This window comes from Macrotis lagotis, chromosome X (assembly GCF_037893015.1).
Source record: "Macrotis lagotis isolate mMagLag1 chromosome X, bilby.v1.9.chrom.fasta, whole genome shotgun sequence".
In the NCBI taxonomy this organism is placed as follows: domain Eukaryota; kingdom Metazoa; phylum Chordata; class Mammalia; order Peramelemorphia; family Peramelidae; genus Macrotis; species Macrotis lagotis.
In genome coordinates, this window is record NC_133666.1 from 209223006 (window position 1) to 209295094 (window position 72089).

Here is a 72089-nt window from a genome sequence, read left to right on the forward strand (position 1 = left end):
ATTATTATCTCTCATGCCAATGTTCCCTAGAATATTTCATGGACATCCATTTGTTTAGCCCCCACAAAACCACCATCCAGAAAAGAGATGGTCTGATTTTTCTTATTTTTGTATAGTTAAGAGAGTTTTTAATTTGGAAGAGATAAGAAGACAACAAATCTGTTCATTTTGTTCCTTTAGCAAAGATTTTAGGATATAGAGGGGCCCCATAAAGAAATAAGCAATCCTTAATTGTTAGCAAGGGTTATGATTAGCCTTATCTGAGTAACAACCAACTTTACCTGAATGAATGCTAGTCCACCTTTTTCCAATAATATAACAAATCCTAATGTTCCTGTCCCAACCCTACAATCCATCACTTTTTCTCTTTTTACTTCTACTGCCACCTGCCACAATTGTATGTTCTTTTAATTTCTTCTTTTTTTGCTATTATTTCACCTTGCTTATTTATTTTGTTGATTTGATTTTCCTCTTCTGTTTTTTAATCAGATTATTGATTTTTTAGTTTTTTTAAAAGGTTTCTAGTTTTATTTATTATTTTTATTTTTGTTTCCAATTTATATATTTCTCCTCCAAAATTTTATTATCTTCTCATTTGTGTTTATTTTGTATTATTTGTTGATTTTTGTTGCTATTTATTGATTCTCTAATTTGTTGATGCTCTAATTTTTAATGTATATTTAATTCATTAATATTTTCTTTTTCTATTTTGCTAATGATTATGACTATTCATCTGTGATATATAAAAGTGTAGAAAGATAAAGTTTCTGGGTAATTAATTATTTTACTAATCATTGCTAGCATATAATTATATAGAAGGGTATCTCACTTGAATGCCAAAGATGTCTCATGGAACTCACTCAAAGCTTATATGCTCTTGAAAGAGTAGGTATTCCTGAACATGTCAATCATCTTGATTGGTTAAGAAATGATGAAAGAATTAATATTATAATGAGAGGTAGGCTTATTCTAATAAAGGTCTGTGGGAACTGATGCTGATCACTCAGTCTTGGACTAGGAAACTAGGAAACTTATCTCTTTTCCAGACTACCCTTACCTAGGGCAATGTAGATATAAGAGGCCCAGACCTGACTGAGAGGAACTCCCTGGCCTGGAATTCACCTTAGATTAACTTCTCTAAAAAGTTCTCTACTTAGAAAGGGTCTTCTACACAGGATCAACAGACATGTACTCCAAAAGGTCTGTATACTTTGGACCTGAACAATCTCATCCATCCACAATGTTCATTAGAGACTGACTTCTGAAAAAAATTATGATCCTCATTCAATAATTGATTATTAATGTGAAAGAAATAATCATTGTTCTCATTTACTTTAGCTGTATTCACTAAATTTTGGTATATTGTTCATATATTATTGTATGTCTGTATCCTATTTCATCATTATAATTTCTTTTACATAGTTAATTGTTTTTATGATTTGTTTTTAGTCCACTCATTAACTTAAGACTTCATTATTAAATCTTCAGTTAGATCTGTATCTTTTGTTGGGGTTCCTGAACCAATTTCCATTATTATTACATATTGTAAAGTATGTATTATTATTTTTGCCTTTTTGAAATTGTTTGCAATACCTCTGGGCCTTAGTAAGGTACCTTGTCAGGTTTAGTAAGAAAAATGCACATTCTTTTGCTTTACCATTCAGATGTTATAAATCTTTTAATTTGAGATTCTCCAGAGATTTGTTCATTTCCATGTTTTTCCTATTGTTTATCTTTCTGTTAGTCATGCAAAACTCAGAGTAACACTGAAGTTTTTTGTCATTATTGTGTTACTGTTTGTCTTCTTGAACTTCAGATAATGTTTCTTTTATGAATTTGGAAGCTAAGGCATTTGAAGCATATGTTTATTATTGATTTTGACTAATTCTCTATGATTTCTTTTAACATATAATTTCTTTGTTTATCCTTTTTTATTTTTTAAATGTCTATTTTTGCTTTGTCTGATAACATGAAAACTTTTTTGGATTCACTTAATGCATAATAGATTATTTTCCATTCCCTTAGTTTTATTTTGTATATGTCTTTGTTTTTAAATCTCTCTTATAAGCAAAAGATTGTCAGTTTTATTTTCTTAATCTATCACTTTTTTTATTTTATTGAATTGTTTAATTCATTTGTATTTAAATTTATGAGTTAGGTTTATATTTCATCCATCTATCTCTAAAATGGATGGTTTTTTTCAAGTTATGATTTCTTCCCTTCCTTTGTAAATACAGTAATTTTCCTTCAATTACTCTAATCACTTTTTTAAGGTGGCTCTACTCCAACTGACTCTTCCCCTCACCCTTGATTCCCTCTTCTCATTTGTCACCCTTTTTCCTTTGGGGTTTTGTTTAATTAATTCCTCTACTGCTCTTATCTGGTTATCTATTTCTACCCCTTCTTTTTTCTCCCAGTTAAGTAGATTTCCCTTTCTTCATCTCCCTTTCAGCTAAGGCTGTTCTTTTAAGTTTTGTTTTTTGTGGGGTAATGGATTTAAGGTTCTTACTCAAGGTTACATAGCTAGATTTGAACTTGGGTCCTCTGACTCCAGGGCTGTCACCTAGCAATCCCTGTTCATTAGTTTTTAAAGTTTCTTTTTTTGCTGTTGCTCTTTTGAAAAATAAAAGGATTTTTTCCACTCTCTACCCATTTTTTTTCTGTATTCCAGATGTTTATTCTCTGATTCATGGCCCCCACAATCATGTTCTCTTTCTTTTCTGTTTTCTTTATGCCAACAAAGATTCCAGTGATCTGCTCTTTAGATATTTTCTGCCACCGCCTTACAGATCTGCCCCACAGATTTCCTTTTCTATAATGTCTCACTTTCAGAATGATGCCAATTATTACAGATGTCAGAGATGGCTCTGTTCAATGGTAAAGCACCTTCTCTCCCTGGCTGCCTTCCACTAACCTATAATCTCTCTTATTGACTTTTCCCCCATATTTGCCTGTAAATTTCCTCTGTGGGTTCTTGCTCTCCTTCTTCTCCAGGTGTCAGTTATTTCCATGAGTTCCAACTCCCCTCCCCCAAGGACAAGTAAACTTTTCATGCACCAAAACCTCTATTCTTATCCAGCATAAAATCCTCACCTCCTTTCACTGTAGGAACATTTATCAGTGGAACCATCTTCCACTTCCAAAGTAAAGCCTTCTTCTCATCTTTTCAATCTTTTCCCTCTCTCCTAATCCTGTAGATTCTTTTTTTTGAGACTAAAGAGATCATCTTCCATTAATTGATTTCCCTTGATTTGACCAGTAAATCATTCACTTCTTTATATCTCACTACTCCCCATCTCCCCCTTTCATGTGATTTAGCACAGCATCCCCTCACTCAAATCCAATTTGTGTGCTTGTCAAGACATCACCTCCCTCTTGTCATAGTCTTCATCACCCTCCTGTATTGTAATGTAGTACCACAAAAGAAGCCTTCATGTATGGAGAACATGTCACCAGGTTCTCTCCATAACACCATCTGTCATCTTCACTGATGTCTCTCTGATATCTGCCTTCACTCCTTTCTTCACCCCCTCATTCATGTCTCCTTATAAATTGAGTCAGGTTTGGGCCAATCTACTTGGTGGTGACTCTTTTTCGATGATCACTGGAGTTTGAATCTTTTTCGGTGAACCTAAGACTTTTAAGTAACCCCCCCACCCCACCCCAGGTCTGGACATGCTTATCATGAGAACAATGTTCAGTTGCTCTTTGGGAGAGGAAAAATAAAGCAAAAAGTGAAGACAGGAGTCCAGGACAAGCTTGCCTGCTTCAGTCCACATTCCACCTGAGAATATATCAGAATGGAGGAAAGAATACAAGTCTTCCCTGAATCTCCTTCAAGAAAAGTCTGGAGGCAGAACATAGTTTGCAACATGGGAGCTCCAAAGCAGAGACTGAATTGGAAACTGTCTCTTCTTTTTAACTAACACAACACTGGCTATTTCTGCTGCTATCATGAAGCAGGGTGAGATCTAAGGATTATGCAGGACTTGTCATGTCTTTTTCATTTCAAGTCTTTTCAGATAAGGATCGCCAATTAGCTGGAGGCAGTCAAGGAGTTTGTCATCTCACTCAAAATGCTGTCATACTTGTGGCCTTTTGGAAGCAGGTAGTGACTATCTGTGTATACTCTGTACAACTCATATCAACACCCTCCCCCCACAAACACACACACACACTTCTTTTTGGGTGGGGAGAGATGTTACAGTTTTACGTTTTCTTTCTATGATTAGATTAACCTTTAAGATAAAGATTGTATCTTTTTTTATACAATATATCTTCAAAGAAAGTGTTCACTTCTTACACAAAATGGAACAAAGATGTGTATTTGCTGCTGCTGGCTTTTATTATGTTAAAGATTATCTATAACCGTGATGAATGGTTACTTTGAATTCAATTTCTTTGATTAGTGTAGTACATGATTTGGGTTTATCCTATCAAAATCCCCAGATTAAAGCTTTTTTTTCTCTACTCATCCAAACCTTTAGGCTATGGGTTTTTTTTAAAAAATATTTTAGCTTCAAATAGGGTCACAAGCTCCCATCAGTGAGCTTCCTTGATTGATTATCAGTTGATATCCCTTAGCCAGCTAGAGTTACTTAGCTTGTAAAAAGGGTATTTACTGAGAAAGTGTAATAAGACATGGAGACAGTTTCCCACAAGTACAAAGAGAATGGGGGGGGGGGGGGGAAGTGGGCTCAAACTTAAGAGTGGTTGATGTGGTAAAGAGGGTAGCTATAGAGTTTTTTAACTGCAAGCGTTGTTATTCCTTCCATGGTGCTGTTATGCAGTTCTCCTCATGTATGTTGTAGCATTATGTTAGACTCCTAAAAGAGGCTTTTTGATAGGTCTGGTTTGTCCTCAGTGCCTAATGGAGACACTTGGACCAGTCACTGCTATTTTAGGACATGGCTAGGACATAGATGAGAAATCCAAATCCTCTGATCTTTTTAAGGTTCTGAAAGTCTTCTCTGATCAAGGGGGAGGCAGGAGACAGAAGCCCTTTTCATCCCTAGTCCTCTCTAGTATTTCCTCTCAGGAACTTGGCTGCAATTGTTCTCTTTTGACCCATCACTGCAATGCTTTGGTTCAAAACTAGCTTGTTTTACACAACCTCCAGGATGTGAAAGTTTCCTTTACCAGTCCCAAGACACTTTCCAACTTCACTTCATTTTATCCAATGATTTTCACTTCTAAATTGTTCAAGGATTACTTGTATGGGGATAGCAAGGTGGCACAGTAGTAAGAGCACCAGCTCTGGAATCAGGAGGATCTGAGTTCAAATTCAGCCTCTGACACTTGATTCTTACTAGCTGTGTGACTCTGGGCAAGTAACTTAACTTCACTGACTCACAAAAAGACAAAAAATAGGGGCGGGAGGTGGTGCAGTGGATAGAGGACCGGCCCTGGAGTCAGGAGTACCTGAGTTCAAATCCAACCTCAGACACTTAATAATTACCTAGCTGTGTGACCTTGGGCAAGTCACTTAACCCCATTGCCTAGCAAAAACTAAAAAAAAAGAACCAGTGTAATGCCCTTGATTGAACTGATTGGTTGATTGACTGAATTGATCTACAGGTTTGAGAATTAGTAATTTCTGAGGTAGGCATATGGAACAACCAGTCTAATATATAATCATGAATGTAATATATTGACTTTTAAAGCTTTCCCCTCACCTATACTCAGAAGATGAATGCTCCATCAGTGTAATTCTAAGAGCTTACTTATATAAATTCCTTTCCCCATCCTTTTATTTTGTGGAATGAGAATAATGGAAAAGATCTCTTTTCAATGATTAAAGGTGAGCATTTCAAATAACTGGGAGACAAGTTTAAAAGAAATGATAATCATCTTGCCAAACAACTTAATTAATGAATACTCTTCCCTTGTAATAGCTTTTCAGTTGCTGTAATAATATAATACTGTTTTTGGCAACACAAACCAATTTGTAGCACATTATATATATATATATATATATATATATATATATATATATATATATATATATGTATATATGCATATATACCAAAAAGCTTGCTAAATTTTAAAAATAGGCAAGTTGAATGTCTTTGTAAGCCTAAAACAGCAAATTTTGGAAACAATTTCCAATAAGAAAAGCTCTATTTTGAGGAAGTGGGGTGTGTGTGTATCTGTGTGCATGTGTGTATGTCTGTGTGTCTGTATCTATATATCTGTATGTGTGTGTGTATTTGTATCTGTATGTGTATCTGTATTTGTGTCTGGTTGTGTGTATTGAATCTGACCAACAAGGAAAAAGATGATTGGCTTACATGTTTTTCTATTCTTTTGTGTTGTTTTTTTCTATTTTGAGGAAAAGAAAAAAACCATTGTGGGTTATATGGGTTTCTTCCATGACAAATGTTGGTTGACCTCTGGTGCATGTTGCTCTGTGTGTGTGTTTGTGTGTATCTATGCTTGCGTGCGTATTGCCTGTCGCTGTGTGTCTGTGAGTGTCTGTTTCTGTGTGTGTATGTGTCTGTCTGTGTAGGTGTGGTGTGTGTGTATCTATGCTTGTGTGTGTATTGCCTGTCACTGTCTGTGTGTATGTGTATGTGTTGGTGTGTGTGTCGGTGTGTGTGTGTCGGTTTGTGTGTCTGTGTGTGTGTCGGTGTGTGTGTGTGTGTGTGTGTGTGTGTGTGTGTGTGTGTGTGTGTGTGTGTGTGTCGGTGTGTGTGTGTGTGTGTGTGTGTGTGTGTGTGTGTGTGTGTGTGTCGGTGTGTGTGTGTGTGTGTGTGTGTGTGTGTGTGTGTGTGTGTGTGTGTGTCGGTGTGTGTGTGTGTGTGTGGGTGTGTGTGTGTGTGTGTGTGTGTGTGTGTGTGTGTGTGTGTCGGGGTGTGTGTGTGTGTGTGTGTGTGTGTCGGTGTGTGTGTCGGTGTGTGTGTGTGTGTGTGTGTGTGTGTGTGTGTATGGGTGTCGGGGTGTGTGTGTGTGTGTGTGTGTGTGTGTGTGCGTGTGTCGGTGTGTGCGCGCGCGCGCGCTCGGGGCAGAGCTGGCGCCGTTGCCCGCCTCGCTGGCAGACAGGCACACACAAGGGCAGGCGGCGGCCGCGCGCCCCGGCCTCCTTCCCCTCAGATGCCCTTTGCTGCGGGTTTCTGATTACAGCAGGGGCGGCCGCCTCGCCGCGCCCCTCCCCCGGCGGCGGCGGCTCTGGCCCCGCCCCGGGCCGCCCCCTCCTCCCGGGGGGTCCCCCTCAGCCACAGCTCCAGGAGGAGGGGTGGGCGGGGCCGCCGCGCGTGACGGACGGCCGAGCGCTCCAATCGGCTCCGCCGCAGACGGTTGAAGCCGGGAGGCTCGGGCAAACGGGCGGCGGCAGCCGAGGAGGGGAACAAAAAGCTTGGGGTGGGCAAAGAAGGAGGCGAGGCGCGGGGGGGCGGGGCCGGCGGCGGCAGCCGCGCGCCGATTGGCGGAGCCGCCGGACCGCGGGGGGCTCGGGGGCTCGCTTCTGCCGAGTAAGCAGTCTGGCCGCGCCGCCGGCGGGCGGAGGGAGCGGGCCCGCGGCCAGCGCGGCGCAGAATTAGCTCATTGTTCCCCCGCGGGCCCCGGCCCGGCCCGGCCGTGGGGGAGGGCGAGGGGAGACGGAGTGACAGAAGCAGCCCCCGAGGCAGACAGACGTAGGCGCACTCACACGCGCACACACACGCACGGGCGCCGGGAGGGGGGCGAGCGCGGCCCCCTCCCCGCCCCTTCTCTCTCGCGCGGCTCCTCTTCTTGGGAGGGGGCTCGGGCCCGGCCCGGCCCCCGGCCGGCTGGCGCGGCACCCCTTTGCATCCACATTGGCGTTTCAGGTGTAGAGAGGACAGAAAGTGGCCGGGGAGCGGGGCTTTTGTCTGTAAGTATCTGCCGGCCAAGCCCGCAGCCTCGAGCTTTCCTCCTCCCCGATCCCTTGCTTTTTGCCCTCAGCAGCACTTTCCGACCCTGCAACATGCACGGGTTTTCCTGTAAGTCCTCAAGGACGGAATCTTACTTTTAAAAAATCCGGTCATTTCGGTCCTGCTGCTTTAGGGCTGCAATTTAACTCGGGGTTTTTGAAAAATGCACAAACGAAGGGGAAGAATTGGAACTGGGGAGGGGGGAAGGGCTGAGTGGGTTTTATTTTTTTTCCCCTTTCTGATTTTGGTGGCGGCGATCCCCATAAAACAGTAACAAAGAATGATTTTTTTTTAAAAAAAAAAATCATTAAATGCACTTTGGTTATGTCCAGGCTCCAGGAATTCCTTTCTTCTTAAAAAATGATTGACACCCCACCCCCTTTACCCTTAGATTGGATCGCTTCCTAGGTTGCTTCCCAGGGTATTTTTAGAGCATTCATTCTTTCATCAGGTTTCTGCTTTTTTTTTCTTGTGCAGCCCTTAAACTTTGGAGGTGCTTAGAAAAATGGGATTGCTTTTTTTCCTCCACCCTTTGGCAAAAGTAGGAACTGGTCGGCACTTGCACATTTACTCGACATAAATGTAGTCTCTGAATCTGACACCTTTTCAGAGAACTTTTAGTGCCCTTCACTCCCATTTTGACCACAAGTAATGCCAACAAAAGAACTGTATTGTTATGCTATGTAATAAATCGAGTGGGAAGATTACAGCATTTAAATGAGTGTATATCTGATTTAATTAAAAAGATATAAAGGTAAATGTGATTGCTTTTTTATTATATATACGGTTTTTTTTTTAATATAAGGTTATGTAATGCAGTGCCATTTCCAAAAATATCCATTCTCAAGCATTCCATGCTATTACGGTGATTCCTCTTTTTTGCTCTTTTGATTGCAAATATGTACCCAATAGAGGCTGGAAACAATGAACAATTTTCAGTTACCAGAAAAAAAAATGGTCTTTTTTTTTTAATTGTCTCATTTTTAGGTGGGTAAAAAAAAAAAAGTGAATTTAGTGTAACTTTAAAGAGTGCTAAGAATAGTCCAGGACTCTGAAAACCCAGGTGTCTGGAATTCCTTTGTCCTATATTTAAGCCTTTACACTGTTGAGGCACTTTAAAAGTGTACTCCAATAACCATGTGTGGCCACAACAATTTGTATTGTAGCCATTTCTGAACAGTAAAGCTCATATACAGCTTATTTGTCTTTGTTCTATCCAAAAGCATTTTTTATTTGCTGCCAGTGTAGTGAGGTTATTTGTCTACTTTAAAAATATTTTGCAGATTGGCTTTCCTGGACTAAAGAGAAAAGGAGTTCAGTGCCAAGACTGTTAAGATTCTCAAAATGGTAAGATTTTCAAAATGGTCATTAGGGCAGAAGTACCATAGTTTCCTGTAATATAAATATTAATATCCATTTATCCTACCTGCCTACCTCTATTATTTCTTCTATTCATGTCCCTCTCGCCCTCCTCCTCCCCACCCCACCCCTTCATTATCTTACACTTGGCAAGCTGACCTGACAACAGTTTATCCTTCATTATTCTGGGGATTTACCACATGGGAACAGTGAATTTTAATTCATTTTCTTTCATTTTAAATAAAAACCTGAAATTCTTCAAGAAGCGAGATTTATTAAACTGAATGACAGAAACTGTTTTATCTATGAAGGAGGTAGACACATTGTGGTTATGTATATAGAGGGGACTTTTGTGTCAGAATGCAAACAAAGCAGTGTGACACTTACCATAGATATAGGCTGTCCACAAAAATTAGGTTGATGGATATAATTGGTGAAAAAAGCTGCTGACCTGATGTTATTCTTGGGATTAGCACTTAAGGGCAAATATGTCTGTATGATTTCTCTGTTGTGCTTTTAGTCTAATCACTGAGAAGTGTTTGTGTCAATTTTTATGCCAATTAAATTGATTTATACTTTGTCATTTGTCAAACTTGCTGACCTCTAAAATATATATGACTTTGATACTAACTTTTGATAAGTGTTTTGATCTGCAAGAGAATGGGAGAATTTAGTCTTCAAATACTAATTAAAGAAATGTAGAACAGTGCATTAAGGATTTAGTTTAGAAGTTTCATAAAACTTTTCAGTTAAAAACAGCATGTTCTTTCATGAGTTTTCATTCTTTTTAAAACATGTCTTTACTATTCAGGATGTGTGATTTCCGAGTATAATTCTTTAAAGGGTGGTATTTAATGAATCAGGACACGGATTCTCAGAATGGTCATTAGAGCATTTTTGATGCTTTTTTTTTTTGAGAATAACTGAGGATGAACTTTCCATAGGGGAAAAAAAATGAATCAGAGGCAATTACATGAATTCAATATGGATTTTTATCTCAAATAAGCTTTTCACTTAGCTTTTGCTCTCCACTGTGGGGCTGCTCAACATGTGATAAGAAAATATGGAACTTAAAAGATAAGATTTGGTAATGAAATACTATATGCTGCTTTATAAAAATAAGGAATTTGAGTTAGAAAGTTGAAAGGAACATAAAATAATCATCTGTCATTATAATAATGTTTCTTTAGTTCAGTCTAAGCTTTTAAGTATCTTATCCTAAAATGGTGAGAAGTATAGATTGTGCTAAAAATGAATAATTCCCAAATAACTTTTAATTAACTTTAGACAGTTAAGTAATTTTCAGAGATGTATATCTGAGATGTATTCTTTTCCTCACTTGGCTCAGCAACCAAGGACTCTAGCCACTTTGAGGTGCTCTGGATAATCTCTGAAGGTTCACTTACTGTTTTGTCTGAATTGCATTTGGTCATGCGTAGAACAAAACAGGTCACCAACTTTTTCAGGCATGATATGACCATTGGATCCTGCCAACAGATGGTCCCATAAAACCAGTAACTGTAAATATCAGATTTCAGTAGTAGTTAATGGAATTCTCTTTGTACAAGACCATGTGCAGCAAATCCAAGTAAAAAAATCTGGAACTTTGGACACAGGTGAATGTGATTTATTACTACCTCTTGTTCATTTTGTGCTTTTGTCAATTTTATATGGTGCAGAATTGGAAATCACAATTTGTTGTTTTTGGAAGGATTTTTTTAATGTGTGATAAGTCCACAACTTTTTAGTGTTCTTTTCATCAAGATGTTAGTCCTTTTTGGCACTAGCCCATTGTCTGAAATAAAAACATTTGTGTGTGATTCCAAGTAACTTTCTAATAATTTTTGTATCTTGGAAAGTCTGGTCTCCAAAATTCTTTGAACAGTTCAGATCATTTACAAAACCTGATTTTTGAAATTAGTTGCATCTTTCTGTTTGCTCCTTGGCAGAAATTAAATTTTCCCTCTTCTTGGTATTAGTAATATATCTTTTTAGATTTCTGTAACTAAATTGGGGAAAGGGTTGAAGATTCAGGTCATTTTTTAAACAATTGCTTAGCAAACCAGTGTGTATATATATGCATAGTTTGGGAAATTCCTTTTTCTATTAAAGTTTGCTTTTCAGGTTACATAATTTAAAACATTGAAGAATACTTAAGAGTGTATTTATCCTGCTTAATAAGATATTTTCTTAAGTACATTTTTATAATTAGATCACTTCAGAATAATTTTTTGTACATTTTTTTTCTGTACATCAGGATACAACAAACAACTCTTTTTCAAATCAGAATATTTTTTTTATACTTGGATTTATTACAGTACTGTCTGTGGTAATTCATTTTTATAATAATGACCCTGAGGTACTGTAGATTCTTATTATTTATGTTCAATATCTTTTTAGTGGTGTATATATATATATATATATATGTGTGTGTGTGTGTGTGTATATATATACATATATATATATATATATATATATATCCCTTATTGTCTTCTATATATTTATAAATTGGTGGGGCAGCTAGGTGGCACAGTGGATAGAGCACAGGCCCTGGAGTCAGGAGTACCTGAATTCAAATCCAGCCTCAGATACACTAGCAGTGTGACCTTGGGCAAGTCACTTAACCCCCATTGCCTTAAATTGAAAAAGTTAAAAAAAAAAGAAAATAGGTAATCCAAATGCAGTATGTATGCAGTAATTCTCAGCTAATTATTATACTCTGAATATCCTTTCTTTAATGTTGAAAATACACATGAATTTACTCTATATGACTTTCATTATTTCAAGAGTAAATGGAAAAGTAGACATTTTTACCTATTTTTCTGCTTAATTTTAATTTCAAGAGTTCAGTGTTTTATTTTGCAATGTTTGCTAGAAATTCATTTGTTTGTTCTGGGGAGTACAAAGGGGTCAGTGAGAAGAAAACAAAGATTCATCTATGAAATATGAGAAAATAATAATCAAATTACTGATTTAGGGGTCAGAGTATGATTTTCAACATGATTTACTCCAGCAATAGTAGATTTGCTTCAAAATGTATTTTGCTATGGAGGCACAGTATGTGATCATTAAGGTATAGCGAACAGATCTAGAGTTGGGAACAATTTATTATTCTCCCCAAAGGCTAATGCTGAGCTTTTCAAATAGATGAGTTGAACCCATTGTGCTATTCATGCAGTATTTTTTTCTGAATAGTCTATGAAATACTGTTCACAGTTTTACTAGGAGACTCAGTAACTTTTCTTTGATCTAAGATTATCTATTTTAAAAAGACAAGAATTTGAGCAGGTTGAGGTCTAATTGGTAGCCTTGTTACTTCATATTGGGATTAAATTTGTAGGTCACCATGAGACTTTTGATTGTGGAATTAAGAAGGCAATTTCAGAAAGATACTGCTCACTATGTATTTTAATAGAAAGTTAAGGGGACATGTCACAATTTTCTGGAGAATTGGGGAAACTGGGAGAGTATAGGGATTATATGCCTTAGCTACACCTTCTTCATCTTCAAAAGATAGTAATTAAGACTCAAGCCAGTTCTTTGGATTGAATTATTAAGATTATAGCAACTATGCTGATCAACATTCAAAGATGAAACTTGCAGCTAAGCCACTCATTTCACCACAGATATAGGTATTTCAACCTCACTTCCAAATGTTTATATATCCAGTTATATTAAAGGCCCTAAAAGAGCTCCCTATTTTAAAAATGCTTTCATGAAACATTTAAAAATGAAGGATACTTAGGATTAAGGAATACTCATTTCCTAACTGATGTGTTTGATAAACTTAGGTTGTACATATAACCCTGTATTGATATTAGAATGTATTCTAGAGAATAATGCCATCTAGGGGTGGCTAGGTGGCGCAATGGATAGAGCACTGGCCTTGGAGTCGGGAGTACCTGAGTTCAAATCTGGTTTCAGACACTTAATACCTAGCCGTGTGGCCTTGGGCAAGCCACTTAACCCCGTTGCCTTGCAAAAACTTAAAAAAAAAAAAAAGAAGAATGCCATCTATATAGAATGGTGTTACTACTAATTTCCAAGGTGTCTGGCATTTTACTCAGGCTGATCATTGAATAGAAAGGTCATCTAAGGCCAAAAAAGCTTTAAAACTGAGGCTAAGTGGAAAGGTGAGATGATCTTCTGGGTAATTGAGGTTAAAAACTTGGTTTTGAATTAATGGAGTGATTCAACTTTATGCAAGAGTGGTTATGTGTATTTTGTTTCAAATATTTGTAGAATTACTTTAGTTCTCTTTTATGTTGGCTGGTAAAATTTTTGCTAACACTGGTATATACGGGAAAACTGTCAGACCAAATAGTCTTCATTATAAAGAATGGCTGAATATAGTGGAGGGGAAAAGCCTAATTTGTTTAAGATTAGAAAATAGATTATGTGTTGTTATTTATTACTAAACAGTATATATATAAGACTTGAATTTTAAAGTGTTCTGAGTCTAATTTTAAAAAATAGAGTAATCATAAGGCCTGGGACACATCCATATAAGCTATGGTCACTAAAAATATAGCACATGGTCTAAATTTAACTCTAATGGCTATTTTTGTACTCACTTCTAGGAATTACTCCTTGCAGTTCTTTTTCCTTGGCAAGATAGTCATACTGAATAGGAACTCTAACTGATCAAGCATTATTAGCAAGCCTAATAGTTTGGGGACTTAAACATTAATATGCCAAATATTAGTGAAGGGTGTTTATTAGTAGGTCATCTAATAAGATCTCAAGTATCAGAAACCATAAATATTAATAACAGTGATAGTGAAAAATTGTATGAAATGGGCTATTGTTTAGTCAATTTGAAAATTACATTGATTTTTATAAAAAAGAATTTTCTGTTACACATTTGATTTCTGCAAACTAGGTAATTCATGGTTTTCTCACAAATGAGCAAGTAGTTTGAAGTAAGCTCAGATTCACTTTATATATTTAATTTTTATTCAATCTAAATATTCATTTGAAAAATCTCTTTGATGATTAAGTTGGACTTTGACATTGACTAGCCAGCTATCAGAAAAGAGGGCTAAATTGGCTGCTTTTTTGACAATTTTGTAACAAGGTCTCGTGTGGTGAATTCTGTCAGTCTTTACAACTCTGAGCTATGTGGTGAGGTGATAGCACTCTGGATTTGGGAGCCAAGAGAATTCCTAGTTGACCGTAGCTATCTCTGCACCCACACAGAGCTCAAGGAAGTTGACCACTAAAGATATGATTCACTTGCAGATATTTTGACTCATTAATTCTGTGGCAGTGACCTGGGAATATCATACTGACATGCTCCCAATTGAAATTTGCCAAACGATTCACATTACAGAGAACAATTTTGCTCATTTCACAGACCAGTAAAGTTATATTTAAGATTCTAAAAGCTCAGGGGGCAGCTAGGTGGCATAGTGGATAAAGCACCGGCCTTGGAGTTAGGAGTACCTGGGTTCAAATGCAGTCTCAGACACTTAATAATTATCCTAGCTGTGTGGCCTTGGGCAAGCCACTTAACCCCATTTGCCTTGCAAAAAAAAAACAACCCTAAAAAAAAAAGATTCTAAAAGCTCGGCTTCAACAGTATGTGAACCAAGAATGACCAGAAGAGCTGGCGGTTATTCAGAGAGGCAGAGGAACTAGAGACCAAATGGCCAACATTGGCTGGAATATGGAAAAAGCAAGGGAATTCCAGAAAGATAACTATTTCTGCTTCATTGACAACACTAAAGACTTTGCTGTGGAACACAACAAAATGTGACAAATCCTCAAAGAGATGGGAATACAAGATTGTCTTGTCTCCCCATGAACCTGTATGACAGTCAAGAACCAACAGTTAGAACTGAAGATGGGACAAATGATTGAGTTAAGATTGGAAGAGGAATGTGACAAGGCTGTATATTGTCATCTTATTTATTATCTTATATGCTGAGTGCATGATATGAAATGCCAGACTTGAATCTAGAACTGGAATTAAGGTTGCTAAGAGAAATATCAACAATTTCAGCTATGGAGATGATATCACTCTGATGGCAGAAAGAAAAGAAAAATTAAGAAGCTTCTTGATGAGGGTGAAAGAGGAGAGTGTAAAATCTGTAAAAATTTGAAGCTTACTATTAAAAAAACTAAGATGATGGCAATTAATTCCATCACTTCCTGGCAAACAGAGGATGACACAATGAAAACAGTGTCAGATTTAATGTTCTTGGGCTCTGAGATCATTTCAGATGGCAACTGCAGTCATGAAATTAAAAGACCCTTACTTCTTGGAAGGTAGCTATGACAAATCTGGTCAGGATAGTAAAAGTAGAAACTTTACCTGACAAAGGTCCATATAGTCAAAGCCATAGTTTTTCCAATAGCAATGTATGACTGTAAGAGCTGGACTTTAGGGAAAATTGAGCATTGTGGTACTTTCAAATCGTGGTGCTGGGAAAGATTTGAGAATTCTTTGAACAACAAGGAGATCGATTCAATCAGTACTTAAAGAAATTAATTCAGACTATTTATGGGAAGATCAAATTCCAAAGATGAAACTTAAGTATTTTAACCATGTAATGAGAAGGAAGGTGGCATTGGAAAAGGCCCTGGTGTTTGGAAAGATTGAAGGCCAATGGAGCAGGGGATGACAGAAGAAGAGATGGCTTCACAGAAACAATGAATATAAGCTTTATCAAAATTTTGGGAATAAGGGGGGATAGAAGGAACTGATGTACTATGGTCCATGGGGGTCACAAAGAATTGGACCCAACTGAAAAATTGAACGACAGCAACCCAAATAGAAAATTGACTTAAGGTACGTCTGTAAGACTGTGGCCAAGAGGTTTAAGGAAGAAAATGGGACCTTTATGCTTCAAACAAGGCAACAGTCAATGTAATCTTAATAAAAACTGATGGGCTCTCTCTCTACTTCTCCACTCTTGTCTCAGATGAAAAAGCAGACCTCCTTGACAAGGACAGTCTTATACACCCATGGTCACTTCCCCTCCCATCTTCTCCAGAAAAATCATTTCTATTATATTGTTCACTCTTGTTTTTAATATTTTTTCTATATACTGATTCCTTCCTAGTTGCTCACATTTCCCCTTCTCAATTCTTAAAAAATGCTCATTTGGGGGCAGCTAGGTGGCATAGTGGATAGAGCATGGGTCCTGGAGTCAGGAGTACCTGAGTTCAAATCCAGCCTCAGACACTTAATAATTACCTACCTAGCTATGTGGCCTTGGGCAAGCCACTTAACCCCATAAGCCTAAAAAAAAAAAATACTCATTTGATCCTAACACTACACCTATCATCTGATAATTCTTTTCCTTTCTTAAGCAACACTGAGAAAACCATCTATATACTAGGTTGCTGTACTTTCTCACCCCAACTCTCATTTAATCTCTCAGTAATCTTGCCTTCAGCCTTCTCATTCAGCTATAATTTCCCTCTCCAAAGTTACCAGTCATCTTTTAATTGTCAAATTTAAGATCTTTTCTCAATTCTCAACCTTCTTGACCTCTCTAGTATATTTATACCATTGATTACTTTATGGATACCCTCTGTAATCTAGGTTTTTGTAACACTGTTTTCTCATAAGAGACTTGAGAGAGATGGTGTGTCTTTAGCAGTAATAGAGAAGTTTATATGAGAGGTAGATTTAGAGAGAAAGATAATGGATTTTGTTTTGAACATGCTGAGTGTGATATGCCTAATGGACAACTAGTTCAAGATGTTCAAAAGATCTGTGGAGATTAAAGATTTTACTCAGGTAGAGAGACTGAAGCAGAATTGAGAGAACTGGGAATCATTTGTAAATAGATGAGAGTTATGGGGAGGCTAGGTGGCACAGTGGATAGAGCACCAGCCCTGGATTCAGGAGTACCTGGGTTCAAATCTGGCTTCAGACACTTAATAATTACCTAGCTATGTGGCCTTGAGCAAGCCATTTAACTCCATTTGCCTTGAAAAAAAAAAGCACCTTAAAAAAATAGATGAGAGTTGAGCACATAGGAGCTGATGATTTCATTAAGTGATACAGTATAGTATGGTATAGAAGATGGAAAGGACAAAATGGCCCAGAAGGGAATTTGGGGATACAAACAATTAGTTGGCATGTCATGGATTAAGAATCAGCAAAAGATATTGAGGAGTGGTCAGATAAGTAGAAAGACAACAAGAGAGAGAGAATATTATCACAAAAATCTTCCAAAAAGTAAAGGTAATCAAAAGTGCTTCAGAGAGGTCAGGAATGATCTTAAATTTGGAAACTATGAGATCATTTGGAGGAAGGATAGTTTCCATTGAGTGATATGGTGGAAGCCAGATTGTAGAGGGTTTAGATGAGAATTTTTTCAGGGAAGTTAACAAAGTGTGAAGGAACAATTGAAGTTGTTAGGATCAAGTGAGGATTTATCTCTTTTAAAGGATGGGCATTTTTCAGATAACAGAGAAACCAGAAGATAGAGATTTAAGATTAGAATGTGAGTGGGGGAATATAGTGGGAATCATTTTCTGGAGAAGATGGAAGGGGATAGGATCAGAGATACTTGTTGAGAAGTTAACCCTGTTAAGAAGGGCTCCATTTTCCTTTCTTCCATTTTCTGGCACCCACTGAGGTGGGACTTTCTCTTCTTGGAAATGCTTTATAAAGAGTTTGTAATATTACAAATTAACCTTTTTCAGTATTGCCTATATCTTGACTCATAACCCCCAATTTATTGATCATGATAAAGGTGCTGGAATCCTCCATTGCTATTTCCAGACCCTCCCTCTGGCACCATCACTCAGCAACATATCCTTTGAGGTTTGTTCAATCCAAATTTATTTTTTTGGTGGTTATTTATCCACTGACATGTAGGACATTTTCCATTCTTTCTCATTAAGTTAACTACCTGGTTCAATCTTCCTGAGTGACTTCAAATTCTATATTGATATTTCTTCAGATACTCACTTGATAGTTTCACAATTTAATAAATTTTTATTTCCTTCACCACTCCCATTCTCACAGAGATTGTCATGCCTTTGATTTTTATCAAGTTATTCTATTTCCATAGTCATGAACTCCAAAATCCCTTTATCTGATCTTAATCTTTTGGGGGGTTAGACAGTAGCATTTGAGGTTTGCAAAGTAGCTTACAAATATTTGATTCACACAACATTCCTGTTGGTTAGGTATTATTATTATCTCCATTTTACAGCTGAGGAAATTGAGGCTGAGAAGTTTCTGATATGGCATGTGAACTTGTTTCTTCCTAACTGTGAGTTCTGCTCCATCTACTGTTTTCTTCTTATCATTCCTTTAATGCCTATTTCTTGTAACACTACTTTTTGTCCTCATCATGACTTCCTTTCCTTATACCTCTCAGTTCTTCCCCAGATAATCACTTTTGCATTGACTATCCTTTTTTTAAAAAAATTCAACTTTATTTTATTTTTGATTGGAATTTCTCTCTCTTTTCTTTCCCTTTCCTTTCCATTGTGAAAGAAATAATATTAAAACCCATTATAAATATATAGTCATGCAAAATAATTTTTTGTATTATCCACATAAGTCTAATTTGTAATAGTCATTTTGCATTTGTCAGTAAGAGAAGAAGATATACTTTAATCTATACTTGAGTCCATCAGCTCTTTATTTAGATAGCAAGTTTTATCTTGGGTAATTTGGAATTGTGGTTGTCTTTGTTTTGATCAGTTAACTAAAGTCTTTTAACACTGATTATCAGTATTATCTGTATTGTATAAATTTTTCTTCTGGTTCTGTTCACTTTTTTTTTTGTCAGTTCATACAATTTCTCCAGGTTTTTTGGAAACCATCATCTTCATTATTTCTTGTTGTACAGAAGAATTCCATTCTATTCATATACAGTAACTTGTTCAACCATTCCCTAATTCATGAGTGCCCTCACAGTTTCTAATTCTTTGTCATCACAAAAAAAAGTTACTGTAACTATTTTTATACAGATGGATCCCTTCCCTCTTTCTTTGATTCCATTCTTTTGAATTGTTTAGATATAAAAAATATAATATTATTGGGTAAGTTTTGGGCATAGTTCCAAATTGCTTTCTGCAAAGAAAGACTAGTTCATAGCTCCACCAACAGTACATTAGTTTGCTTTTCCATATCACTTCCAGCTTTTCTCATTGTCTTTTCCAAGTCATTTTAACTAATCTGATGGATAGTACCACAGAGTTGTTTTAATTTACATTTCACAAATTATTAGAGGCTGAGAACATTTTTATATAGCTATTGGTAGTTTTGAAATTGTTCTCAGCCTCTAATAATTTTAAATTTTCTTAAAAATTTTTGAATTTCAGATTCTTTCCCTCTCCCCCACTTAATAAGAAAACAAGAAATTTGAAAAAGGTACAGTTATTCAAAACATTTCCATATTATGTTCTGAAAGAAACACACAAATAAAAAAGGTAAAAATGTAGACTTCAGCATGCATTCAGACTCCATCAATCGTTTCTCTGGAGGTGGATGTCATTTTTCATCATACATCCCTTTGGAATTGTCCTAGATCATTGATTGCTGAGGAAAAACTCAGTCATTCACAAACATCATACAATATTATTGTTACTGTATACAATATTCTGATTCTGCTTGTTTTACTTTGCATCAATTCATGTCTTTCTGGGTTTATCTGAGAGCATCCTATTTGTCATTTCTTATTCCATCACAATCATATACCACAACTTGTTCAATCATTCCCCATTCGATGGGCATCCCCCCCCCTCAATTTTCAGTTCTTTGCTACCACTAAAGGAGCTATAAAAATTTTTGTACATAGAAGTCCTTTTCCTTCTTAAAAAAAACTCTTTGGGATACAGACCTAATAGAGTCAAAGGATACATGTGATTTTATAGCCCTTTGGGCATGTATCCAAATTGCTGTCCAGAATGGTTGAAATCAGTTCAAAATTCCACCACTAGTGCATTAGTGGCTAAATTTACCCAATTCCCCTCCAACGTTTCTCATTTTTCCTTTTTTGTCATATGAGACAATCTGATAGTTGTGGGGTGGTAGTTCAGAGTTGTTTCATGTTGCATTTCTCTAATGAATAGTAATTTAGAGCATTTTTTAATATGACTAGAGATAACTTTAATTTCTTTGTAGGAAAACTACCTATTCATATCTTTTGAGCATTTATCAATTTAGGGGATGCTGTATAAATTTCTTAAAAATATATTCTTATTAGTTTGACTCAGTTCTCTGTCTTTGAGAAGTGAGACTTGGGTTAAGAATTTTTTATTTATTATTACTTTGTATTTCTCTCTATCTTGTTTCTTCCTGATTATCCTATTTATGTTTTTTCCCCCAGGAGTTCAGACCTATTTCTGAAAAATCACAGGAAGAATGTGATTCAAACTTTTTAGTATAATTAATTCAGATATGCTTTTCCCCTAGGTGGAAAGGAAAGTATAGACAATGCAGCAATATTAAAAGAAAAAAGAGAATTTTTCTCAAAAATTGTAATGTTACTTTTATACAATAGACCAGTTGTGTTCTGTATGAATATTCATACACTGTGCAGGCTCTTTTGCATTTATTGATAATTATAAAGGAATTCAGTTTAACTGGATGAAACATTAGCCAAATGGGAATTTTATCTCCTTTACTAACTCAGTGTCACTATATTAGAGCATCTACAAATATCCAATTCTGGATCTTAAGTACAAATATTGACTACCTTTAATTAGAGAAGCAATCCACATCTATACTTTAAACCTAAAAACTAGGAAAATAATTATACATTTAATGAATACTATAGAGAAAACAATTTGAAAAACTTTAGCACTTTAATCAACATGATGGTAACCCATATTCTAGATGAATGAAGATAAAATATTATTCACCTCCACTAGAAAGATAATGAATTTAATTAAAATCCAGAAAAATTGCACACATTTTTGCATATGACCAATCCAAGCATTGGTTTCTTTCAAACAGTGTAGCTATGTATTAAGGGCTTTGTTTTTTCATTTTTACTCCCTCAGTGGAGGGGGAGGCGTTAGTAGACAGGAAAGAAATAAGAAAATCTTGTGTGATCTTGAATGATCCTTGGATTCTTGCTTTCTGGCTAATTTCCCTAACTTTTTTGACCTGAAAGCACTTGATTTTGATTATAATGTTCCTGAGAGTTTTTGTTTTGGGTTTTTTTTTTTCAGGAGCTGAACTGTGTCCTTGGTAATGTAAGATGCCTGGAGATTATTTCCTATCCAAGACTCACTCCCCAGTGCCTGAAGACCTTTATTTGTCTTGACCAGATCTTTGTCTCTCTTCCTATCCTGACCAAGGCTAGAAAAGTGACTCACTGTGAAATTTTTCCCCCTTGTTCTGTTGCTTTTCTAGGACTTTATTGAATGGTTGTGAGGTAGGAAGCTGGGCCGTATTGCATCCTTTTACTCTGACATCTTGTCTGGTCTCTAAAACAAATGATATAGAAATGATAATCAAATAGGTGTAGATAAATCAATACACATATGTAAATGCATATATATGTGAGTTTATATACATATATTTATACATAACACATAAGTTCAGGATCCCTGGGTTAAACCCCCTGAAATTAAATCAACTTAGTTGCTTTCTAAAGTAAAGTAACTTATACTTTAAAGTATAAAACTCTAAAGAAGCAGGTTTTTTAATTTCTTTATAATGTATACAGTGAATTTAGAGTACTATTAAGAACTTATTACAATGTGTAATCCACATATAATTTTTAATTGCTTTTTATATTATTTTCCAACATACTGATGAACTTCTACTTGTGTATAAAAACCTAGGAAAACCTTCATAGTTATTCAATCATTTCAGTTGGATCTGACTCGTTATGACCCCATTTGGGGTTTTCTTGGCAAAGATGCTGGAATGGTTTGCCATTTACTTTTTCAACTCACTTTAAAGATGAGGAAATTGAGTTTCCTCAAACAGGATTAAGTGACTTGTCCAGGATCACACAGTTTTTAAGTGAGACTAGATTTAACTCAGGTCTTCAAACTCTAGGCCAGGCAACTGTGCCCCTTAGCTTTTTTTTTTAATCTAATAATATTTTATTTATTTATTTTTCCAACTACATGTAAAGATAGTTTTCAACAGTTATTTTTTGTAAGGTTTTGAGTTTCATATTTTTCTCCTTCTGTCCCTTCCTTGCCCTTTCCCCTGACAGAAAACAGTCTAATATTGGTTGGTATACATATGTAACTATGTTAAACATATATCCATATTAATCATGTTGTAAAAGAAGAATCAAATCAAAAAGGAAAGAAAAAACATTAAAGGGGAAAACAATAATACATAAAACAACTTTTAAAAATTGAAAATAGTAAGCTTTGGTCTGTATTCAAACTCCTTTTTCTCTGGATGTGGGTGGTATTTTCCATCACAAGTCCTTTAGAATATTTTTTTGGTTATTATACTGCTGAGAAGAGCAAGTCCATCATAGTTGATCATCACACAGTTTTGCTGTTAATGTGAATAATGTTGTTCTGGTTCTGTTTACTTCATCATCAATTCATGTAAATCTTTCCAGGCTTTTCTGAAGTCCCTGGTCCCTGTTACTAAAGCTGATGTGTGTGTGTGTTTGTGTGTGTGTGTGTGTGTGTGTGTGTGTGTGTGTGTGTGAGTGAGAGAGAGAGAGAGAGAGAGAGAGAGAGAGAATATTCATTCATTTTTATTTTTTATTTAAAAATACAATACATTTCCTAGAAGTGTGTTATCTTTGGAACTATTAACAAGTGCTGGATAATAATAGACTGGTAAAGGCCCTTGACTTCATTGGAAGGTTGGCAATTTATAGCTGTATAATAATTAGGTAAAGTGAAGGCACCTTCAGGACAATAGAAAGGAATGGTTTTATTATTGGTTTTGTAGTCTCTTTTCTTTCTCTTTAATTTTCCCTCATCCCCTTTACTTTTAGTAACTCAGTATTCACAACCCTTAGCTTTCAAGGCTTTCTAAAGTTTCAATGAATTATTTCCTTGTTGCTACAAAGTATTATGAAATATAATTCACCATTTAAACATTGCTTCATGTCTCTCCCTATAAAGTTGAGGTGCTACTTGAGCTTTCTGAATGACAAAATGCTCTTATGTCATTTTGCTTGTTTTCTTATGTCAGCTTAGCTTTTCCTGCTCCTGTCTGATTTCATCTTGTGTCTCATTCATAGGACACAGTAAAACACTAGAGCTATTTTCTTTTTAAACATTCCAAACTTAAATACTGATCTCTAGAATTTTATTTTCAATTCTATTTTGTTTTTTTATATCACATTTCTCCTTAAACAGGAGAGTCAAGAAGTTGATCCTTGCTGAAATTTAGGCTAAGAAAATAGTGTAGGCTGGAGAATAGTACCCCATCATCCTTCAGAACCATCTATACTTTGATTTAATGCTGTTGCAAGAAAATGATTCTTTAACCCATTTAGAATCTAAGTTTAGATTCTTAGTATTGAACATGACCAGTAATATCTGGGAGAAGACTAGCATTAACTATTGCATTCTGACAGCTTTGCCAACGAGTGCGTGTGTGTGTGTGTCTGTGTGTGTGTGTGTGTGTGTGTCTGTGTGTCTGTGTGTGTACCCATTGATTTTCCTTGTGTGTTAACAAACAGATTTCAAGGGCAGTTAGGCACGGTGGATAGAGGACAGGCCCTGGAGTTGAAATCCAGCCTCAGACACTTAATAATTGCTTAGTTGTGTGACCTTGGGCAAGTCACTTACACCTCATTGTCTTAAATAAATAAAAATAAAAAAAAATAAACAGAATTCACTGCCTGCCAGTGAGTAGTAAATTCTAGTTTTAAAATCCACTTATACATTACTTAACTCATATTGGTTGTGGTTCAACTAGTTATTCAGTTATATATAATTCTTTGTAAATCCATAGACCACTTGTGGACTATACTCTACTTTCTGGAGGACTATCCAAGTTCAGTGTTTTCATTATACTTTCTCTCCATCTCATTCTTTGCCATGCTCTTTTTCTTATGCCTTCAGTCTTTTTAAAAATCAAGGTCTTTTCTAATAAATCCTGCCTTTTCATTTTGTGGCTAAAATTACATGATTCAACTTCATTATTAGACTTTCCATTGAATAATCTGAATAGTATTAACTGATTTGACTTTCCTGCTGTCCTAGGAATTCTTAAAATTTTCTCCAGCAACATAATTTGAAAGTTTCCATTTGTGGCATTTAGCTTTCCTATAGTATAACTCTCACTGGCAAAACTATAGGTCTTTGTCAGCAAGATAGTATCTTTTCTTTTTAGTATGTTCTCCAGATTCCTAGCAGGGACCAAGTGTTTTTTCATTTTATGGCTGCAGTTGTCATTAGCAATGATCTTTGAGCCCAAGAATATAAAATCTGACACTGCTTCTGTTGCTTTTTCCTCTATTTGCCAAGAAGTGATGAGATCAGTTGACATGATCTTAGTTTTTTTTATGCTAAACTTAAAGCCAGCTTTTATAATCTCCTCTTTTACCCTCATCAAGAGGCTTCTTAATTTTTCTTTCTGCCATCAGAGTGGTATCATCTGTTTATCTGAGATTGTCGATATTTCCTATGGCAACCTTAATTCATCTTCTGATTTATCCAACCTTACATTTCTATTATGTGCTCAGTATTTAAGTTTAATAAATAAGGTGACAATATAAAGTCTTCTGATAATCCTGCTCCTAGAAAGACCTAAGAAACACCAAATTTTTAAAATAATATTTACTTAATTTCAGTTTTCCTGTGATTATGATAATTTAATCATTATTTATGAGCATATTATTTCTCCTGCATAAAGATTCAAGATCACGAGTAATGAAATAAATACAATCATTTTGTAAATTGTTGCTTGTACTTATAAGTGTATGTATATTCAGTCACTTAGAATCCCCCAGAGCTAATATTTTACTGTATTTACAAAGAGTTTGTTTTACACTTTTAGCTTTCAAATCAGTTTACTTTAGAGTCTATTTTGTTTTTGTAACCCATCCCACCTTAAACAGGAGGGCCAAGGAATTGTTCCTTGCTAAATTTTATTCTAAGAAAATAGTGTAGGCCATAGAATAATATCTCAGCAGAGGATGAGAGTATAGGCCTGTGGAAAATATACCTGTAACCTTGATTAAGACCATTTAAGGTAAAAAGTATATATGGTAAATGTGGAAGCATATGATGAGTCTGTAGAGACTCACTTTGCCTCTCCATTCCATTAGCTTTGGGGAAATATTTGTAGATTAGTTTGGTTTAGGATTAATTTGGTGTTTGATATCATAGCATTTAAGATATGGAAGGGAGGGGTGGCTAGGTGGCGTGATAGAGCACCGGCCGTGGAGTCAGGTGTCTCTGAGTTCAAATCCAGCCTCAGACACTTAATAATTACCTAGCTGTGTGGCCTTGGGCAAGCCACTTAACCCCATTTGCCTTGCAAAACAACAAAACAAAACAAGAATATTTGGAAGGGGCCAAATGCTGGAAATAAGAGAAAAAATAGTGACTCATAGTTTCCCTTATAGTCAAACCCCTTGACTTGTGGGCAACTCAGATCTTCTAGAATAGAGTGGGTTGAAAAAAATGGTTGCAATTATTATAGTGGTCAAGCTAATTTAAACTCTGCTTCAGAAAGCAAAAAATATCTCTATCTTTACATTACTCTCTTATGTGTGCTATGGTGAAATAGTAGAATTTTTAAAACTGAATCACACTGAGTCAGATCCTAAAGGGAAAATATAGAGCTTAGCACCACTTGGGACTTTGTCTTCATTGCTTTTTGTTGTTGTGGGGAAACTGTCTTTTTGGTGATCTTATAAAAGTATAAAGAATTCATATTTAAAGAAAACTAAGTAGAAAGAAGTATTTTCCCTTTGTACTTGTGTCAGCATATTCCTTTGAGCTTTGTCCTATTTATTTTTCTAGTTAATAATATTTTATTTTTTTCAAATATATGTAAAGATAGTTTTCAACATTCATTTTTAATATTGTTTAATTTAAAGGACAAAATTTTGCCCCAAAAGCCATCCATTAGTCTTTTTTTTCCATACTAGGATGTTTACTTACCTTTTAGTAGTTTAATATACTTTGATCTCATGAATTTTGAATTTGCAAAGGCTTCGGTTGAAGGTGACTTTAAAAAGTGGACTTTCTCAGAGTCTGAATTTGCTTAATTATAATGAAGCTCATCATTAAGGTTCCTGGAGGTTATATTGGTTAATAGTATATATATTTTAACAGACACTGTAGCCATTAATCTAGAGGTGCTAACTTAGTTCTATAGGTCCTTTATCAAATAAACAGTAACCCAGTTTTCTGAAAAAGTTAATAGGACCTGGAACTGAATGAGGTATAACTATAAGTGAACTGGCTACTTAGGAGAATTTGGGGTGATATTTGATTTCAGAGTGTATCTTTTTAATAAAACTATGTATTTATTTGTTCTTCTGCAGATCTGTCACTCAAAACTAATATTTTGGGTTGTTCAGGACTCATTTCCAACTAATCAAGAGGATGGAAGTTTTCCCAAGGTAATAAAGCTCTAGCTGCCTTATTCCATATTATTTTCCCAAGAATTAGAATTATGCTTTAATAATGATATTATTTACTTTTAAATTATCATAGTTTTTATGATTTACCAGAAAATTTTAATATTTAAAAGGATCTGTGATCCCATTAATTAGGGTTTCCTTCCAACAACAAAGACCACAAACTATCCATGCCTACCCATCCTACATGTTTCTTGTTCATGGTCTCCTCTGAGTTTCTTCATTTTTCTTGGCTGGCCATTTTTAATCCCTTCTCTTCATCATTTGGTACACTCATTTTTTTCCCTTCTATAATCCATGTACCTAATGACATCTTACTCTTTTTTTCTTTCAAAGCTCCTGAGTTTAATTTATGTTGTAGCTTATTTATACCCACCATGTGACTCTCCATTTCCCTCTATGCATACTCATTTAAAATTCTTTGGAGATTTATATTCTTTACATGTAAAAATTTAATTCTCCAATAGTACTTTTATAAATTTAATTCTATTATGCCTTAAGCAGTAGCATATATTGAAAAATGATGAGAAACTAGAATTTTGAGTCTCTTAAATAAAGTCCGTGTGTTATCTTGACCATTGTTGGGAATGCCATAGAATAGTTTCATGCATTAGTCTAGAAGAAGTGATGAATGAGATATTGAATGATCTTGGAACTTGCTTCTTTAAGGAGGAAGAGATATAATAAATCAGATCTCAGTTTCCTCATTTTTAGATAAAGGATCTGGATTGTATGTTCTCCAAAGCAACTTTTAGCTTTTTACCTATGATCTTGGGTCATTTTTCACTCTCAGGTAAGTTGTCCACTAATGAGAAAATTCTGGCCAATAGGGATTAGCTAGTAAATAAAATGGAAAGCAGGAAAAAAAAGCAGTAGAAAAAGATTTTTTTTTAATGTATTGCTATTTCTACCTGGCTGAGTATAAAGTAATTACAGTAATGTGTCCTAGTTGAATCTCTCCCCCCACCCCATATATATTTAGATGTCACTTTTCACCTCTGAAGACATGCCCCAAATTTATACAAACTTGTCCCCTAAATAGCAAACAAAAGGAAGAATCAGGAAGGTATTCTACCTTTCTTTATAGATTCTTAAGCATCATTCTGGTTTTTAAAAAATTATTCAAGTTCAGCTGGGTGACTCAGTGGACAGAGCACCAGCCCTGGTCAGAAGGTCCTGAGTTAAAATTCAGCCTCCACACTTAATACTTACTTAGTTGTGTGACCTTGGGCAAGTGACTTAACACCATTGCCTTTCAAAAAACAACAAAAAAATTATCTAGACCTATTGTTCAACCCTGATTTTCATAGACACTATCTATATTCCATGACTGATTTGAAAAAGAGCTGTATCAAATATTTAATACACATTTTTTTCCAAATCTTATAGAGGAAGAGATGCTGTAAAGATAGAGCTAGCATTTTTATATGATAATAAGAGCGTTCACTTTTAAAGTCCTTCACAGTTTTCAAAGTTAACCTAAGTGAGACAAGGACACTAGAATTGTCTTTCTCTACCCCTCCCAGACCCTGGTTCTGCTGAGGAGTTGGGGATGTTTTTCTAACTAAAAAATCTTCACCAGTATATTTATTCCAGTGATTATCAATTTTTATCCATTTCTCTATCAGATAACTAAATTTTAGAAAGGGATATATATATTATTTTGGTATAGTAAGAATAAACAATATAAAATATCCCCTGCCTCCCCCCCCAAAAAAAATCTGTGACACACTCTCCCATCAGTATATCCAGGGTAAAGTGAGCTCAAACTTACAAAATTCATGTGGCAAAGAGGTATCCCATGACTCCTTGTTTCTGGCTATCTCTCTCTATCCTTGATTAAGTTCCCTCTAGTAGTACTATAGAATTCTAGTAGATTCATTATAGAGTTTTAAGGTTACCTTTTCTTGGTGAGTCCAGTTTTTCTAGTTCCAGGCCACACACACACACACACACACACACAAACATTCTGCTTCCAGTCACTGCTATTCCAGAGACACTACTAGAACGCCAGTAAATTCAAATTATCTGACCCCTCCAAGTTCACAGAGTTTTCCTCTGGTCAAGGGGGAGCAAAAAGACAAAGCCCATCTCCTTCCTCTTGGAACTGTTTATTCCCTTTGATGGGCTTGGTTGAAATGTTACTTCCCTCTCTGCTGCCAGACACTTAAATGTTTAGATTTTGAATTGCCTTGCTATTTTATAGAAGACCTATAGAGGCATGACCAAGTCTTTTAAACTTACACCAATATATTTCTGACTTTCAGAGATTTCTCATGCCTACTCTAGTGGTTTTGGTTGTTTGATTCCGTAGAGTTGACCTTATCTTTAAGCTAGTTTTCTTAAAGTCGGATAGAGTGATTAGTTTTACTCAATGGACCTTTAACTATCAACATCTTAACAAAAAAATTGTTAAGAAACAACTGCAGCATGTAAGGCATGGGAAGTAAGTAGTATGGTAAAGGAGTAGCTTTGGAGTGAGGAAGTCTTGGGTTCCAATCCTGCCTTATATATACTGGCTATGTCACTGAATTCAGTCCCTCAAGCAACATTTTAAGACTATAATTCATAGGTGATTTGCTGACCTATACTTGTGGAAGGAATGGGTATGAACAATAGATAGATAGATAGATAGATAGATAGATAGATAGATAGACAGACAGACAGACAGACAGACAGACAGACAGACAAATAAATGGCACTGCTTTAGGTACTGGTGATAGATACAGAGATGAAAAATGATTCAGTCCCTGCCTCCAAGGACTTTGAGTAGTAATAGGGAGATAATGTACAAAAATAAATATGATATAGTCTCAGAAGTGAAAAGGGCAAAGGGAGAAATCTAAACAAAATATTGTAGAAAAATTTGAGAGGGACATAACATTTTTGGTTGAGTGAAATAGAGAAAACTTTATTAAAGATATGACATCTGAGTTAAACCTTGAAGAAAGGAATGGAAATCATCAGATGGAACTCTGGAAGAAATCCATTTCCTGGCATGTAATTATGGAAAGGTAGTAGAGGGCAGGACAGCATCAGAGAAATGGACAGTTTCCCAATTTATTGAGAACATGAAATTGTTTATAAGGGACTTATGTATGAAAATGTATGAATGAAAAGTTGAAGAGGGCTTTTAAATGTTAAGTTCAGGAGTTTGTATTTTTTTCCTATTTGCATTAAAGAGTTATGTGATCCAAATTCTGTTTGATAAAGATTGAATAGAAGAATGGAAGAAGAGAAATCATTTTACTAAGGGTTGTTTCTGAATCGATCAGACATTTAACCAACTCTGCTTCATTCTGTGGGCTCTGTATCTTGCATTATGAGGAAGGGGAATACTGCATGGAAAAGAAATAATTGATTATTAAGAGTGGGTCCAGAAAAATTCTGTAACTGTTATTTCCAGGGTTTTAGGAAAAAAATTAATTATTTTTTGTGGGTTATTGCCAAAGAAGGCAGAGTTATGTTCTTCCAGCCATATGAAAGATTTAATTATTTGGTGAAACATCTTTGATTTTCCCCCTTGCCCATGCTAGGCTATAAAAATGAAATTCACAAGTTCTACTGTTTTACTAACCATCAGAGTGTTCTCAAACTGTGAACCATGCAAATCAGTAGGGTGAAAAAGAAAGTTGTTTTAAACCAACAGGAGTCAATGTAGTTCTCTATGTTATGATCACATGACAGAATGTCAAGATTAGAATTATTTTCACAGCTAAAAGGAACGGTCCAAAATACTATAGTTGGAAATTTGCTTAAGTCAACAAAAGTGTCTGTGTATTTTCATTTTAATTTTCTGATTTAGTCCCATGTAGTATAATGAAACCCAACCAAAGTGCAAATCAAAAGAAGTTAAGAAGTACATGGAGTTTCTACTGCACTTTTCATTGGGTTTATGGAAATTCTATTTATCAGAATTTCTCACATAAACTCTAAGAATGACTATGTTATAACCAGAATTTACAAATGAAGAAACAAAACATATAAAACAGATAGAGCTAATATTTAATATGGAACATGTGGTAGGAATAGTGATCTTTTAATAGTTCGATTATATGTTAAATTTGGTTTATTATAATCTTGCTCTATTATATTCAGTCTTTAGGTTGCTTTGAAATTCTGAATTCTTCCCCAAAATATCCTTTAAAAGGTACTTGTCTTTCAGTCCAGCTATTCACATCTATTCAAATCAACTGTCTAGATCTTTTGACTTTCTGATCTAGATCAGAGATTTTGAGGATGGGAAGAGAAAATATTAATTTGGTACATCCAGCCATACTTCATAAATTAGCAAGTATTGCAGATTGGTTAATGCACAATATTATTATTCAGTTGTTCAGTCATGACCCCCATGGATCAAACCTTTCTATCCTTTATTTTCTCCTGAAATCTGTCCAAACTCAAGTTTGTTGTTTCTATGATACTATTTATCCATTTCCTCCTCTGCCTTCTCCTTTTCTTTTAATCTTTCCCAGCATTAAATCCTTTCTAATTACTCTTGTCTTCTCATATTTTCAAATTATATAAGGTTCAGTTTCAGTTTCAGTATTTACCCTTCTAATGAATACTCTAAATTAATTTCTTTCCATATTGACTGATTTGAGTTCCCTGCTGTCCAAGGGATGTTAAAAGTCTTCTTCAAAACTGTAATTTGAAAACTTTGATGCTGTGGCACTCATTTTCCTTATAAGTCCAACTCTTACAACCATACTGGAAAACTTTGACTATAAACACCTTTCTTAGCAAAGTGATTTTTAGTATGCTGTCCAGATTTGCCATAACCTTCCTTCCAAGGACCAAGTGTCTTTTAATATCATGACTGCAGTCATCATCTGCAATGATATTTGAACCCAAAAATATAAAATCTGACACTACTTTTATTTCTTCTTCCTCTGTTTGCCAAGAAATGATGAGGACCACTTGCATGACCTTAGGTTTTTGTTTTTTTTTTTGATGTTAAGCTTCAAGCCAACTTTATAATCTCTTCTTTCACCCTCATCAAGAGGCTTTCTAATTCCTCTTCCCTTTCTTCAGAATGGTATCATCTGCAAATCTGAGATTGTTGATGTTTCACTCAGCAAACTTAATTCAGGCATTTGTTTCATTTAGCCTGGCATTTCATATGATATGCTCAGCATATAAGTTAACTAAATAACATGACAACGTGTAGTCTTGTTCTACTCCTTTTAAAATCTTAAACCAATCAGTTGTTCTAATTCTAATTGTTGCTTCTTGGTTCCTCAATAAACAACTAAGATGATCTAGTACTCCCACCTATTTGAGGACTTACCACATTTTGTTGTGATCCTCACAGTTAAAAATTTTAGTGTAGTCAAAGAAGCAGAAGTAAATGTTATTCTACAATTCCCTTATTTGCTTCATAATCCAGTGAATGTTGGCAATTTGGTTTCTAGTTCCTCCACCTCTTTGAAAACCAGCCTGTTCTTCTGGTAATTCTTGGTTCATATATTACTGAAGTTTAGTTTCCAGAATATTATGCATAAATGTACTGATATATGAAATGAGAATAATAATTTTGTACTTTGAACATTTCTTGGACTGGGATGTAAACTGATCTTTTCCATATTTAGCCCACTGGTGGCATATTAAGTACAAACTTTAACAGAATCTCCTTTTAGGATTTTAAAAAGTTCAGCTGGAGTTCTATTAATTCCATTAACTTTATGATTAGCAGTGCTTCCCAAAGTCCACTTGATGTGGTACTGGAAAGCCATAATTTAGCCTATAAAGACCTTTCTCAGCAAAATGATATCTCTGCTTTTTTTTAGTATTCTATCCAGACTTAATTCTCTGGGTTAACTCTGACTCTAGATCAGAAAACACATCATCCTGACTGTCAGTGATGTTAAGATCTTTCTTATAGAGTTCTTCTCTATATTATTCCCACTTCTTAATCTCTTCTGCTTCTGTTAAGTCCTTACCAGTTTTGTCTTTTTACATGCCCATTTTTGTATGAAACTTTCCCTCAATATCTCTTACTTTTTTTTTAGGTTTTTGCAAGGCAAGTGGGGTTAAGTGGCTTGCCCAAGGCCACACAGCTAGGTAATTATTAAGTGTCTAAGGCCAGATTTGAACCCAGGTACTCCTGACTCCAAGGCCGGTGCTCTATCCACTGTGCCACCTAGCCGCCCCATTATCTCTTACTTTCTTGAAGAGATCTTTTGTCTTTTCCTAGTCTATTGTTTTCTGCTATTTCTTTTCATTGCTCATTTAAGAAAACCTTTTTTGCCCATCTCCATTCTTTGGAATTCTATGTGCAATTAGGTATAATTTTTCTTTTCTTCTTTGCCATTTGCTTTCCTACTTTTTTCTCAGCTATTTGTAAAACCTTCTCAGACAGCCATTTTGTTTTATTCCTCATCTTTTTCCTTGAAATTTTTTGTTCCTATCTCTTTTATAATATCATGAACCTCTAGCCATAATTCTTCTGGTACTCATCTACCAGATCTAATCCCTTAAATCTATTCATTGTTTCTATTTCATATTCCTGAGTAATGATTTTGAGTCATGACCATATGATCTGATGGATTTTCCAACTTTATTCAATTTGAGTCTGAATTTTCTGATAAGAAGCTCATAATCTGAGCCAGAATCAGTTCCATGTCGTGTCTTAACTGACTGCATAGAATTTCTCTACTTTTGGCTATAATATTGATCATCTGGTGATGTCCATGTGTAGAATCACCTTTGGATTATTGTAAAAGAATATTTGTTATGACCAGTTATTTATCTTGACAAAACTCTATTAGTGTCTGCCTTGCTTCATTTCATGCATGCTCCAAGGTTAAACTTGCCCATTATTTCAATTATATTTTGATTTCCTACTCTAGCATTTCAATCCCTTATGATGAATGTGTCTTTTTTGGGGTGTTATTACTAGATGTTGTAGAACTGATCAACTTTGGCATCTTCAACATTAATAGTTGGAGTGTAGGCTTGTATAATAACAGTGATACTGAACAATTTGTATTGGATTCAAATAACTATTATTTTGTCATTTTTAAGATTATACCCCAGTACTACTTTTTCAACCTTTTTATTGATTATAGGGGTTACTCCACTAAGGGATTCTTACCTATAGTAGTATATATAAAGATCACCTGAATTAAATTCACCCATTCCCATTCATATATATTCACTGATACCTAAGATGTCAATGTTTAGATGTTTAATGTTAAAGATGTTTAATCTTTCCATCTCCTGTTTGACCATATCCATCTTCTCTTGGATCATAGATCTTACATTCTGGGTTCCTAATCTTTATGTCATTGGACTTAATTTCATTACCAGACACATCTGTAGTTGATCTTCCCTTCTGTTTTGACCTAGCCATGTCATTAGTACTGTAGCTACTTGTAGTTGTCTTCTGCTCTTCCTCAGTAACATGATCTCTCTTTCTCTCTCTGTTTCTGTTTCTGTCTCTTTCTCCCTGTCTTCCTTAGCTTCTATCATCTTTTCTGAGAAGTACTATGACTCTCTATTAAGTGTATGTTAGGCCTGGATTATAATTCCACCTTTCTAACTTTTCTAACTCTTATGACCCTGAACAAGTGATTTCATGTCTTTGAACCTCACCTTTCTCACCTTTAAAATGTATGTAATAATGCTTGCTGTACCTATTTCAAAGGACTTTTGTAAAGATTAAATGAAGTTACATTTTGTGAAATGCTTTGAAACCTTAAAAAAAGTTATATAAATGTCATTTATTGTTATCACTTTCCCCTTTCCTTTTAGTTTTAGACAGAGGGCTTAGAACTCAGATGTCCTGTTCTTCTCTCTTATTCATGGTGTCTCTTTCATAAATAACAAAGCATAAATGCTAAAAGCAAAAACAGTCATGTATAGAATAAATCATGTGAAGATCTTTATGGAAAATTATATTTGCTGTTAAAGTATGTACATATTTTATTTACTTATAAATTCATATATCATTATTAGACTGTGTATCCCTTGAGGACTTTTGCATCTTTTATGTTGATAAATGCTTTTTAGATGTTTGTAAATGAAACCTACTAAATTAATAAATCAATTTTTAAAGTGACATTTGAAAAAAATGAAAGACATTACGGTGTAACGAATAGGGCATTGGACTTGGAATGGAGACTTGGAACCTTGTTTTCCTTATTTGTAAAATGAAAGGATTTTAATCAACAGCATTTGCATTTCCATTTCTAAAACTTTGATACTATGATACTATAAGCCTGTTAATTCGATTTAGTTGGATGTTTGTAAAGCACAAAAATTAAAAAGAAAAAAAAGAAGTAGCCCTTGTCTTCAAGAAATTTCATTACATTTTATTGATAAAGGTCTTTAGCATCTTTTGGTTAACCTAAGCTTAGGGAATCCCTAATCAAGAAAAAAAAAACCCAATTTGGAAATATTGGGCCTCTGTTGGATGTTGTTGGACAAAAATACACCCTTTATCCCCCAAGTTCCAAGATTTGTTTCTTTATTTAAAACATATGTATATGTATATGTATATGTGTATATATCATTACACATTTACATGTGTCCCAAATATTTATATTGAAACTGTTTAATATACAGACTTTTAAGTTCAAAACTGTCATGGGATAATGGGAAACAAATTGATAATTATTAAAAAAGCCCTGCTAACTTTCTCTTTGTGTGTGTGTGTGCATATGTGTATGTGTGTGTGTGTGTGTGTGTGTGTGTGTGTGTGTGTGTGTTCACTTTGTAGGAAAATGCCCCTGTTCCAAGGGAAGTTAATCGAAAAAAGCAAGATGAGATTGCAGCTGCATCCCTGATTCTACTCAGTGGTGATGGACACTGCTCCACAAGAATCGATTACCTCTACACTTTTTAATCATAATTCCTCCATTTGTATTACATATGATGTATGGGTAATGATGAAGTCATAGTGTCATATATGGAAATTGTTTCTGTGTAATCATCAAGTATAAGAAGAAACTATGGGACTCTGAGCCTTCCTTTAGAGAATTACAGTGGACAAATATGTATCATAAAATCAGTTTTTAATCATTCTGACTTCAGTGAAAACTCAGAATTTCACACTGTGAATCCACGTTTACAAACATTACAGGTGGGCCTTCAGGCCTGGTTCTCCTACAACATTGTCTTCCACTCTTCACACTCTTACTGCTCTTACATGCAACTGGTAAATTTTTTACTTTCCACTCACATAGCTCCCAACTGCTCCTTGCAGAGGCTGAGAGTCCCCATTTTTTTTTTCATTTAGATGTAACAAGCCTAGTAGTTTATTTTCATCAATTGTCTGTATATCTCTATATTTTATCCATGTACTCTTTTGATGTATAGAAGTAGTTTGAAACTCATTGTTTCCTTGTGGTAAGTGATTGAGATGCTGCCACAGGATTTGAGACACTGATGAATGGTGCTATTTTGGACTTTAAACATGCTCCTTGGCAAGGTAGCTCTGATGGAGTTAATTTTTTTTCCATGTCCTAAGAAGGTGTTGGTACTTTGTTTCCTTGAATGTTGTTCTTTAGACTGGACTGACATGTTTTCTTGTGTCTTCAGTGTGGCTTTCCTATTCAATGTTGTATGGTGAGTGAATATTTCTAAAGCCCGTGAAGCACTGACATTACATCAGAGTGTGCTCACAATATGCAGTTGTATCGGGAGCAACCACTAAATGTAATTTACATATAAATCTCCTTTCTATACCCTTGCCTGCCTAACTTAGAGAAAAGAGAAGCAATAATTTTACAGGAATTTTTATGAAACTCTTTTAAAATTACTCTCTGTTTGGAAGACATTTGGAAAAGGAGACAGGTTTTTAAATGAACTCTTTAAAATTCATAGGAACATGATAATTACTCCTTCCTTTAAAAATGAAAATAGAGCATTTCATTTTTTTAAATGGCAGAGCAGGTATTGGCAGTCTTATCAAATGTAGATTTTACATTTTTGTTCTTGTTCCCAGTGAAACTGACAAAAACTAAACCAAACAATACCATCTACTCATGAAATGTTGTGTTAGCCACGGTCTGAAAGCCCACCTTAATTTTTTTATATAACTGTCTTTTTAGCTCTTCCTTTGACAGGGCAGGCCTTGTTCTGAACTGTTTTGATTCTGACTGTTAAATACCAATGCATGCACTTAGTTTTCTTCTCTGACTTTTCATAGTACTCTCATCCCACCTTCCTACTCCCATTGTAACCCCCCTTCTTGTGTATTTTCCCAGACCCTCTTTTTGTAAGTTTAGGTTATGCCAGCTGTGCTGTATATAGAGCAAAAAACAATATTCAGCAGTTGTGGCATTTATTTGTGTATTGCAGACAATGCAGGCTTTTGTAATGATGTGATCTTTAATAATGCACTACAAGTACCCATTGTATTTTAGCTATTTTAGTAGGGTTTGTTCAATAAATATGAAAACTATAAGGATAACTAAACTGACTTTGCTCATCTTTGAGGAAACCTGCCACTGAATGTTATGTCTTGGTATAACATGTGCCAGATCAGGCTATGGGCATAAAAATGCCAAATAGCTATAAACTTAAAGAAATTGAATAAAGTCTTCCTCCTTTTTGTTTTCTTTTTTTCATTGTTGTTGAGTATCTATATGTTGTTGAATATCTAAATATGAATATCTGAAGATTGAATTTGTTTTGGATTTTTACCATAGGTTCAATCCTATTCAAAGACTTTATAAAACTGCCCATTTCTGATTCCTTTATCCCTTTGGATATATGTAACTTTCTCCACATTCCCCCCAGATGTAGTCCACCTGAATTTCTGATGCCCTCATACCCTTTCTTTCTCTGAAAATAAGTTCTCAGAATCTTCATTTCTAGTTATATGAGAGATAACAGCTTCATTTTTGTACTGACTTTTTTTATATCTCCATTTCTTAAAATATTACTTTCCCTAGCCTTCCAATAATGAAAAAAATGAAAAACAAATTTCAATAAAACAGACCAATACATCAATTAAGTTCATCAGTATATGATTTATTCTACCTCTGAAGTCTTCCACCTTTTCAAAGAAAGAAAAGAGCTGCATTTTCAGGTATTTTCTTTGGGGGCAAACTCAGTCATTAAAATTATAGAGTTTTGGTTGTCAATATTTTTTGTTGCTGTTCTTTTCATTTACATCTTGGTAGTTGTGTATATTGTTCATGGTTTTGCTCTACATCTGTTCATATATGTCTTCCCAGGTTTCTCTATTTTTTTAAGGTCATCATTTCTAATGACTTAATTACCCTATGAGTGGCATATTATTCCATTATATTCATCTACTATATTCATTTGCTTGGATGTTCTACAATTGAGTGGGCATCTACTTTGTTTCTAGTTTTAGTTGCCACAGAATGTGCTGCTTTATACATTTTGATGTATGTTGGACCTTAATTTCTAACAGTGACATAGAATTTATTCGTTGTTGTGTCCACATTTTAAAAAAAGAACTAAAATTTATAATGACAACTTGTGAGGTGGGGAGTATAAACATTCTTACTCCCATATTTTGGATGAGGAAACAGGCTCAAAAAAGATTAGGCCATTTATCCAGAATCATTCAGGTGGTAAATGTTACAACTGAGACTCAAAACCAGTTTTGTCATTTTGAAATCAACTTTGTTCTCAAGGTGAAAGAATTTGAAGTGTTCATAGCAGGCAAAGGAGGATTTGGGGGACATTTGGAATTTCCTGAAACCTCTAATGGCCTCTGAAATTATAACATCTGCTAATTGCCTGTATTCTCTTAGATCGTGAGAAATAGTAGAAATGGATGGATCTGGCTTAAATAGAATGTTAATCACTCTTCTATTATAGGGATAATTAAGTATCCACATATTGTCCTAAAATACTACTTTAGCCAGTGAATCAGATCATAGACTCTCAGAATAGGAAAGGCTATTAGAAACCATCTAGATCCATTTGTACCTAATTATGAATCCATTTTGTAATATTTTTGATAAGTAGTTAAATATCTTTACTTGATGATCTTTAGTGTGTGAGAGAATTTACTTCTTGAAGCAGCCTATTCTTTTGAACAGTCCAATTAGGAAATTCTTTTCATTGAAATTCTTCTATTCATTCCACCCATTACTTTTAATTCTATCTCTTCAGGTCAAGTAATTTAACCCCTTTTATACATTATAGCCCTTCATGTACTTTTTTTTTAAGGTTTCTGCAAGGCAAAGGGGTTAAGTGGCTTGCCCAAGGCCACACAGCTAGGTAATTATTTTGTCTGAGACTGGATTTGAACTCAAGTACTCCTGACTCCAGGGCCGGTGCTCTATCCACTGCATCACCTAGCCCGCCCCCATGTACTTCTTAAGACAGCATCTCAACCTCAACTTGTCTTCTCATCTCTAGGCTAAAAATTCATAGTTCCTCTATTTGGTTCCTGTGTGGTATAGATTCTTGTCTTTCCATCACCCTGGTCACTTTCCTCAGGTTTCATTCTTGTTCAGGTCTGAAATGGGGTGCCCAGAATGAACAGATGAAAAAAAAAATTTGTTGAGCATTTCTCATGTGCAAATCACAGTGCTAAGTCACGAGTATGTGAATAGAAAAGATAGTCTTCTATTTTAATAATGGTGGAGACAACACATGTAAAAAGATTCAACTATAGATCAAATGAAAGTCTCATGATCCTTATGGTACAGCAACAGAACAATTGGTAATGTTGTTTAATGTTATTTCCATCAACAAACATCACATCAATTTCTGATATTGAATCATTTGACAGTGACTTAGTGACAACTCTTCTTTCTGGGCCCTGAGAAGCTGAGTTGGCAAACTAAGGGGTTGCCCCTAAGGATGCTGGCTTTGGGCACTATGATGGAATCATTGCTATTTCCATGGCTCCTGGGTTGTGTCCTGGTCTTATCTCTGTCAGAATCTTAGAGGATATGATGGTCAAGATGGTGAAGGTTTGACTCCTCTTTTCCTCTGGATGCCTTGCTAGTTCAACTAGGCTTCCCTGCTTGTTCTTTGGATGGCAGATGCTTGTCAGTTGATAGGGATGACTTGCCTTGCATAAGTTACCTCCCAAAATTGTGGCTGTGAGGAATGTCCTGGAAGCAGAATTGGTAATCTAGGGGGTTCAGGTTCTCTCCATTGGTAATGTTTGATGTACAATTGTTGCTGGTGATAATCAAGAAGGTAGATCACTTCTCCACAATTATTTCTCTCCCTCAATAAGGACTGTGGATATTGGACTGAACTGAAGAAAAACACTTGTGTTTGATGACAGGAGTATCATCATCCTTCATCTGAATATCATACCTACCCCTAAGGACAACCTAAATCTGCATTAGCTTACTTGACTGCCATGATTTGTTTCTTCCATTGAAACTTATACTTGTTTGTTGTACAGTGGAGAGTTAAAATTATAAAAATATTAACTCACAGTTGAACTTCCTATTTGCCCATAATTTAATGTCTACTTTTCCTTCAGCCTTAAAATTTTTGTTAGAGAAGAAACAGGTCTATTTTAGTGCTGGCCATTCAATGTTGGATTTATAGACAGTAATTTATAGACAGTAAGCTTTACAGCTTACAAAACACTTTTTCTTGCAATATCTTCATTTTACATGTAGCATAGGTGGTATGATATGGTACTATGCTGGTGAATAGAGTTGTGGAAATGTCACTGACTCCAAACATGTAATTGGATCATGTATACTTCCAGTTATACCTTGCTCATGATCTCCCCCCACCCCCCTCATACACACACACACACACACACACACACACACACACACACACACAGACGTAGAAATGGTTTTCCTTTGAAATCATACCCCAGGAAACAATGAGAAAAACCTACTGTGAAGGCTTCCTTTTCATTAGTCACAGACCTATACATCACCCAGCCAGATCACCAGTTCACTCCCAGAGAGAACTTTCAGTAGACAAAGGTTTCCTTTGTCTTAGGAAGTTATAAAAATAAATCAGTTAATACCTCCTTATTTTCTGAGTCCCTAGCCAGAGAACTACCAAATACTACAGTTGCAAAACTCTTGCCTCCTCCACTGTGTATGATTTGAGCAAAGTTGCATATGTCAGCAATCCAATGGTTCTATGTTTATTATATTTAAATGACAAAGTAACAAAAATAAGCACATTTAAAAATCAGAAATTTTAAGAAATAGGCACTCAACCTCTTGGGCTCTATATAGAAGTGGTGAGAGTGGGTAGTCATTCCGTTCAGTGATACAGAATCCATTTTGATACATTTCCTGCAATGATCCTTCTCTCCAAGGCTTGTTCTCTTTCCTGTTCTGGTTTCTCTATATTGTTCTTGTGCTGGTACTTCACTTCAACAGACCACTATTCCTAAGGTTTATCAACAAATAAAGAGGTTCTCATCCTCCACCCTTTCTAAGATATTCAAACTTGAAACAATTGGCTGTAAGGAGAGAAAGTGGCATGTAGTAGACAGAAAATCAATCCTGAGTCAGAATGATGTAGGTTCAAGTCCTTCCACTATACACACTGACTGTGTGGCCAAATAAACATTATTTGAACTTAGTGCCCCAGGTAACTCTAAGACTAGTAAATGATGGAGCATATAATATTAATCCAAAATCCCTTTTATCAGTGAAATCATGGGTCTGAACTTTAGTAATCAAAATATATTAACATTACTATATCTTAAAATCTTGTTTCCAGAAAATTTTGCTATCTGGGTCTCCATTATTTATTTTGAATACTCCCATCATTTACTGTCTATAAAATATAAGAGCAAGGAAGGACCTTAGAGGTGATCTAGTCTAAATTTTATAGATTAGCGAACCAAAGCCCAGAGAGGTGAAGCAACTTATTTAGGATGACTTATTCCAAAAGTAACCTTGAATGCCAACTGCAAAAGGAATATAGTTCATCAAAAAGTAAAATGAATCAACTGGAAAAGGAAAAAACTCAGTTAAAAGTAAAATTAATCAACTGAAAAAGGAAACACAATAGCTAACTGAAGAAAATAAATCCTAAAAATTAGAATTGTACAAATGGAAACAAATGACTCTATGAGACCCAACAAAACTAAAAGACTAAAAAATAGAAGAAAATGTAAAATACTTTGAAGAAAAATGATCTCTCTGGAAAATAAATCCTGGAGACATAATTTATGCATTATTGCTTTACCTGAAAGCTACAATTAGAAAAAAAAAAAAAAAACCTGGTCAATATCATGCAGGAAATTATCCTGGAAAACTGCCCTAATGTCCAAGATAAAGAAGCAAAAATAGGCCTTGAAAGAATCCAATGGTCACACCCAGAAAGATCCCAAAATAAATACTCCAAGGAATATTGTAGAATACTGCAAGCTACCCAAAAGAAGCAATTTAAATACAGCAATGGGAGGGGGGGTGGCTAGGTGGCGCAGTGGCACCAACCCTGGAGTCAGGAGTACCTGGGTTCAAATCTGGCCTCAGACACTTAATAATTACCTAGCTGTGTGGCCTTAGGCCACTTAACCCCATTTGTCTTGAAAAAATCTAATAATAATAATAATAATAATAATAATAAATTGATTAATTAAAATAGCAACAGTCAGAATTACACAAGACTTATCAGCTTCAACATTAATGGATTAGAGGGCCTGGAATATTATATTCAAGAGCACAAAGTAGCTTGAATTACAACCAAAAATCAACTACCCTGCAAAAATTCAGTATATTCTCTCAGGGGAAAAGATGAATTTTCAATGAAATAGAGAACTTTCAAACTTATCTGATAAAAACACCAGAACTGAACAGAAAATTTGATCTTCAAATACAAGACTCGAGAGATGTGTAAAAAAGGCAAATGGGAAGGGGGAAAAAAGGTTAGTCACTAACCTAAGGGGAAAAAAACATAGAATAATCAGGAAGACAAATACCTATAATTCTTGAGATTGTATTTCTCTTAGGACAGTTGAAAGGAACATAATTAAACAGAGGGTGTAGGTATAAATGGATCATGATGCGATGATGATTTTAAGCTCATGAGGGTTGTATTTTTATTGGGATAGCTGGAGAGAGGGTACTCAGAGGGTGTGGGTATAAACTAATTATGATGTAGTGGTGTTTATGGCTCTTGAGAATTGTACCTCTATCATGACAGTTGAATATACTTTGGCAGAGGATGTAGGTACAAGGCAGGTATAAAATAAACAATTATATTGGAAGAAGAAGGTGGAGGCATTAGAAAATAACTAGCACCATGTGAAGAGGCACAAAGGGAAAGTATGGAAATTGTAAAGCCTGAATAAATCTTATTCTCAATAGATTCAGCTCAAAGAGAAAATTTTATATATATGTAAATATATATATATACATACATATATTTATATATATATATATATATATATATATATATATATTAGGCATATAAATTTATCTTACCCTACAGAAAAGTAGGAGAGAGCAACAGAAAGGACAATGTGAGGCAGGCAGCAGTCAAAAACAAAACATTAGTGAGGAGAAATAAGGGGATAGAAGAAAGAAAAATACAAATAAGGAGAAGATAGGATGGAGGGAAAGGAAAAGATTTTAGGCACATAAAACCAATTGCAACCAAAATGAGAAGGAATGCAGAAAATTGGGAAACAATTTTCACAACTAGTGTATCTGATAAAGGACTAATTTCTAAAATATATAGAGAATGGAGTCAAATTTATAAGAATACAAATCATTCCTTAATTGATAAAGGGTATGAATGGGCAATTTTCAGATGAATAAACTAAAGCTATCTATAGTTATATGAAAAAATGCTCCAAGTAATTAGAAATCCAAGAAATGCAAATTCAAACAACCCTGAATTACCACGTCACACTTAAAAGGTTGGCTAAAATGACAACAAAGGGAAAATACTCAATATTGTAAATAATGTGGGAAAACTGGGACACTAGTGCTCTGTTGGTTGAGTTGTGAACTGAGTCAATCATTCTTGAGAGCAATTTGAAACTCTGCCCATAAAGCAATAAAATTGGGCATACCCTTTGATCCAGAAATACCAGTACTAAATCAAAGAGATCATAAAAGAGGGGAAAGAACCACAAGAACAAAAAATATATTTAAAGCAGCTGTGGTAGCAAAGAATTGGAAACTGAAGAAACACCCATCAATTGGGAAATTGTCAAACAAGTTAAAGCATATGAATTCTATGGAATATTATTGTTCTATGAAAAAAAATGGATAGAAGGCTTTGGGAAAGCCTGGAAAGACTTATATGAATTGATGCTGAGTGGAGTAGAACCTGGAGAACATGTACATTAATATCAACATTGTGATAGGGTAGCTAGGTGACATAATGGATAGAGCACCAGCCCTGGAGTCAGGAGGACCTGAGTTCAAATCTGGTTTCATACTCTTAATAATTACCTACCTGTGTGACCTTGGGCAAGTCACTTATCCCCATTACCTGCAAAGAAAAAAGTTTTTAAAAAATCATTGTGAGATGATCAACTATGATGGATGCAGCTCCTCTCAGCAGTTCAGTGATCAAGGACAATCTGGAGTCTCGTTATGAAAAATGCATCCACATCCAGAGGAAAAAACTATGAAGTCTGAATGAAGAGCAAAGCATACTGTGTTCACTTTTAAAAATGTTTTATGGTTTTTCTTTCCCTCTCATGATCTTCCCCCCCCCTTCCCCTTCTTTTATGACATACCTAATACGGAAATATGTTAAACATAATTGTACATGTACAACCTGTATCAGATTGTTTATTGCCATGGGGAGTGAGGAGGGAAGAAAGAATGGTAGTAAAACATGGAACTCAAAAGCATGCAAAAGATGAATATTGAAAACTGTCTTTTTTTCATGTAATTGAGGGAAAAAATAATTAAAGGGAGAAAAAAAGCAACCTTGAGCAATATTTAATTCAATTCCCTCAATTTGTAGACATCTCATAGTAAGTAGTTTGGCTCCTATTTAACTCAAATCACTGGCCACACACTTTCCACAAAAGGAAAATCTGGAGTTCTGTGGAATCATAGTAAGATTAATGGTTTAGAGTTTTCATGACCACTTATCTTAAATGAAAATGATATTTCAGTTATCTATAATTTCATCAAAATAGATGGTCCCTCTACAGATATAGACAAGCCTTCATTCCTTATTCGATAATTTACTGAGTTGTTAAGCCAATCAAAATAGAACCCTCCCCACCCAAATCATCAACCAATAACCAACCTTAAGACTGAAAACAATGACCATATTAATTTAAAGGTGACAGGGCAAGATGATTCTCTGGTGCAGTTTAAGATTTAGAGGCACATACCACTTAGTAAACTAATGAAAGTCCATACTGAATTACAGGGTTTGTCAAAGAGGTTGATCAGATTTCAATTTGATGGGTATCCAGTCAATGAAAGAGACACGACCTACACAGATGGAAATGGAGGATGAATATATAATTGATGTATTCTATCAGGAGGAGTTTATTTTAGAAAACTTGCCACCTACTCCTTCTCTAAAGGAAAACAATATATTCACAATTTAAAACCAAAAATATGGTTCACATATGTCCTGACTACAGTATAGTTTTTCTTTTTTAATTTTCTTTCCCTAATCCTTTATGCATATGCATATATATATATATATAATAGTAGAATAATTAGTATATGTGCACAGGTATCATACATATTTTTAAAAAACTAAATGGCCAGTGATATTTTGATCAACATTAAATGGAGAAGGGGAGGGGAAAGACAGAATAATTCTGTGAAACTATCCTTTTTCTCCATACCTGTCATATTCATTCAACTTTTTATATTCTAGCAAGTTAATTTGATCTCACTATTTAACCACAGCAATACATATACAGACACAAAATCCTTGCCTGCCTTGTTTGATTTGATAATTTCAGTTTTTTTAAAATAATTGTAAAATCAAGGACATTTTTATAATATGTTTTATATAGCTATTACATATAGAGAAATCTTTATCTTTCAGTAGAATTTTTTAAATTGTAATTCAGTCATTTCAGTTGTATCCAATTCTTTATGACCCCATTTGGGGTTTTCTTGGCAAAGATATTAGAATGGTTTACTATTTCCTTGAACTCATTTTATAGACAAGGAACTGAGGTAAACAGTTACTATATTTCCCCACATAGAAGACACTCCTATGTATAAGATGCACCATAATTTTGGAGCCCAAAGTTTGAAAAAAAAATGTATTACATAAAGTTATTGAACTCAAGTTTTATTCATCATGGGGTGTTTTCAGTAGGGTTTCTTCTTCCCCTAGCCAGTCTCAGATTGTTTTCTCAGTGGGAGGAGGATCAAACTCACTTTCAGCAGCAGGATTTCCATTCACTTTTGCACACTTGATCACTTTGAATTTGAATTCAGCACCATATGAAAATCTTTTCTGAGCCATTTCTGGGCAGAACATGGAAAAATGTAACCTAACCAGTAACAAATGCAAAATAATGAGTGTAAAGACAACAAGTCCAAAAAAAATGAAAAATGCAAGTAAAAAAATCTACAATCCCAGTTTTTAGACCCCAAATTTTTCAGAAAAGGGTGTGTCTTATACATGGGGGAATATGGTAAGTGACTTACCCAGAATTACATAGCTAGTAAGTCAGAAAGAGGTCAGATTTGAACTTAGAAAAATGAGGATTCCTGAATTTAGGTCCAGCACTCGCTTTATTGTATCATCTAGATGTCCCTCAGTAGGGATAAATGACTATAAATAAAGAAGTTGACCCCAGATAGTTCTCCCTTTAAGTCAAACATCTGGTTTAAATAAACTTATTTAAATTTTTTAAAGAATTTGGTTTGGGTTTTATATACCAAAGCAGCTGGATAATTTTGAAATGTTTATGAATGATAAGGTTCTATAGAGTTCAAGTATTACTGAAATATAGGAATTAATTCTAATTCAGATATTTGATACAGAGCCTGAAGGGAGTTGTGGCCTTGGCAGATTCTTAGTAAAGTAGGATGACCTCTAATTTATCTGACAGAAGCTAGAAAAATTACTGCTTTGTCAGAGACAGAAATGGTAGTAGAACACGACAGTTCTTGGTGGGAAATGCTCACATTTGAACTGGATAACTTGAGCCCTGGACATGTTATCTAGACAGGGCTGTCATTAGGGGAAATGATAATAGCAAAAGAACTTCAAAAATTATAAACTCAGCCAGCAATATATTGCCAAAAAAATCAAATAAATGCCTAACTGGATTTGTTTATAGTAAAAGAAAAATTTGCAATGGTTATTATGGAACAGCAAGTTGTCAACAGAAAGTGAAAAAAATGGTTATGCTTCATCAATCTGATCACACTTGGTGATCAATAAAGATTGTTCAAGAAAATGGGGGAAAAAACATAAATCACTCCATAGATTATAAAAATGTATTACCAAGCAAAGTATCAACTGATGGCATTATAACAGTCATATTCATGGACTGATTAATGAAAGACCCCAGTCTATAAATATGGCCTGAAAATATCCTGGAGAACTCAATCACACTAGAACCAGACCTTTATCACAAATTGAACTATTGTTCATAATCACAACCTTTTAAATATTTGTTGTCATACTAAATGCTCATAATCTTCAAGTTCATGCAAAGAAAAACTTTCAAAATAGCTTTCCATTTTGACCTAGCAGACCAGCTCAAAATCAAAAGGGAACTGCATGTTGTCTTTGTCCTATTTGGTCCTGAAGACAATTTCAATGAATCTACAAAAAATGCGATTATATCCTAATTTTTTTGTTTAACTGTTTAAAAAAGTTTCATTTACTTGTGCAATAGTCCATAGAACATTAAAGCAAAACAGCAAATGACCTGTGATTTCTTTAAAATGGGCAACTCCCAGGTAAAGAAACTTTTTCTATCAATGTCGGTCAGTTGACAACTTCTCTACAACTTGCTTAGAGTACTTCAAGTACTGACATGCTCAAGGTCAAGACTTCAAAGTAAAGTCCTTCTGGTTTGAAAATCAGCTATCTATTACACTATGCTACCTCTCATAAGCATTAAATATAAAAGAATAATACAATGGTAATGACTTGTCCCAGTATTTCTATCCCTATTGACAAAGATAAGAAGAATGAAATGATGATAAAGATGATTATGATGATGATAATGGTGATGTGATAATGATAATGAAATGAACCAAAGAATGAAGATGATACTACCTTGATTTCCTTTTTATTGAGCATAAAATTCTCTGGAAGTAAAATTTGACTAAATATATTAAGAAGCTTTCTAGTATTCTAAAATCAACTATCAATAGAAAGAACACCTTTAAAATAAATAACATCTAATTAAGATACTTCTTAATGTTCACTTTATGAACTATAAAATATATCATAGAAAGTTTGGAAATATATTAATGACAACTAATACAATATTAATATAGCACAGGGTGCATTACCCTAAAACCATTACAGGAAGATTAACTTCCTTTGTCAAAAAAGAAAAAGATGACAATATATTTTCATAACACATGAAGAACTGGTCAGAAATCTAGAGAAATACTTTTGAAACAAATAGGAAACATTTCACCAAGCAAAGACTAAGCAATATAATAAGAGGTGTATACATCACTGCACTTTTCAAATGTAACCAAAAGTACTTTACCTACTAATGGAGCCTATAAAACAACTAAAATCCAAAGGTGAAATCAAAAGATTATGCAAACAGCACACACATAAATCCAGCCAAAAATCATGAATGGAGAAGCAGCAAACAAATCACTAAATCATGCAGATTTGTTTGTGAAAATAGAGTAGTTTATGAAGGCAATTACCATCTAGTCACTGTCATTAGAAATTTCAAAAGGGTAATCCTAAAACGTCTGACCTCTATGATCAAGGCAATTTAAGGAAATGGTAGAAACTGCAATGTATCAAGTTTTGAAAACTGGAACTTTTTAAATACTTAACAATATATTACCTAATGACTAGAAATACACATCAGAAGCCTGCCATCTTTTAAGGACAGAAAGATGACAGATCGCCATGCTATTAGTTCAATCTTAAGATAGTTTGAAGAACTCAACCAATGAATTTATACTGTAATAGGAAAATTTTCATAGCATTATTACCAAAAATTGTCACAAAATAACAATGAGAGGCAGCTAGGTGGCACAGTGGATAGAACACTGACCTTGGAGTCAGGAGGACCTGAGTTCAAATCCGGCCTCAGACACTTAATAACTACCTAGCTGTGTGGCCTTGGGCAAGCCACTTAACCCCATTTGCCTTGCTTATCCTAAAAAAAACCAAAACAAAACAAAATAACAATGATTTATAAAGTTTTAAAAACAGTTTAAAAAGATGTTATATTCATAATCTCTCAACAAATCTTAACTCATAATCTCTCAACAAATCTCTCAATAGATATTGAAATCTGGCAGAGGAATCTAAATCATGTGAGAACAAGATGAAGTTCATATCATTCCTTTTGTTCTTCTACTAAAGTTGTGGTGAGGATGCTTTCAGAGGATACTTTTAATCAACTATTAAACACACTTGTTTATTCACTTTTGCTATTTCATAAAACAGAATTTGTTCCAGAATGGAATCTATTTGAACTCCATCAGATAAGATGAGAAAAAATGAAATAATATCAGTTCACTTTTATGTAATGCTTTAAGATTTACAAAGCTCTTTACCTTCAGCAGGAAATATTTCTCAACTTGCCTAGTTGGCTTTTTCAGAGGGGCTATAAAAGGATTACAGTAAGATTCTAGGTGAGAAGAAAAAACTACAAAGGGTAACAAATAAGTTGGAGGGATAGGTATAAGGGGAGAAATGTCAATGAGAATAGGACCACCTAAAAAAAGATTAAAATAATTAAAGAAACATAGTTCTGTGTTTGCAGCTAAAGAGAATGCAGTGGAGGAAGTCACAATATAAAAACAAAGCAAAGTAATATTAGAAATAAAAGGAGGAGAATGCAGATGTTTAAAAAGAAAACACACCAGTACTATCTGTAACTTACAAGCAAGGGCATCCACAAAATGAAGCTAAGGGAGTGGAAAAAAAATTTACTAGGCAGCAGTTGAATCCCCAAAGTAGGCATAGTCATACACTCTAACAAAGCAAAAAAGAGTTCAAAAATAAAAAAGGAATAAAAATGGAAACCACATTATACTGAAAGGAATCACAGACAATATTAAACACAATTAAATACTCCAAATACCTTAGTATCCAAATTCATAAAAGAAACATTGATTGAGCTACAAGAACAATAGGGAAATGAGACTTCAGTGTTTCTGTCTTTCAATTTTGAATGAATTCAGTAGAAACAAAATGGGAAATGTGGATCTGAATAAAATACTGGAGATATTAGGTAAAAAGACTTATGGCATCTTCTAAATGGGACTATTTAAAAAAGCATTTATTTTTCAGTACTTTCATATTTGGAAGGCATTAAAAAATCAACCATATATCAAAGCATAGAGATATTAAAAACAAATGTAAAAAGGCAGATATAGCAAATACATTCTTTTTTAAAATTTATTTATTTTTTAATTTTACAATTTTCCCCCAACCTTGCTTCCCTCCCCACCTCCCACAGAAGGCAGTCTGATAGTCCTTACATTGTTTCCGTGCCATACATTGATCCAAACTGAATGTGTTGAGAGAGAAATCATAACCTTAAGGAAAAAATAAAGTATGAGATAACAAAATTACATTCTAAGAAAACTTTTTTTTAATTTAGAGGTAGTCTTTGGTCTTTGTTCAAACTTCACAATTCTTCCTCTGAATACAGATGGTATTCTCCATCACAGATACCCCCAAATTGTCCCTGATTGTTACACTGGTAAAATGAGCACGTCCATTAAGATTGATCATCAACCCCATGTTATGGCTATGGTGTACAGTGTTCTTCTGGTTCTGCTCATCTCTCTCAGCATCAGTTCATGCAAATCCCTCCAGGCTTCTCTGAATTCCCATCCCTCCTGGTTTCTAATAGAATAATAGTGTTCCATAACATACATATACCACAATTGTTCAGTCATTCCCCAACTGATGGACATTCTCTCAATTTCCAATTCTTTACCACCACAAATAGAACTGCTATGGATATTTTTATACAAGTGATGTTTTTTTACCCTTTTTCATGATTTCTTCAGGGTATAGACCCAGTAGTGATATTGCTGGATGAAAGGAGATGTACATTTTTATTGACCTTTGGGCATACAAATACATTCTTTATAGATCATAACACAATAAAAGTAGTCATTGGTTCAAGGAAAACAAACTAAAGACACAGACCCAAAAGGAAACTTAATGATGAAATTCTAAAAACTGGATCAAGGACAAAAGTACAGAACCCACTCCTGTTAAAAACACTAGAGAGCATAGGAATAAATGTTAAGTAGTATTATTATATGTTATGGGAAAAAGCTAGAAACTTTCCTGATAAGATCAATGATAAAGCAAGGATGTCCATTATCATCATTATTATTCAATATTGTACTAGAAATGTTAGCTTTATCAATTAGAGAAGAATAAAAAATGGAAGGAGTTAGAACAATGAGGAAACAAAATGCAGATGATATGATGGTATACTTAAAGAATCCTAAAGAATCAACTGAAAAACTTAACAATTTTAGTAAAGTTGCAGGACACAAAATAAACCCACATGAATTATCATCATTTCTATATATTTCAACAAAGTTCTGTAGCAAAAGATAGAAATTTTTAAATTTAAATTACCTGTAGACAATGTAAAATATTGGGAATCTGCCTGCCAAGACAAACTTAGGTATTATATGAACACAATTACAAAAAAACATTTCACATGTATAAAATCAGATCTAAACAACTGGAAAAATGTCAATTGCTCTTGGGTAGCTCTAACTAATATAATAAAAAATGACAATTCTACCTAAATTTATTTACTTATTGAGTGCTGTGTCAACCAAATTACCAAAAAATTTATTTTATAGAGCTGGAAAATATAAGAAAATTCACCTGGAAGAACAAAAGGTCAAGAATATCAAGGGAATTAATGGGGGGAAAATGCAAAGGAAGGTGGCCTAGTAATATCAGATCTCAATCTATTATAAAGAAGCAATCATCCAAACTATTTGGAAGTGGCTAAGAAATCCAGTGATTGATCAATGGAATAGATTAGGTACATAGAACTGAGTAGTAAATGACTACAGTAATCTTCTGTTTGATAAAACCAAAGATTCTTGCTTCGAGTCTTTGGGATATGAACTTACTATATGACAAACACTTCTGAGAAAACTTGAAAAGAATAGACCAACATCTCATACTGTTTATCAAAATGAGATCAAAATAGGTACAGGAATTAAACAAAGTGTATTACCATAAGCAAATTAGGAGAGCCCAGAATAGTTTACCTGACATATCTATGGAGAAGGGAAAAAATTCTTTGACTCATCAATACCCCATTTAGGTCTATATCCCCCCAAAAATCACAAAAAGTCATAACAAAGAATTGGAAATTGAGGCATTGTCCTATAATTTGGAGAATGGCTGAATAAATTGTAGTACATGAATGTAATGGAATACTATTGTTCTATAGAAAAAATGATGAGCAGGTAGATTTTGGAAAAGCCTGGAAAGACTTACATAGGTATAGAATGAGATGAGTTAGAAGTAGGAGAACATTGTACATAGTATCAGCAACATTGTTCGGTAATCAACTATTATAGACTTGACTCTTCTCAGTAATACAACGATACAAAACAATTCCAAAAGACTCCTAATGGAAAATGTCATTCATATCCAGAGAAAGAACAATGGAGTCTGAAAGCAGATCAAAGCATACAATTTTCACTTTTTTTTTTGTTGCTCATGGTTTTCCCCTTTTGTTCTGATTCTTCTATCACACCAAGATTAATGGAGAAATATGTTTCACATTGATTATACATATATAAACTATATTAAATTACTTGCTGATGAGGAGGGAGAAGAGAAGAGGGAAGGAAGGAAAGGGGAAATTTTGGAACTCAAAGTCTTATAGAAGTGAATGTTGAAAACTATTTTTACATATAATTATAAAAAATAAAATATTAAGCAGAAAATAAAAACCCTCCAAAATAATAAAAAAAGTAATTAAAAAGAAAAAATCACTGAAGAAAAACAAGTTCCTAAAAAGTAGAATTAATCAAATGGAAAAGGAGATGCAAAAACTCACTGAAGAAAATCATTCCTTAAAAATTAGAGTTGGGGGTTGGCTAGGTGGCGCAGTGGATAGAGCACCAGCCCTGGAGTCAGGAGTTCCTGAGTTCAAATCTGGCCTCAGACACTTAATAATTACCTAGCTGTGTGGCCTTGGGCGAGCCACTTAACCCCATTGCCTTGCCAAAAAAAAAATCTAAAAAATTTTTTTTTAAATTTAAAAAAAATAAAAAAAATAGAGTTGGGCAAGTGGAAGCTAATGATTTTATGAGACATCAAGAAACAAGAAAACAAAATCAAGAGAATGAAAAAATAGAAGGAAAAATGTGAAATATCATAATAGAAAAGCAACTGGCCTGGAAAATAGATCCAGGAGAGATAATTTAAGAATTATTGATTACTTGAAAAGCATGATCAAAAAAAAAGAGCCTGAACGTCATATTTCAAGAAATTATCAAGGAAAACTACCCTGCTAATCCTAGAATAAAAGGATAAAATAAAAATGGAAAGGACTTCCTAAATACTTTCTGAGATTCCAAAATGAAAAATTCCCAAGAATATCACAGCCAAATACCAGAGCTCCCAGGTCAAGGGGGAAAAATATTGCAAGGGGCCAGAAAAAAACAATACCAATATCATGGAGCCACAGTCAGAATGACACAGAATTTAGTAGCCTCTACATTAAAAAATCAGAGGACTTAGAATATGATATTCCATAAAACAAAAGAGGTAGAATTACAACCAAGAAACTACCCAGCAAAACTGAATATAATGGGGAGGGGGGATGGGAGAAATGAATATTTAATGAAATGGATAATTTACAAGAATTCCTGATGAAAAGTCCAAAGTTGCATAGAAATTTTGATTTTTCAAATACAAGACCCAAGAGAAGCATAAAAAGGTAAATAGAAAAGAGAAAACATAAGGGAATCAACAAGGGTAAACTGCATCCCTATGTGAGAAGATGATACTTAAAACTCTTTTTGTTTAGGTTTTTACAAGGCAATAGGGTTAAGTGGCCTGCCCAAGGCCACACAGCTAGGTAATTACTAAGTGTCTGAGGCCAAACCTGAACCCAGGTACTCCTGACTCCAGGGCTAGTGCTTTATCCACTGCGCCACCTAGCTGCCTGATACTTAAAACTCTTAAGAATTTTATTAGGGCAGTTAGAAGTATACATAGACAGAGGAGGGCATGGATATGAAATGATTATGATGAGGTGATATAAAAAATTAAAATTAAAGGTTAAGAAGAACTACACCAGAAGAGGGAAAGGAAAGGTAGAATGAGGTAACCTATCTCAGGTACAGGAAAACATGAGGGGGGCATCACTTGAACCTTATTCTTTTCAGAATTGACTCAAAAAGGGAATACCATACACAAGTAATTGGTTAGTTAAATGGTACAACAGATAGTACGGTAGACTTAGAATTAAGAAGATGTAATTTTTAATCTGACTCAAACTTACTAGTTGTGTGACAATAAGCAGATCGCTTTATTACTCTCAGCCTAAGCTTACTCATCTGCTATTTTGCAGTCAGCATCTAACTCACAATATTGTCTTTTAGTATTAAATGAAATAATATAATTTGTTTTACAAGTATTATAAATATTAGTAAATATTAAAAAAAGAAAATGACTTCCATGAAAAACAAAAAGCATTAATAATACATTCTCCAAAAATGATTTGAGTAGAATGTGTAGCCATGAAAAATTTTTTAGGTATAGAGAACAAGGACACAACAGGGTCTCCTGATTAGAAAAAAAATCAAAACACAACAGCATTGTGTGTAACCTTTGTGATGAAAAGGGTCTTATCTATGCAAACTGTCTAAAGGCCGTGTCACAATAAAAGGATAACATGTACAACTTGGCCAGTTGAGGAGCTCAGTATGAAAGGAACAATGAAGCTGGGAACATCTGACCAAATGAATGCAGGAATACCTCCTGGAAAGGTAAGAGAGGGAGGTGGAAACAAGAGAAGACTTAAGGAAGAAATAGAAGATGGATTTCAAGTTGTGGCAGCAAAAAAAAGAAAAATAGAGAAAATAGCTAGGGAAGAACTTCAATCACAGGAAGAAGATACAGGAGGAAAAGTGATTCTTCTAGAAGAAAGACTACCTCAAACATTTAATTCAGAATCATCAGCTTTGTCTGAAGTATGCAGTGGAGTAAAGGAAGAAGAAAAGCATTCAGAGAAATTACTAGAATAAAAAAAACATAAAACCAGATTAAAAGATCCATTTTGTTAGAATCCAAACCCCAGAAGAAGAAAGAATAAGGAGAGAGAGTAACATGAAGCTTATGAAAAGAGGAAGATGCACAAGAAGAGGACTCAAGGCAGGATAGAAAAGAGTATGTTCTAACAAAGGCTTGAAGGACAAATTAAATAAAATCACATTAATTGTTGGGGAGAAAGCAACATGTCATACAAGTAGCACAAGAATGCAGAACGCCATCGATACAGCCTAAGGGGAAGTAGAAGAAGAGAAACTGGATGTAATTTAGCATAAGAAATAAGGTTGAATAAGATGAGAGAAATTTATTTGTGCAAAGGGAATGGGGATAGGAATAAGCTTTAGTAAGGAAAGATGAAGGGTTGGAATTTTAAAGACACTATGTATTTACATATATGCACATACATGTACATGCATATATGTACATACATACACATATATACCCTCTGGCCTACAGTCATACACATGAATGAGAATGGATCAAGGTCAGATTGGTTTGATTATATACTTCTCTTTCTATTCCTATTGTCACAAGCCTTTTAGAAATGATAATTTATTGATTCCTACACTATTATTGCTCTCCCTACTCACCCCCAAATCCATTTTGCATACAACAGACAGATTACCCTTCCTTATTCTTAGAAGTTATTCCAATCTTCAACCAAAAGCCAAGTTCCTTAAGAACTTGGCCTTCAAGATTCTCCACAGAGATTTCCAGCCTTACTTTCTAGTTCGAACTATTCAAATTGGACAATTCAATACATTACATAGTGCTTTTCCCACTTTTGCTTATTCTTTTAAATAGTGAAAAACCTCCCTTCCCAGCTCCATTGTTGAAATCCTGTCTATACTTTTAAGATACAGTTTAAATGCCTTGAAGCCAGTCTTGAATACCTGGCACAAATTATTTTCCCTGCTTGAACCTACTTATTTTGTACTTTCTACCTCTTTCATATTCTTCTTAGAGTGTATTATATTTATATTGTCAGGTTATTGTGATTTGTTATTGCAAATTAAGGCATGTCCATTTGTGCCCTCTTTCCTTCCCTTAGCAAACACTATTTATATCCTCTGTAATGTGTACTTTATAAAGATAGGACTCCCTTTTTTAATTCTCCTAGTCCCCCAGATAATACTTTTGTGCATTATTTGTTAAATAAAATGCTGATTGAATGAAGATAAATTCTCCCCTACTTCAAAAAATGTAAAAGAAAAAAAATTATTTAAGGGTGCAGTCCCATTTTCACATAGAAGAAGGTTGACAAAGGGAGGGAATTTTAATAGCATCTCAGAAAGCAATGAATAAAATGAGTCTATAACAATTGAGGAAGTTTATATAGGTGAACATGACAGTATTCTAAAAAATGATTGCAGTAAAGGGAATATACTGGTGGAGTTTTCATGCAAAAAAAGAAGTTTTGAAAAATAAATTGCACGATATAATTTTTGCTGAGTCAGGCTATCATTAGTAGACAAAATTGATTTCTCAAATGCTTGGGAAAATTAGGAGAGGTCTGTAAAAGATGAACTAGTTTGGGTTGCAAGAAATTAAAATTTTTTGTCCTAAATCAGGGCTGTCCAAAATGTAGCCCACAAGGGTGATTTTATGCAGTGGTCTGTGGATTTACTAAATGCTTAAGGAAGCTGAGCTACTACAGAGCTCTCACTAAAATAGCAAATCAAAAATATTGTCTATTGTTTCAATGAAAACTTTTAAAAGTAAGGTTGGATGGACCTGCTCTGAATCATTATTGATTAGAGAAATACAAATTAAAACGACTCTGAGGTGGTACCTCACACCTGTAAGATTGGCCAATATGACTACAAAAGAAAATGATCAGTGTTGGAGGGAATGTGGGAAAACTGGGACTCTAATGAATTGTTGGTGAAGTTGTGAACTGATCCAACCTTTCTAGAGAGCAATTTGGAATTATGTCCAAAGGACATAAAACCCTGCATACCTGTTGATCAGCAACACCACTATTAGTTCTGTATCCTATAGAGATCATGAAAAAAGGATTAAAAACCCACATGTACAAAAATATAACAGTTCTTTTTGTGCTAGTAAAGAAGGAAATTGAGGGCATGCCCATCAATTGAGGAATGATTGAACAAATTATGGCATATGAATGTAATGGAGCATTATTCTATAAGAAATCATGAGGGATGGGACTTCAGAATAACATGGAAAGATTTGCAAAAACCTGATGCTGAGTGAAGTGAACAGAACTAGAAGAACATAAATAGCAGCATTGGTGGTGATCAACTATGATGGACTTGAGCATTTTAGCAACCCAATAATGAGAGACAATACTAAAAGACTTATGATGAAAAATACCATCCATATCCAGAGAAGTAACTGTGGAGCTCAAATTTAGTTCAAATTTTACTGTCTTCAATTTTTAAAAAAAGTTGTCTTATCAGTTGTGTCATTTATTTTCCTCTTCTGTTTGGATGTGATTCTTCTTTCACAACATGATTAATATGAATATGTTTAGCAAGATTATAGATGTAAAGTCTATATTTCATTGTTTTCTGTCCAGGGGAGTGGGGAGGGAAAGGAGGCAAAAGGATAAATGGTATAAAAAAAGATTGTTGAAAACTACCATTACATGTAGTTGGAAAAATAAAATGAAAAAAAAAGAAATTAAAATTTTTAATGAAATGATGAAGGACATCAAAGTATTAGTCTTTGAATGTCAAGTGAATAGATATAAAATGATATGGAGTTCTTTACCTGGGGTCTTGAACTTTTAAAAAATATTTTGATAGTTATATCAGGATAATTACTTTACTTTGTAATCTTGTGTATTTACTCTCAGCCATTCTCAGTGGAATCTGTAGGTTTCACCAGATTGTCATAGTAGTCCATGATATACAAAAAGGTTCAGAATCCTGATAAAAAGGAAGATCTTAAAGAGAATTAAATCTCTAGACTTTAAGAAATAAAATAGAAATAAAATTTATGGAGTTTACAGCTAGAAAAACAAGATGGGAGGAGTGTAATAATTTATGCTAGGCAAATATCGTACTTGATCCTTACAGCAACCCTGAGAGACAGGATTCTCATTTTGCAGTTGAAGAAACTGAAACAGAGTTTAAGTGATAGTGTTTGGGTCTGGATTTAAATTCAGGTCCTTTTGATTCAAGGCGTAGCCAAAAAGGGGAAACTTGTAGCAGAAATTTTGAAAATCAGAAAACGAAAGCAAGAAACTTTTTATAAACAGTTAGGGTGCTAGGGGAACAAAGGAAAGCTCAAGCAAGAATAAAGGTACTACAAACTCAGATAAATTGAAAAGAACAACCTTGGTTTTAAGAAATAGATAATTATACATAAATTCCTTATTAGAGAAGTGGAGGGGCAGAATGTTGTACATGTTGTTGGTTATGGTAATTTAGGTATTACTTTTTAACTGTTCTTTGTTATAAGGGAAAGATCAGTGGGAGATGGTGTATATTCAAAATAATATTTGACATAAATAGACAAAAACTTGGAAACTTTACTCCCTCACTTTACAAATGAGGAAATTGATGCTCAGAGAAATTAAGTGACTTGAGTAACAGATTTAATTAGCGTCTAAGGTGAGAATTTGAAAATTAAGTGAGATTTATTAACTCCTAGTCTGGCATCCTAAAATTACATTCAGTAAAAATCTTTTGAAATAAGTATTAAGAATCAATTGGAGATTAAATAATTTAATGCTAAAGAAATGACATTAAGGAATATGAATTATCTGTTTACCACTACAACCTAAGGATCATGGAACCTTTCAACCTATCTTCTGTTGAAACTTCCAATATGTTGTTTCCTTCATTAGAATGTGAGTTCCATGATTGATATGGATCTATGTTTGGGGTCTAAAAACTGGGAGTGGTTGTAGATATTTTTACTTGCATTTCCCATTTTTTTGTGCTTGTCTTTGAGCTCATTTGTTAATGGTATATTATGTTTTGCCACATCCTGTCCAGAAATGGTTCAGAAAAGATTTTCATACAATGCTGAATTCAAATTCAAAGTGATCCAGTTTGCAAGAGTGAATGGAAATCATGCTGCTGAATGAACTGAGAAAACAATCCTAAACTGGCTATGGGAAGAAGAAACCCCACTGAAAATACCTGGGCAAAAGAAGGCCATGAGAGGCAAGTCAGAAAAATGGTCTGATTTAGAGAGGGAATTAAAGAGATGGATTGAAGAACAAAGGGGCATTGAAATTCCTCTGTCCACAAAGATGGTTCAGCAAGAGGCAGGAAGAATTGCTCATGAAAAAGAAGTGACTGATTTCAAAGGAGGATACTTTTGGTGCTTCAGGTTCATGCTATGGAATAGACTAAGCATGTGTCCATGCACCAGACTTGCTGAGGGAGAGTCTGTCTGGTCAACCCCAGACCAGAGTACAGGCAGGAGAGCATTAGAGCCTCTCCTAAGACAGCAATTCATCATCAAACACAGATGAGGATGAGTGGAATAAAGTCTGAGATTTCTTCAGTAGAATATTATAGATTGGAGAATAGTTAACTATGTGCCCCTCCTCCCTTGACAAAGCAACTTCTGGCATATTGGTGAAGAGTCAACTGACCCCATCTTATCTTTTGAAGTCTGGATGTCCATTCAATTCCTGGGGCTGAAGAGATAATCTGGTTTCCGTTTGAATTATATGCTCTTTTCCTTAGATTAATTTACCATCTAGATTGTGAAGACCACATTCCTCATTAACGAGGGTGGGTCAGTGGGAGCGTGGGTAGGGATCGAGTTAGGATAAATGTGATTCTTGGGTCTTTTGCTTTTGTCTCAATCTCTGTAACTGATTGGGGCCCGTTCCTTGAGAAACAAAGCTTTCTCTTCATACCTTGAGAGATCTCCGAAATTTATTTAAGAGTAAATCATCCAACACAGTTTGGGGGTTCATCTGTGATTGCATGCCCATTGGGGACCTTGGCCTCTGAGAACTTGGCAAAAAGATGTCCCTGCCCAAAATTCTGGCAGTTTGCTATTTTCTGGGAAATCTTGGTTTCCCGTCTGTGCAAGTGATCCGAAGCAGAGAGACTCGGTAGGAAGAAATCTGCAAATCTGCAGCAAGAACCTGACTGGTCCGTGAGGACAAAGAACAGTCATTAACTTCTGTGCACAAAGACCCAAAAACAGGGTAAGCCTAGACCTTTGAATCACAAGGCACTAGATTCCTGGAGGGTCCATTTGGGTGACTGAAGGTTGGGGATGACCCCTTCTGGTTTGGGTGTAAGAGATTTGGATCTAAAGGCACTTGATCCTGACAGGTCTCTGTCAATATTTAAAATGGGAAGGGGCCCTGTCCTAAGCCTTCCCCTGTGGTAAATCAGGTAAGTAAGACTAAAATATAAAGGGAAAAATAAGAAGAAAATGATTAAGTATTGCCTTGTATAAGGAAATAAATATATTGGAGAAGGAACGAATTTGTTCTGCTTTTGGGAGGGAGAGATTGTCAGACAAGAGGCTGAAATCTCCCTTCTCTACATTCCTGAGGTGTCAGGAATTTACCTTTGGCCTGTGTTTTGAAATTGTCAGTTTGGAAAATTCTGTTGCCTTTTGTGTGATCTGCGTTTGTGCCTCGTCTGTTTTTATATGTTTAGAATGTCTATTTACTTGTGAGATTTGATAAGTAAGGAAAGGAGGAGTTAGCAAGTTGCCCTAAAGAGTTCCTTGGGTAGCCTCATTTTGTTATTTTGGATTTTTTAGACAGTATTCATCTAACTCCCTGGCTCTTCCTTTGAGCCTGCTTTCTGCCTGTGTTACAATGGATACTATGATTCCTCCCTCCTTACTCCTGGGTTGTCTCTTGAGCAAAAAAAGAGAGGGATTTTTATTTTGATTAAAAAGGAATGGATTATGGTGCTAAATTGACTGAAGCCAAACTCCTCACCCTGTTATTCTACCATTATGAGAAGGGTCCCCCCCTTCCCTGTTTAATGTTCCCTTCTCTTCCCAGTTCTCCATGATTCTGTGGTGCTAGAGTGTTTTCCCCCACTCTCTTTTAGAAAAAGGACTAAGAGGGATGGCTAGGTGGTGCAGTGGGTAGAGCACCGGCACTGGCTCTGGAGCCAGAAGTACCTGGGTTCAAATCTGGCCTCAGACACTTAATAATTGCCTAGCTGTGTGGCCTTGGGCAAGTCACTTAACCCTACTTGCCTTGCAAAAAAACCTAAAAAGAAAAGAACAAAAAGGACTAAGAGAGAGAGAGAGAGAGAGAGTTACTTTAGGAAGAATTAGTAAAATAAATGTTAAAGGGACCTTATTTTGAAGTTAAAGAAACAGGAAAGAAATAGTGAATATTATCATAGAAAGAAATGCTATTTTAATTTGAAAAAAAGGTTGTTAGAAAATAAATTTCAAAAAGACTAGAGAATCAGGTTAATGCTAAAGTACATAATGTGGTTACCAAGATATGCCAGTATAGGGGAAACTAAATAATTAATCTTTTTCCAGAATGATATGGTAACATAAGAGCTTCAGGAGTTTATCAATATAGATTCTGATAATGTTGATTATTACAGAAAATTATGGAACATGTAAGGATTTAAGAATAGATCAACACATGGACAGCTAGGTGGCACAGAGGATAGAGCACCGGCCCTGGAGTCAGGAGTACCTGAGTTCAAATCCAGCCTCAGACAATTACCTAGTTGTGTGGCCTTGGGCAAGCCACTTAACCCCAATGCCTTGCAAAAAAAAAACCCTTAAAAAAAAAGAATAGATCAACCCCTCCCTCCAAAGGATTGTCCCTCCATAAAAGTTATTCAGCTTACTCTGTTTGAAGAAGGGGAGGAAGGGGAACAGGGAATATTATAATTAGGCTAAGGGACTTTTGGATGACTGTCTCCTCTAGGGTTTTAGCAGTTATAATCAAGAAATGCTAAATATTAAAAGCTTGGAATGGAAAATGTATTGTGAAAAGTAGAATCATATCTGTGCTTTTTATAGCTGTATAAGCTATGTGGCTCTAGTTCAGAATAGTATGAATTAAAGTCAAGAAGAGCTAATGAAAAGGAATGGTGGAACAGTATATTAAGCTGTATAATCTGGGCCAGAGGTTCTGAAAGTACTGGGAAGGGGGCAGCTGGTGGCGCAGTGGATAGAGCAACAGCTCTGGAGTCAGGAGTACCTGAGTTCAAATTTGGCCTCAGACACTTAATAATTGCTTGTGTGGCCTTGGGCAAGCCACTTAACCCCATTTGCCTTGCAAAATCCTAAAAAAAAAAGTATTGGAAAGAAAATCCAGGCATAGAGACAACTGGGGTTTTTGAACCATTTATTAAGTATGGAAATTAGTTGAAGCATGTAGGCAGAAGATTGAGCAGGGTTTGACTTTGTATACCAAAGATGGATTTTGGGTACTTTGTAAAGTGGTTTACAAAACATCCTAAGGAGAGAAAGAAGTGGTTGTGCATCAGCCCCAACTTGGAAATCAGCCCCTCCCTCACTGAGCCAGTGGTAGCTGTTCTAGGGGTGCAGAGTTAAAGAAAGGGGAGGGGGATTCTTTTTTTTTTAGTTTTTTTAAATTTATTTTTATTAAAGATATTATTTGACTTTTACAATTTTCCCCCCAATCTTGCTCCCCCCCCCAAGGAAAGCACTCTGTCAGTCTTTACTTTGTTTCAATGTTGTACCTTGATCCAAATTGGGTGTGATGAGAGAGAAATCATATCCTTAAAGAAGAGAAGAGAATATTAAGATATCTGTTTTTATCTAAATTAAAGGGAATAGTCCTTGAACTTTGTTCAAACTCCACAGCTCCTTATCTGGATACAGATGGCACTCTCCTTTGCAGACAGCCCAAAATTGTTCCAGATTGTTGCACTGATGGGATGAGTGAGTCCTTCAAGGTTGATCATCACTCCCATGTTGCTGTTAGGGTGTACAGTGTTTTTCTGGTTCTGCTCATCACACTCAGCATCAGTTCATGCAAATCCCTCCAGGCTTCCCTGAAATCCTGTCCCTCCTGGTTTCTAATAGAACAATAGTATTCCATGACATACATATACCACAGTTTGCTAAGCCATTCCCCAATTGAAGGACATTTACTTGATTTCCAATTCTTTGCCACCACAAACAAGGCTGCTATAAATATTTTTGTACAAGTAATGTTTTTACCCTTTTTCATCATCTCTCCAGGATATAGACCCAGTAGTGGTATTGCTGGATCAAAGGGTATGCACATTTTTGTTGCCCTTTGGGCATAGTTCCAAATAGCTCTCCAGAAGGGTTGGATGAGTTCACAGCTCCACCAACAGTATAATAGTGTCCCAGATTTCCCACATCCCTTCCAACAATGATCATTATCCTTCCTGGTCATACTGACCAATCTGAGAGGTGTGAGGTGGTACCTCAGAGAAGCTTTAATTTGCATTTCTCTAATAATTAATGATTTAGAGCATTTTTTCATATGGCTATGGATTGCTTTGATCTCCTCATGTGTAAATTGCCTTTGCATATTCTTTGACCATTTGTCAATTGGGGAATGGCTTTTTGTTTTAAAAATATGACTCAGGTCTCTGTATATTTTAGAAATGAGTCCTTTGTCAGAATCGTTAGTTGTAAAGATTGTTTCCCAATTTACTACATTTCTTTTGATCTTGGTTACATTGTTTTTATCTGTGCAAAAGCTTTTTAATTTAATCTAATCGAAATCATCTAATTGGCATTTGGTGATGTTCTCCAACTCTTCCTTAGTCATAAACTGTTCCCCTTTCCATAGATCTAACAGGTAAACTAGTCCTTGATCTTCTAATTTGTTTATAGTATTTTTTTATGTCTATGTCCTGTAACCATTTGGATCTTATCTTGGTAAAGGGTGTGAGGTGTTGGTCTAATCTAAGTTTCTTCCATACTAACTTCTAATTATCCCAGCAGTTTTTATCAAAGAGGGAGTTTTTTATCCCAATGCCTGGACTCTTTGGGTTTATCAAACAGCAGATTACTATAATTATCTCCTGCTTTTACACCTAGTCTATTCCACTGGTCCACCACTATATTTCTTAGCTAATACCAAGCAGTTTTGATGACTGATGCTTTATAATATAATTTTAGATCAGGTAGGGCTAAGCCACCTTCTTTTGCACTTTTTTTCATTAAGCTCCTGGCAATTCTTGACTTTTTTATTTCTCCATATGAATTTACTTACAATTTTTTCTAACTCATTAAAGTAATTTTTTGGAATTTTGATTGGTAGGGCACTAAACAGATAGTTTAGTTTTGGTAGAATTGTTATTTTTATTATATTAGCTCTACCTATCCATGAGCAATTGATATTTGCCCAGTTATTTAAATCTGATTTAATTTGTGTGAGAAGTGTTTTATAGTTGTTTTCAAAAAGATTCTGAGTCTCCCAAGTATTTTATATTGTCTGAGCTTATTTTGAATGGGATTTCTCTTTCTAGCTCTTCCTGCTGTATCTTGCTAGACATATATAGAAAAGTTGAGGATTTATGAGGGTTTATTTTATAACCTGCAACTTTGCTAAAATTGCTAATTGTTTCCAGTAGTTTTTTGGATGATTTCTTGGGATTCTCTAGGTAGACCATCATGTCATCTCCAAAGAGTGAGAGTTTTGTTTCTTCCTTTCCAATTCTAATTCCTTCAATTTCTTTTTCTTCTCTAATTGCTGAAGCTAACATTTCTAATACAATATTGAATAGTAGTGGTGATAATGGGCACCCTTGTTTCAACCCTGATCTTATTGGGAATGGCTCTAGCCTCTCCCCATTGAATATAATGCTTGTTGATGGTTTCAGATAGATACTGCTAATTATTTTAAGGAACAGTCAATTTATTCCTACACTCTCCAGTGTTTTTAATAGGAATGGATGCTGTATTTTGTCAAAAGCTTGTTCAGCATCTATTGATATGATCATATGATTTATGATAGGTTTGTTGTTGATATAATTGAGTATACTAACAGTTTTCCTAATATTGAACCAACCCTGCATTCCTGGGATAAATCCTACTTGATCATAATGTATTATCCTAGTGATAACTTGTTGTAATAGTTTTGCTAAGATTTTATTTAAGATTTTTGCATCTATATTCATCAGGGAGATAGGTCTATAATTTTCTTTCTCTGTTTTAACACTTCCTGGTTTAGGTAAGAGTACCATATTGGTTTCATAGAAAAAGTTAGGCAGAGTTCCATCTTTCCCTATTTTTCCAAAGAGTGTATATAGAATTGGGACCAATTGTTCCTTAAATGTTGGGTAGAATTCACTTGTGAATCCATCAGGCCCTGGAGATTTTTTTTAGGGAGCTCAATAATGGCTTGTTGAATTTCTTTTTCTGAGACAGGGTTGTTTAGGTATTTAATCTCTTCTTCATTTAACCTGGGCAACTTACATTTTTGTAAATATTCATCCATTTCACTTAGATTATCAAATTGATTGGCATAGAGTTGGGCAAAATAATTTCAAATTATTACTTTAATTTCCTCCTCATTGGTGGTGAGTTCACCTTTTTCATTTACAATACTAGCAATTTGGTTTTCTTCTTTCTTTTTTTAATCAAATTGACCAGAGGTTTATCAATTTTATTGGTTTTTTCATAATACCAACTTTTGGTTTTATTTATTAATTCAATAGTTTTTTTGCTTTTGCTTTTATTAATTTCTCCTTTAATTTTTAGAATTTCTAATTTGGTATTTAATTGGAGATTTTTAATTTGTTCTTTCTCTAATTTTTTTAGTTGCATAGTGCATTGATTTCCTCTTTCTCCAATTTATTCATGTAAGCATTTAGAGCTATAATATATCCCCTGAGTATCGCTTTGAATGAATCCCATAGGTTTTGGTATGTTGTTTCATTATTATCATTATCTAGGATAAAATGGTTAATTCTTTCTATAATTTTTTTTTGGTCCACTCATTTTTTAAAATGAGGTTATTCAGTTTCCAGTTTGTTCTTGGTCTATATATCCTTGGCCCAGTATTGCATATGACTTTTATTGCATTGTGATCTGAGAAAGATGTTTCTATTTCTGCCTTTCTGCAGTTGATCATTAGGTTTTTATGTCCTAGTACATGGTCAATTTTTGTATAAGTTCCACGTACTGCAGAGAAAAAGGTATATTCCTTTCTATCCCCATTCAGTTTCCTCCATAAGTCTACCATATCCAATTTTTCTAACAATCTATTTACCTCCCTAATTTCTTTCCTGTTTGTTTTATGATTTGATTTATCTAGATCTGATAGCAGGAGGTTGAGGTCTCCCACTAGTAGAGTTTTACTATCTATGTCTTCCTGTAATTCTTTCAGCTTCTCCTCTAAGAATTTGGGTGCTGTCCTACTGGGTGCATAAATAGTCAATATTGAAATGACTTTATTGTCTATGGTACCTTTTAGGAGGATAAAGTTTCCTTCCTTATCTCTTTTAACTATATCTATTTTTGCTGCTGCTTTGTCTAAGATAAGGATTACTACCCCTTCTTTTTTTTTACTTCAGCTGAAGCAAAATATATTTTGCTCCAACCTTTTACCTTTACTCTCTATATGTATCTCTCTGCTTCAAATGAGTTTCTTGTAAGCAGCATATCATAGGATTCTGGTTTTTATTCCACTCTGCTATTTGCTTACGTTTTAAGGGATAGTTCATACCATTCACATTCAAGGTTATGATTACTAATTCTTTATTGCCTTCCATGCTGTCTTCCCTCTGGGGGAGGGGGATTCTTAAAGGAAAAAAAGCTGTGCTTTGGGGAGAGCTTAGAAGAAGTTCAAGAGAAGAAAGAACCTTTAAGCGAAAGAGTGAGAAGTTAGAGAAGGGAAGATTTCTTATCCTTATGCTTTCTCCCTGGGTTTGGGGAAGGGTTGGTGGGTTGGACACTTGGTGATTTCAATCCCATCCACCATCTTGTTAAGAATTAAACCCTAGACAAATTCACCTGAGAGCCCCACCTGCCTGTGGAGGGGGAGGGGGAGGGGGAGAGAGGAGACTTCAAGTACTTAAGTCTTAAAGGGAAAGAGACCTCATCACAAGTGGGATATGTGACAGGAAAAGAAACATATATATATATATATATATATATATATATATATATATATATATATATATATATATATGTATGTATGTATTTAAATCCAGGGGTTAGGAGATGCATTTATGGAAAGGAAATCATGTTTAATGAATATCTGCTCTGGCCTCTTGGCCTTAAAGTATTGACTCTCACTGTTTAAGGTTTCTGAACTAGGGTTTTGGGAAAACACTGAGGGTTTTAAAAGAGGGATATTAATGTTGTAACATTCTGACAAAATTTTTATAGAATGGGAGGAATTCAATAACCTAGACTGTTAAATTAGTTTGGGATTATAAACTATTGTGACACTATGTAACTTTTGCAAGGAGTTAAGTGGTTTGGGATTTTTAAACTTTATTGTAACACCTTTGGGTTAAAGAAAAGTGGTATTGGGTTAACTAAGAAGAGAAATACCTATGTTACCAGGGATGTTTACTGATTTCTTTTGGGAAAAAGCTCTAATTTGTTTGAATGTTAAGCCTAATAATGCTAACAATTGTATTTTTATTTTGGATAGAGCATTTGGAATGTGAGTTCTGAATTCTCAGCATAAGGTAATGTTTTATCACACTAAACTGTTGGGAAATTTAGTTGGAGTTTTAAATGTATCATATACATGAGATTGAATTCTTAGAATTTGGGTAAAGAATAAAGATCATGGGATATTCATTTTGCTCTTGTTCCAAGGGGAATGAGATGTTTAAATAAGAATCTTATGATTAATGTATATTAACAATGTATGTTTAATTCTAAAGAAGTCAAGAATGTGGACTTCTCTCTTGGTGACTGCAGACAGCTGATGGGGGGCTCTGAATAAATGGCAATTGTGTGGGTCCCATTGTAAGGTAACTTATTGATGAATAAGATGTTTTTATCAGTTATGTGATATTCTTTTGTATCTGCAAAGAGATTATATTTGCAATATTTAGTTATCTCTTGTGAATGTTATTTAAATACTGTATTGTTAAAGCCTGGGATTAATATGTGATTGCTTTGAAGGGCAATAAGGAAAATAAGAAAAGTATGACCCTTTCTGGGATAGATCTGTGGGTTCCTGAATAATGTAATAATGGAAGGATTGCTTTGTACAGTCTAGTAATTTGCATATTACTCTTATTGCTGTTCTGTTAGAATGAAATTAATAATGCATGTTGGAAATTTAAAGTTACCTAAGATGTTATAGTGGTTTTAAGGAATTCTGAAAAGTAATTTGTATGTTAGGGGGCAGCTAGGTGGTTCAGAGGATAGAGTACTAGGCCCTGGAGTCAGGAGACCTGAGTTCAAATCAGGCCTCAGGTACTTAGAGATTGCTGAGCTATGTGACCTTGGACAAATCACTTAACCCCAATTGCCTTGCCAAAAATAACCATTTGTATGTTAAGGATCTCTAGTAGGTAAACAAGTTTATGTATAGAAGTTTCTAGCTATGTATGTGAATTGGGAATAGTTTAGATCTATATGTATATTCCAAAGCAGTGATTGCTTGCTTTGAAGCAAAAGCATGTAATATGAGAAAGATAAACACAAGATAATTTGAGATTTTTCTATGCAATCTCCTGGACAAAGGAAGTATTTGTTGTAAGGTACAACAGGCTAGAAGGAGGTTTCTCTAGCCAAGGGGAATCTGATATACCAACTTATAGAGATAGAGTAGATATGATTTCAGACAAAGGGATGTCTCTAGGAAGAGGTAGAAGATGAGGCCGTAGGGCCAGTCATAGTTAGAATACCTGGTTTTAGGCAATGATCCAGGAAGCTTTAGGTAGGGGTTTTATTAATTGGGACTCCATTCAGATTATAATTGGAATTTAGTGAATTGTATTCACTGGAAGTTCAAACTAGGTAAAATAACTATTTTAGATCACAGGACTTTTAATCAATTTTCTCTTATATCAGATACCAGGATGGTCAAGAAAAGGAAATGCTACTGGGTAAATGTCATGTTCTTGGAGCCAAGGAAGTCAGTGGGCTAAAGATGTCAGGAGACAGGGATGGGCAGCCAAAGGGGTGGCTTCTCAGTATGACTGAGGTTGGACCTCTTTGACTTGAGTTCCCCAAAATGATATTTGGATAATGTCTCACCTAGAAGAATAAATCTGGCCTAAGACATTTGACTTACCCACGTGACCTGCCTGTACACTGACATTCAATGATTAAATCTATAAAGGAATTTTCTTTTAATGTCCTGTATCTTTATAGTTAGTTACTAAGGAAACTAGAAAAAGAAGTTTTAGGTGAATTGGATCTAATAAACAGAGATAGGTTAAGTGTCTGGTTCTGACACCTGCTATCAACTACATGCTAAGATAGGAATTAAGTTTCCTTGGTTTTCGTGTTAGAGCAAATATTTAGGTAAGGAGAAGAATGGGAAATTCTTAGGATAATTGCAGTTTCAAGGTCTAGTTTAAGGAAAGGAATGTGAGTTAGATAAGTACACCAGGAAAAGGAAAATATGAGAATATTTGGGGAAAAAATTCATTTTGGTTAAGGATGTTTGAGTCATTATTGTAATGAGAGCAAAGATTAAAATTGTTTTATTTTAAACCAGATGCTGGGTACTCTTAGAACAAAGATGACTGTTGAATGTATATGTTACAAGCTTGAATCAATGTGATCATTCTTGTTGACCGTTTGCTCATGTAGTAAAACACTAATGGAAGTTTATTGTGTTAAAAGTGAAGTACATGTGTCAATATGGCAATAAGGCAAAATGTAAATTGTAATAAGCTCCAGAATCTCATTGTTTAGTGATGGAAGCATGTGTTTTGATCTGAGTAAGATGTTAAGTAGTTTCTTTACCAGAAGATAACTAGTCACCAGAGCTGGAGAGGACTTTTTGGAACAGACTCAGATGATGCAGAAGGACATTGGATGCCTCTAAGGGAGAAGAGAAGAGAGGAGAGACACTGGACCAGTTCATCTCTACCATCTCTCGCTTATGTGTACATTGTTTATCTTTAACTTCCCCTTGACTCTGTAAATGTGACACCTCTACTTATACCCTTCTCCTTATGGAAAGGAGGAGGGGAGGCAGGGTGAAAATGTTCTCCATTGAGAGAGAAAGAGAGATTATTGGGTGGCATGATTATCCTATGTGAGTCTGTATATCCTCTCTAATGAGAGTCCTATGTATGAGAGTCCTATCTCTGATTTAGATAATGAGGTATTAGTAAAGGTGGGAGGAGAATTTAGCTGACAGAAGTCAATGCCCAGTCTTTTGGTGTGGCTAACTATTGAACTTGAGGTAGTTAACAGCAGTTTGAGAATTGCCTTTGGGTGGTAGTAGCCCTGAGTCTGGCCTAGATTCTCAGTCCCTGGTCAGAGGTGCACTGTGGCACAGGATTCTGATCTGGAGGAGAGAAACACCAGTGGCATAAGACTGAGTCAGTTCAGGGTGACTATTGTTTATAACTGACTGGACAGGATATTTGCCTGGGTGGTAGCAAATGTCTGGACATGTCCAAAGTGAGGTACATATATTATGGACTGTACAACTTAAAGATATGTGGCCTCAGACTCATGTGAGATTAATTATGGTACCTGGAGGACTTGTTAAGGGAAACTGATTATGAGTTAGTATGGAAGGAAAGTACAGAAATGGCCATTTGCAAGAAAAATAATTTAAGGAACATCACTAGGTATATTAGCTATTCTTGGGGTTGATCCAATAGTACAAAATCAGGAATTTAGTTTGATCAATTTGGGAGCCAGGAAGACCTTTCTAAAGACATTGGTATAAAAAAAACTTGCCAGTAGAAGGAGGTACAGCAAATTTGGAAATGCACCTATTATCATGGTGATTATAAGGCTTATCTAAAAGGGTCCCTTGGAAGTAAGGAGGTGATCAGACAGTTGTTATTTCGACTTAAGGGCCTACTCAGAAATTTGAAGAAATCTCATCAAAATAAAAGATTGTATTGTTGTATTGTATTGTTGTATTCCAACTCTCAGTACAGTGCTTTGCACATAGGAATGAAGCAGGGCTCAGAACTTGAACATCACACCCTTTGGGAAGGAAAAGATTAGTGTGTAGAAAGCAATGAGTACTGTTTTAGTCAGTCCTTGGAGGACCACTCCAGTGAATTGGAGAATATCTGGAGCCAGGTGCTAAATCACTCCCCAAGCACCACCCTTGTCCAACCCACTATAGAAATGCAACATGAAGCCTTTGTGGAAAGGCTACCCCCTCATCCTCCTTTACTTCTATCTAGGGACTCAGAATTACTGTCAGATTAGCTAGAAGATCCCCTTTCTTCCAAATCAATATTTATTCAACATGCTGTATAGTTACAATTTTCTCTTCCCCATACTATTAGAAAGCAAGACACTAGGGGCAGTTAGGTGGTACAGTGGATAAAGCACCTGCCCTGGAATCAAGATGGACCTGATTTCAAATGTGGCCTCAGACATTTAATAATTGCCTAACTGTGAGAATTTGATCATGTCACTTAACCCCATTTCTATAAATAAAATTTTTAAAAAAGCAACTAGTCAATATTATTCCTTGGTCATCCAAGTCCTTTGTGGGATAAAATTGTCTAAATCAATCCAAAAGAATGGTAGTCTGCAAATTGAAAGAACCTGAATTATTGAAGAGGTAGCCAACCTTTTAGCTCTTCTGGAACCTACAGTACCCAACAAAAATCACCAAGGGCCACATACAGAATTCAATATCCATTCATGAATGCAATGCAACTCATACAACCAGCTGAGCACAATAACAAATGCTACCTGTGCTGGCTGGAATGGATCCCAGATAGAAGGTCAGTATGGGCCAGCAGACTGCATGCAGGTTGGACATACCTTCTGGAATATTTGGAACTCTGATGGAAGAAAAAACTTTAAGACCAAGGAGACTTAGTTGTTTTCCTCAACAGCCAGATATTTATATATATATGGTGTCCCATTGGGTAAGCTGAGGAAGTTAGATTCTAGACTACACTAGAGGTTGTAGCTGCTTGCTAGAGTT

General features: G+C 35.1%; 1 long non-coding RNA gene across 1 annotated transcript; it reads left to right on the forward strand.

The window, feature by feature from the left end:
• Positions 1-7482: 7482 nt before the first annotated feature.
• LOC141497889 (uncharacterized) lies at positions 7483-37851 on the forward strand. The gene is made up of 4 exons (XR_012471484.1): positions 7483-7849; positions 9173-9236; positions 26666-26743; positions 35484-37851. It is a non-coding gene; the product is annotated as an uncharacterized LOC141497889 (long non-coding RNA).
• Positions 37852-72089: the final 34238 nt, after the last annotated feature.